Source organism: Miscanthus floridulus, chromosome 8 (assembly GCF_019320115.1).
Source record: "Miscanthus floridulus cultivar M001 chromosome 8, ASM1932011v1, whole genome shotgun sequence".
Taxonomy (NCBI): domain Eukaryota; kingdom Viridiplantae; phylum Streptophyta; class Magnoliopsida; order Poales; family Poaceae; genus Miscanthus; species Miscanthus floridulus.
Window position 1 is genome coordinate 689,829 of NC_089587.1, and position 60,948 is coordinate 750,776.

The 60,948-nt window shown below is 45.6% G+C and overlaps 5 protein-coding genes across 5 annotated transcripts; 1 reads left to right on the top strand and 4 right to left on the bottom strand.

The window, feature by feature from the left end:
- Positions 1-20,280: 20,280 nt before the first annotated feature.
- On the bottom strand, positions 20,281-20,727 carry LOC136476344 (uncharacterized). The gene has a single exon (XM_066474135.1). The coding sequence runs from the start codon at positions 20,725-20,727 to the stop codon at positions 20,281-20,283; it is 447 nt and encodes a 148-aa protein (XP_066330232.1).
- Positions 20,728-27,604: 6,877 nt separating this feature from the next.
- LOC136475468 (luminal-binding protein 2-like) lies at positions 27,605-31,663 on the bottom strand. The gene is made up of 8 exons (XM_066472942.1): positions 31,508-31,663; positions 30,421-30,688; positions 30,119-30,333; positions 29,784-30,026; positions 28,891-29,370; positions 28,639-28,793; positions 28,445-28,527; positions 27,605-28,351 (listed from the first exon to the last, which is right to left on the bottom strand). The coding sequence occupies exons 1-8, from the start codon at positions 31,554-31,556 to the stop codon at positions 27,853-27,855; spliced, it is 1,992 nt and encodes a 663-aa protein (XP_066329039.1). The 5' UTR covers positions 31,557-31,663; the 3' UTR covers positions 27,605-27,852.
- Positions 31,664-34,337: 2,674 nt separating this feature from the next.
- On the top strand, positions 34,338-36,944 carry LOC136470822 (probable metal-nicotianamine transporter YSL7). The gene is made up of 4 exons (XM_066468557.1): positions 34,338-34,789; positions 34,893-35,148; positions 35,258-35,392; positions 35,490-36,944. Exons 1-4 carry the CDS (start codon positions 34,456-34,458, stop codon positions 36,820-36,822), a joined length of 2,058 nt encoding a protein of 685 aa, XP_066324654.1. The 5' UTR covers positions 34,338-34,455; the 3' UTR covers positions 36,823-36,944.
- Positions 36,945-44,824: 7,880 nt separating this feature from the next.
- Positions 44,825-45,304, bottom strand: LOC136476403 (uncharacterized). The gene has a single exon (XM_066474226.1). It carries the CDS (start codon positions 45,302-45,304, stop codon positions 44,825-44,827), a length of 480 nt encoding a protein of 159 aa, XP_066330323.1.
- Positions 45,305-52,585: 7,281 nt separating this feature from the next.
- On the bottom strand, positions 52,586-55,539 carry LOC136470823 (probable metal-nicotianamine transporter YSL8). The gene is made up of 4 exons (XM_066468558.1): positions 55,441-55,539; positions 54,713-55,344; positions 53,849-54,621; positions 52,586-53,728 (listed from the first exon to the last, which is right to left on the bottom strand). The coding sequence occupies exons 2-4, from the start codon at positions 55,047-55,049 to the stop codon at positions 52,784-52,786; spliced, it is 2,055 nt and encodes a 684-aa protein (XP_066324655.1). The 5' UTR covers positions 55,050-55,344; positions 55,441-55,539; the 3' UTR covers positions 52,586-52,783.
- Positions 55,540-60,948: the final 5,409 nt, after the last annotated feature.

The window sequence follows — 60,948 nt, forward strand, 5'->3', positions numbered from 1 at the left end:
CTAAGCACCCCGAAAGCAAGCTACATTGGACGGATTCCGTCGAGCACACCCCAAGAGAGAACTCGAATAATCCATGTTTTTCCTCCAGGATCCAATAATGAGAACAATTTTACAATACTTAGTCCATTTCATACAACTAGAGTTCTTAGAAATACACTATTACAATACTAAGTTTAGAGTACGGAATTTAAACAGTAAAATTACAATAAACATCTAACGATAGAATACAGGGATCCGTCTGTGCCCACCAGAAGAATCCTCCACACAACAGCTACTCTTCAAACTGCACCTGCAACAGGGGTAAATAAACCCTGAGTACACAATATACTCGCAAGACTTACTCGACTAGTGGGAATAATTTTCTAACTCCAAAGGATATGATAAGTTTTATGGGTTGTTGGGTTTCCTTTTCGCAAAAAGCATTACTAGTAGTGAATCCTTATATATGTTTCTTATTAGCAATCATGATGAGTGCATTATCTAGCCATTCTATTTAAGCACATGTTCTACCTTCAAGTAAGAGTTGAGCAAATAGATCCATTTCACCATCTTTCATCTTACAGTTCTTACTACGGTGCTAGATTATAGACAAGTCGTACCGGATTACTCGATGATTTATGAATTAATGTGCCCAGCTGGGTACCCCGAAACACATGCCCCGCTTGTATCCCAGGCACAAGCAGGACCAACCCACCATTCTCCTGTCAAGGGGTCCAGGTCCCCATCCAAACTTGGACTCCAAGCCCCCACACCTGAGTCCTGGACTCAGTGTGGTGCTTAGACCTCCACCATCCTCGCCTCCAATCAGTCAGTCTGAAAAGAGCTAGAACCCACGACAAGAGAGCAACAAGCCTTCCCTGCTCCCATAAATAAGTATGTGCTCAGGATAATAAGTCTGGGACCTGACTAGAATCCAATGCAATGGCCGGTCCTTAACCGACACGGACAGGAAAAAATAGTGTAACCAAACTATGCCCCATTGGCCACGGGACACAACCTCTTACACCCACCAATACACGTACCAAATCCCTGCTCGGTCTCCATTTTCTTTCACCATTTTATCATAATCACCTATTGTGAGTAACGGCAGGTTACTCACGCTACCAATAGCCTAAGCATAGCAGCTGCTCGACCTATGCTAGTAGGACTCATAGGTAGGTTATCTATGCATGTAGTTTTCATAAAATGTCTATAACATAAATGCACATCACACACACACACACACACAATATATATATATATATATATATATATATATATATATATATATATATATATATATATATATATATATATATCCGGTGATCATTCAAAATAAAGGTTATGCACTAGGGCTTGCCTTGGCCAGGCGCGGTGTCAGCTCAGTCAGTTCATGGTGGCTCCGGGACCTCCTCCTGCATAAGGATCTCCTCCTCGTACTCTTCAATCACCTCCTCATACTCCCGCTCACCCTCGGTCACGAACTCCACCAACTCGTTCTCTACATGCATGCAATGATGATGCAACACCCAATATTAAGACAACATTAGTTCTTAAAATAAGAATACATCTACTAGGCCAATAAGCTAACTCTAATGACTAAGATACCGAGTTAATCATCATTCCCATCAAACCAGCAGGGTTTCACCTACAAGTGCTTCTTAGCAACTAAAATATATTCTTACTCTTATTAACGATTTCCTATATATTACAACAAGAAGTACTTAGCTATCATATTTATCAACCTATTCTAAGGCTACCAAAATTACAGTGAGCACATAATAATATAATGAACCTACTATAAAAGTTTCAGAGCCAAAGCTATTATCAGTTAGCCATAAAAAATCCTACAATATTATCTTCAACAATACTAAGCTCTTTCAAATTAATTAATATACCTTAGCATCAAGTCAGACATGTATCCACTAATCATACCATCAGATAGACAATATTTTTAGGAACCAAACAGAATTTATTTCATCATTTTTGGATGTCTATGTGAATTGATATGATTTTCCAAAGTCTAGCTCAGAATCTAAAAATAAACCTATTTCTATTTTCTAGAAAAGGAAGAATGAATTCAACCCGCGCGACCCACTAACGAATGGGCGCGGCCCACACACTTGCGCAGTGTGTGCACTTACGAGCGGCCCATAGGCATGGCTCACACACGAAGGCGGCCCGCAGCGGGGGAGCTTGCGTGCACGGCACGCTCTTGTAGAAAAGCCCCTGGCTTTAGGGCAAATGAACCCACGGTTCACACTACTGTTCCTAGAGACAGCACTTATGCACAACGGCCCTCGTCTACTCTCTCCTTCACAACGGAGAGACCCCCCGACCCACCCGCGCACGTCGGCGCGGTAGCCGGTGGCACTGGCGCTCCCACCGGCCACCCGAGACCCCCACTGGCCTAACTAAGGGACCGATGGTCACCTAGGTGCAGACGTGAATCGATGGGCAGTGAAAGGATGAGCGAGGGCACGTCCAGGAGCTCCCTTCGCGGTGACGGCCAACCTGCCATGGCGGCAACCCCGTTTAGGTCTCACCGGAGAGGAAATATGGACAGTGGATGAGCATTAGGGTCTCACCGTGATCCTAACCGAAGTGGTGGTGCGGCCAGAGACCGCCCCGGTCGAGCCAGCCATGTGCGTGTGGCAAGGGCGATGGTGGGCCATGGTGGCACGGCCGTATCAGCGCTGTTAGGGAAGCAGTGAGGGCGTGGCTTAGGTGAGCACATCGAGAAGGATTGTGAGGCGGGGCTAGGGGTGCAGCCAATTTGGCTTGTGATGGCAAGGTGGGGTTTTTCCCATGACAATAGCGGGCTTAGCCTTTAATGGCACGACGGCGGGAGCGAGGCTCCAAATTGGAGCTTGTCACGACGTGGTTGGACACGGTGCAGGGTCGGTCGGCTAGCAGGCTCGAAGGCGGAGTTAGGAGCGCATCGAATTGAATGGACGTGACCCCTCCATGCTGGATTTATGGTGCGGCTCGGCTAGCCCGGGCAGCAGAGGAGGAAGGGGAAATGGAATGGGTCCGGCTTGGCTTGCCCGAGCTTTGGCGGGATGCGGCTGACTGCACGTGTGCAGGCGCTGCGAGCCAACATAGCCAGGAGGGAAACGTGCACGCGCGCAGGCGGTGTCAACATGGCAGGGCGGCCATAGCGCCGTTAATGGCGAAACGACGTGCGGGTAGCCTCGGCAAGCCCACGTGCATGATGACGGGACAGGCAGCAACACAGAGGCACAGGTGGATGTGACGGCAGCGTGCTGCGGCGCAGCAGGCAATAGCGCGGTGGAGCGAGCTGGGGCAGTGCAATGACGGCGTGACGGCGCATGGCTAGGAGCTAGCGGCGGGGTAGTAGCGCGGCAATGAGGTGGGGCAGCTGCGCGCCAATGCTATCGGCCACAGCGGCCAGCCGAGCGCGGCCAGGCGGACGTAGGCGGTCGATGCATCGACGTCGTGGCTCAGGGGCGCGGTGATCGCACCTACGCAAGGAAGCCGATTGAGGACGTGCCATGCACACTTTTTAAAGCGTCCAAAACAACTAATCGGTTGGCCAAACACCCAAACCATCTTCGCCATACTTTAGAGGGTACATTAGGCTACTAAAACGGGCTATGACACTACTCTACTTAACTAAATTTTTCTACAAAAATTGATGAACAAAGCAATGTCTACCCTTTCCAAAGTTCAAGAAATTTTCTAAGTTTTAATTGGATTTCTATTTCTTGTTGCATTTTCAAGCTGTTGAAATTTGTACTTAACCCAATTATTTCTCTACACCAAGTATTTCACTGTCAACTACAATTCTTAGACTTCCAACTTTATTTAGGCCTCTCATGCATCTTCTATAGTGTTTTCGTTCAATAAAAATTCACGAATATCCTTACCTGATAATTTCATAAGTCACGAACAACCTTTCATTTTAAGTTTTTACGGTTTGTTTAAATTACACTGCTTCATTTGTTCATATTATCACATGCAATAACATTCAAACATGATGCTTATGACATGTTTTAGTAAGTGATTTACGGTGTAACACCGAGGATGTTACAAGTGGCACGGGCAACTCGCCAGCGGGTGCAGTGTCACACGAATCTCGTCCCCCTCGCCTGCTTGCATCAATGGAAAGATGAACTACAATAAATTATTCTTTACAATGAAGCTCATGCATTGACAGCATTGCTAGCTTTGATTCGCTTGCTTGATTGTACAAGTTCCAGGACAAGAAAGAGGCCTACCATTTTCCGACCTCTGTGTGCCTTTGTACTCGGTTAATATCACGGAGGTCCATTTTAAGAAGATCAGAAGAACGTGCAATGTAGTTGCTCATCATTAGTTAGCTCAATTGGCACTGAGAAGAAAACGTGCATAGTGGAGTATGGAGAGGTAGTGTGCTTGGCCTTGTCTAATTGAGTAATCGCATCTGAACGTAAGAGTATCTCAAAAAGTACCTAGTATTTTCTTTCAAAAACATGTAATTTTATAATTCCTAAAAATGAATCGGAAGGAATAAAGAAGACTATCTCCGAGAGTTTCTAATAATCCACTTCTAAAATATAGAAGACAATTTTATATCGGAATCCTATACTATTTCTAAATTATCCTAATCATTTTTATATATTCTTTCTCTCTTGTATATTTATATGAGGAACCCTTTCATATTCTTTATTCTTTCCACACCCTTCCACCTTTAGATTAGTCGACAAACACGAGCAGGAAGAGAAGATACACGCGACTCGAAAGCGCGTAACTTTACGCGAAACATGGTGACTTTTTCTAAGTTCTAAAATATTAGGAGGATGAAATAGAAATTGTTGAAGATAAGTTTTTTCTCATCTTACTTAAAAAATAAGAATTAGAAAAGGGATCTAGGGAACTTTGGAAGATGCTCTAAACATCTTGCTCCATTTAAAAGTAGTAGTTCATTTTTTTTAAAAAGTTAACTGATCTTACGTGTATGTGCAGCACAGATGTGCAGTGCATGTCCGGTCCAGTCGGAGATGCATAACATGTGGGCCATGCATAAAGATCAAATTCCTGCCGCAGTGCGTAGCAGGTACTCCATCTGTCCCGTAACAGAGGTTGGCAGATCAAACTTTCTTAATTTTAATTAGTTTGTAGACAATACGTATAATATTTATATTTCTAAATAAATTTATTATAAAAATATATTTAATAATCTATCTAATAATATTAATTATATATTATAAATATTAATATTCTTTTATATATAATTAGTTAAAGTTAAAAAAATCTAAACGATAATGACTTTTATTTTAGGAGTAGCTAGCTAGTCACGATGTGGGCGGGGCCCTTCGATCTAGGGGCGGACACAGCGGTGGGGCGGGGGGCTCAAGCCCCCCTTACCCATATCGCTGCAGTGGAACCCCTATGAATTTTTAGGCAAAGTTTTATAGTGTAGGGGGTTGAGACTTAAGATCGAACAACAGTGTTGTTCAGCCCCCCTAAAATATTTTCTGGGTTCACCGCTGCTCTGATCCTTTCCTTTTCTAGGAGCGAGGGTAGAGCGAAGCGGCCACTTGTGATTGCACCAGGCGCCTGTTGCGTGCTCTTTCGGATAGTCGATAGAAATAGAAGCGCCGATCAAAAAAGAAATAGAAGCGATGATCATCTGGACAATTAGCGTGCATGGAAAATGCAAAATATTTAGGACCTGTTTAGAATACAGGAATATAAAACCGGTAATAATATAAGTAAAACGTTCAGACGGACGGATGCCTCCCTCCGTTCACTTCTGCAAGCGCCGCTCGTCCAGCGACCCTGTCCGCTCATCCCATCCGTGCGTCCCGATGCTCACTGTGTAGTTTGCTCCCTGCGTCACCGTGCCCATCCGCCCATCCCACTCCGCCTCGCTGCCGCCGGTACCCTGCAACGCCGCGCCCTATCACCTGCGGCCTCCTCCGCGCCATATTCTCCACCGGGCCCAATCAGCCTCGCCCGCCTCCGCCCTGCTACCAACTCACCGCGCCCGGCCCGCTCGCCGCGACCGCCTCCACCGAGTTGGCGAGCCGCAGCTGCCTCCACCAAGCCGGCGAGCCTCCACGACGGATGATGCTCAATAGCAATCAAACTACTAGGAATCTAGGATTATAGCGCCGTCTATCACCAATCAAGCTCCCCGCCGTCTTCACTATCAAGCTTCCAGCCAAAACGCTGCGGGCCTTGTTCCCTCCGGTACACGGTGACGGCCACACCACAACCACGGTTGGTGTGATCGCGCAAGACTACAAGCCCCTCTGATGTACAACAATGGTGCGTGCAAGCACCGAGTGATAAGAGGTATGCAAACCTCACTAAACACTAGGCTTAAACCTAGAGCAAACGCATAAGTGGTGGTCTAATCAACCTAAGCACTTCATAAAGCACTTACGCTAATCACCTAATGAATCACTAAGCACTATGCAAGTGGAGATTACTAAAATAGTGTATCAACACCCTTGATATGTTTTCTCAGCTCCACACTGCTCATTTGACCGGTTGGGGGTTGTATATATAAGCCCCAATGAGAAAGTAGCCTTTGGGGATAAAATCGCGCTTTTATGCTACTGACCGGACGCTGATCACATCCTGATCGGACGCGTCCGGTCGTAGTTTCGCCGCTCTGGAACCTCTCTGTACTCGACCGGACTCTATTGTCCCACGTCTGGTCGATCTACCGCTAGCGTCCGGTCCAGCCTCTGGTCACGCCTGTTGCTTAGCCTCTTGATCGGAGCGTTCGGTCACTTTCCTCCAGCGTTCGGTCCAGCGTTGAAAGGTCCTAATGGCTAGAGGGGGGTGAATAGCCTAATAAAAATTTCTACAACAACACTTAACAAAATGGTTAGACAATTATGAGGCGAAGCAAGTGTTGCACTAGCCTACTCAAAATGCAAGCGACCTACCACAATTCTAGTTTAGATAGTGTCTATTCACACAAAAGCTATGACACTACCCTATGTTAGCGTGCTCTCAAAGGCTAACTAAAGAGCCACACCAACCAACCAAGCAAGCTCTCACAACTAGCTACACTAAAGAGCTTGTCAACTAATTTGCGGTAAACTAAAGTGAGTGATCAAGAAGGTTATACCACCATGTAGATGAAGAAACCAATCAATCACAAGGATGAATAACAATGAAGACCAATCACCTCGGAATCAATGATGAACACAATGATTTTTATCGAGGTTCACTTGCTTGCTGGCAAGCTACTCCTCATTGTGGCGATTCACTCACTTGGAGGTTCATGTGCTAATTGGCTTCACACAACCAACACAAGATAAGGATCACACAAGCCACGAGCAATCCACTAGAGTACCTTTTGGCTCTCCGCCGAGGAAAGGTCAAAAACCCCTCACAATCACCACGATCGGAGCCGGAGACAATCACCACCCTCCGCTCAACAATCCTCGCTACTCCAAGCCATCTAGGTGGCGGCAACCACCAAGAGTAACAAGCGAAACACGAACACCAAGTGCCACTAAATGCAAACACTCAAGCAATGCACTTGGATTTACTCCCAATCTCACAAAGATGATGAATCAATGATGGAGATGAGTGGGAGGGCTTTGGCTAAGCTCACAAGGTTGCTATGTCAATGCAAAATGGCCAAAGGTGTGAGCTACAGCCGGCCATGTGGCTTAAATAGAACCCCCACGAAATAGAGCCGTTATACCACCTTCACTGGGCATAACGCGGGATGACCAGACGCTCCGATCAGTTGACCGAACGCTGAGACCCCAGCATCCGGTCGCTCGTAGTTAGCCACGTGTCCCGACTTCAACGGTCATCTGTCTTGACCGGACACTGCGCTTGAGTTGACCGGACGCTGAACACCCAGCGTCCGGTCGTTTACAGTAAGGTTCCAAAACTGATTTTTGCTGACCGGACGTGTCCGATCATGCTTGACCGAACCCTGCCAGAGTCCAGTCACACTGTGACCTCTTACTGTGCTGACCGACAACACGACCGAACGCAGCCCTTCAGCGTCTGGTCGCTGAGCGACCCAGCGTCCGGTCCTTTGACCGACGCCAGCATCTTTGCGACCAACTCCATTTCACCTCTAACTTCTTCACCCTTGCTCAAATATGCCAACCACCAAGTGTATCACCTTGTGCACATGTGTTAGCATATTTTTCACAAACATTTTCAAGGGTATTAGTTCTCCACTAGATCCTAAATGCATATGCAATGAGTTTAGAGCATCTAGTGGCACTTTGATAACCGCATTCCGATACGAGTTTCACCCCTCTTGATAGTATGGCTATCAAACCTAAATATGATCACACTCTCTAAGTGTCTTGATCACTAAAACAAAATAGCTCCTATGGTTTATACCTTTGCCTTGAGCTTTTTGTTTTTCTCTTTCTTCTTTCCAAGTCCAAGCACTTGATCATCACCATGGCATCATCTTCATCATGCTATGATCTTTGTTTGCTTCACAACTTGGAGTGTGCTACCTATCTCATGATCACTTGATAAACTAGGTTAGCACTTAGGGTTCCGTCAATTCACCAAAACCAAACTGAAGCTTTCAATCTCCCCCTTTTTAGTAATTGATGACAACCCTTATACAAAGATATGTATTAAAATTCAATTGAATCCATGTTGCTTGTCCAAGCATATTTACCATGTGTAAAGGGATATGGACAAGTTTCATGAACCCTAAATGGTAGCAATTGCTCCCCCTACATATGTGCTAAGAGTTTGGATTATAGCTTACACATATGCTTAGATAGGAAATATAGGAGACAATGTCTACCAAATGATGCTAAGGTATAAAAGACAGACCTTTGAAGCATGATACCAATCAGAGTGCACCATTATACCATCCCTAGCACCATGGTTAGCTCTATACTACTTGGAAACATACTTTGAAAAGATGCCACTTATAAAAACTTCCTTGGAAATGAAAGTTATCTAGTGATTTCATTTCATCATTCAATCTTACAACTAGCATATATCACACAAGCATGGATATTTTGAATTTTAAAACTTATGCCATGCAAGCAAACATATGAAATGCACCATACAAGTTTATGAGCTTGATCCCCCTACTTGTGTGCTCAAAATTTTAATTGATCCCTTTCCTTTGTCATATCTCTCCCCCTATGTCAAACTCTCCCCCTATTACTTATATCTTTGTTTCTCTCCCCCTTTGTCATCAATGACCACAAAGACTTAAATTATAGATAGGTTGAGATTTATCAATGTCAGTCAATGGGGTGAGGATCATATTTCCAAATTTGGTCCAATCTAGATCATTTGCCAAAGATATTTAACTCGGTTTGATCCAAGGACAAGCTTTTTCACACCTCCAAATAAGGGTTATCTTATACCATATTGAGTTAAACACTTAGAGCTCATATTCTAGATTAAACACTAGGTTTACAAGCCCATAAACATGTCATATGCTGCCACTAGATCAAGTCAAGCATAGAAGCAATAGTGATACCATATAGACATCAAAATCATTTGATTTTCATGAATGAGCCTAATAAAATAGAACCACTTGAAAGGTCCTAATAAAATTGAAAATGTGACTAGATGCACTAATCATGTCCTTAGCAAAGATGTATGTCATGCCAATCAACTTTTACCTTGGATTGCTTGAAGGAGAGGCATGTCATATGAGTGGGGGGTGCATCAACACATATTTGAGAAATCCAATATGTTCAACTCATTCCTTAGCTTGCAAAACCTTTTCTCATCCAATGGCTTGGTGAATATGTTGACAAGTTGATATTCGGTGTCCACACTCTCAATACAAATGTCTCCTTTTTGTTGGTGATCTCTTATGAAATGATGGCAGACATCAATGTGCTTTGTTCTTGCATGTTGAACCGGATTGTTGATCAACTTGATTGCACTCTCATTGTCACATAGCAATGGCACTCTCTTGAGCTTGATTCCAAAATCACTCAAAGTGGCCTTCATCCAAAGTATTTGTGCACAACAACTACCGGCGGATATGTATTCGGCTTTGGCAGTTGATAATACAACACTATTTTGCTTCTTTGATGACCATGAAACAAGTGATCTTCCCAATAATTGACATATGCCCGAGGTGCTCTTCCTTTCAACCTTGCATCCCGCATAGTCCGAGTCAGAGTAACCAACTAGCTCAAACTTTGCTCCTTTGGGATACCACAAACCAACATTTGGTGCATGCTTCAAGTACCTCAATATTCTCTTTGTAGCCTTCAAATGACTTTCTCTTGGTGAGGCTTGAAATTTTGCACACATGCATACACTAAACATGACATCCGGCCTTGATGCGGTCACATAGAGTAGGCTTTCAATCATAGACCGATACAACTTTTGATCCACCATATTTCCAGTTGCATCACTATCCAAGTTGCCATTTGTTCCCATTGGTGTACTAATACCTTTGCTATCACTCATACCAAACTTCTTGATCATGTCCTTGATATACTTGCTTTGACTTACAAATGTACCATTCTTCAATTGCTTGATTTGAAGACCAAGGAAGTAACTCAACTCTCCAATCATGGACATCTCAAACTCATTAGCCATCATTTTTCCAAACTAATCACAAAAGTCTTGATTGGTTGATCCAAATATAATGTCATCTACATAGATTTGTAATACAAATAGATCTTTTCCAATCTTCTTAATGAAAAGAGTGGTGTCAACCTTGCCCATTGTGAACCCTTTAGAGAGTAGGAAGTCCCTCAATCTCTAATACCATGCTCCAGGTGCTTGCTTCAAGCCATACAATGCCTTCTTCAACTTGTACACATGGTAGGGCTTCTTGTCATCTTCAAAACCAGGAGGTTGCTCAACATATACTTCTTCATTGATGTAACCATTGAGAAATGCACTCTTAACATCCATTTGATAGAGCTTGATGTTGTGGGCACAAGCATAGGCTAGCAAGATTTTTATTGCTTCTAATCTAGCAACCGGGGCATATGTTTCTCTAAAGTCAAGACCTTCAACTTGTGTATAGCCTTGTGCTACCAATCTTGCTTTGTTCCTTACTACTATCCCATCTTGATCTTGCTTGTTTCTAAAGACCTATTTGGCTCCAATCACATTGTGTCCCTTTGGCCTTTCTACCAACTCCCATACTTGATTTCTTGTGAAGTTATTCAATTCTTCATGCATAGCATTCACTCAATCAACATCCTTCAATGCTTCATCTATCTTCTTTGCTTCAATGGATGACACAAATGAGAAGTGTTCACAAAATAATATCAATCTTGATCTTGTTTGTACACCACTAGAAATATCACCTATGATAGTGTCCAATGGATGATCCCTTGCAACATTGGTTGGTTGGAGGATTGGAACTTAATTGCTTGCACTTGCTTGATCATTGGGTTGAGATAATGTACTAGACACTTGATCTTGATCATTATCATGAGATCCACTTGCACTAACTTGATTTGTATCATCTTGCACATTTGAGTTAGAGAGCACTTGTACTTGATCATCTTTATCATCATTCACTTGCCTAGTTCTCAATTCATCAATATCCATGTTCTTCATGGCATTTGAAAGTTGAATGCCTCTAACATCTTCCAAGTTCTCATTCTCTACTTGTGAACCCTTAGTTTCATCAAATTCAACATCATGAACTTCCTCAAGAGTACCACTATCCAAATTCCAAACTCTATATGCTTTGCTTGTAGTGGAGTAACCAAGTAGAAATCCTTCATCACATTTCTTGTCAAACTTGCCCAATCTAGCGTCTTTCTTCAAGATATAGCATTTGCAACCAAAGACCTGAAAATATGTAATGTTGGGCTTTCTACCATTCAAGAGCTCATATGGTGTCTTCTCTTTTAATGGGTGACAATAGAGGCGGTTGCTACAATAGCAAGCTGTGTTGATAGCTTCGGCCCAAAAAGATTGACTCACATTGTACTCACTAAGCATAGACCTTGCCATATCAATGAGTGTTCTATTCTTCCTCTCAACAAGGCCATTTGATTGTGGAGTGTACTTGGCCGAGAATTGATGTCTAATTCCAAATTCATCACACAACTCATCAATTCTAGTGTTCTTGAACTCACTACCATTGTCACTTCTAACTCTCTTGATGGTTGTTTCAAACTTATTGTGAATGCCCTTGACAAATGATTTGAATGTTGCAAACACATCACTTTTGTCCACTAGAAAGAATACCCATGTGTATCTAGTATAATCATCTACTATCACAAAGCCATATTTGTTACCACCGATGCTAGTGTATTATATTGGCCCAAATAAATCCATATGCAATAACTCAAATGATTTACTAGTGCTCATTATGCTTTTCTTAGGATGGGTGTTTCCAACTTGTTTACCAGCTTGACAAGAGCTACAAAGCTTATCCTTCTCAAATACAATATCTTTCAAGCCTCTAAGTAAGTCATGCTTAACCAATCTATTTAATTGTTTCATTCCAACATGACCAAGCCTTCTATGTAATAACCAACCCATGCTAGACTTAGTGAACAAGCATGTAGATAATCTAGCTTCACTAGCATTGAAATCAACCAAGTATAGATTCTCATATCTAAAGCCTTTGAAGATCAAGTTAGAGCCATCTACACTTATGATCTCTATATCATCTACCCCAAATATGCATTTGAATTCAAGATCATATAATTGAGCTACGGATAGCAAATTGAAGTTCAAGCTCTCTACTAGCAACACATTGAATATGCTCATGTCATTGGATATTGCAATTTTACCAAGCCCTTTGACCTTACCTTTGCCATTGTCACCAAATGTGATACTATCATAACCATCATTGTCATTGGTGTTGATTGAGTTGAAGAGAGAAGGCTTCTCATTTATAGCAATGCTTGCAAGAACCTTCTTCTTAGTGATCTTGTTGTTATCACTATCATCATCATCATCATCACTTGATGAAGCATCACTATCCCAAGTGACTACATATGAACCACCCTTCTTTTTCTTGAAGGCCATCTTATCCTTCTTCTCTTTCTTTTCCTTTTTGTCCTTCTTGTTCTTCTTGTTGTCATTATCATTGTCGCTATTGTATGGGCATTGGGTGACAAGATGATCTTTGCTTCCACACTTGAAGCACCTTCTTGACTCTTCTTTGTTCTTGGATGAATATTTCTTTCTTCTTGCACGGTAGCCCTTCTTCACCATAAACTTGCCAAATCTTTTGATAAAGAGAGCCATCTTCTCATCATCATCATCATCCCATGAATCATCCTCTTCACTTGATGTTTCTTGTTTAGCTTTACCCTTGGATGATGTGGCCTTGAATGCCACACTCTTCTTCTTGCCATCCTTCTTGTCATCTTTCTTCTCCCTCTTTTTTTTCTTCTCATCACCATCTCTATAAGCATCATCGGTCATGATATCTCCCAAGATTTGGTTTGGTGTCATTGTGTTCAAACCGGTCCTCACTAGTAAGGTGACCAATATACCAAATCTTATGGGCAAACATCTCAAGAACTTATTGGAGAAGTCCTTGTCCTCTATCTTCTCACCAAGTGCTTTTAGATCATTGATGATCACTTCCATCTGATGGAACATGTCCGGCACACTCTTATCTTCCTTCATTTTGAAGCTTGCAAACTTCTCTTTGAGAATATATGCTTTTACACCCTTCATGGCTTGAGTGCCCTCAAATGATTCTTCCAATTTCTTCTAAGCTTCATAAGCCATCACAATATTCTTGATTTGCTCAAATGTTCTCACATCAATTGCATCATGAATGGCACTTAGAGCAATGTCATTATTTTGGAGAAGCACTTCTTCAGCCGCGGTGGGATTTTCTAGATCCTCAATCTCAATTTTGGTTTCTACCACCTTCCACACCTTTCTATTGATTGACTTGATATGTGTAGTCATCTTTGATTTCTAATAAGAATAATTTGAGCCATCAAATTGGGGTAGCTTCTTGGTGTTGTTGATTTGAGCCATTTTAATACCGAAGGTTGTTAAGCCTCAAATAATGGTGACCTCGGCTCTGATACCACTTAAAAGGTCCTAATAGCTAGAGGAAGGGTGAATAGCCTAATAAAAATTTCTACAACAATACTTAACAAAATGGTTAGACAATTATGAGGCAAAGCAAGTGTTGCACTAGCCTACTCAAAATACAAGCGACCTACCACAATTCTAGTTTAGATAGTGTCTATTCACACAAAAGCTATGACACTACCCTATGTTAGTGTGCTCTCAAAGGCTAACTAAAGAGCCACACCAACCAAGCAAGCAAGCTCTCACAACTAGCTACACTAATGGGTTGTCAACTAGTTTGCGGTAAAGTAAAGTGAGTGATCAAGAAGGTTATACCGCCGTGTAGATGAAGAAACCAATCAATCACAAGGATGAATAACAATGAAGATCAATCACCTCGGAATCAATGATGAACACAATGATTTTTTACCGAGGTTTACTTTCTTGCCGGCAAGCTACTCCTCGTTGTGGTGATTCACTCACTTGGAGGTTCATGCGCTAATTGGATTCACACGCCAAACCCTCAATAGGGTGCCGCACAACCAACACAAGATGAGGATCACACAAGCCACGAGCAATCCACTAAAGTACCTTTTGGCTCTCCACCGGGGAAAGGTCAAGAACCCCTCACAATCACCATGATCGGAGCCAGAGACAATCACCACCCTCTGCTCAACGATCCTCGCTGCTCCAAGCCATCTAGGTGGCGGCAACCACCAAGAGTAACAAGCGAAACCCGCAGCGAAACACGAACACCAAGTGCCACTAAATGCAAACGCTCAAGCAATGCACTTGGATTCACTCCCAATCTCACAAAGATGATGAATCAATGATGGAGATGAGTGGAAGAGCTTTGGCTAAGCTCATAAGGTTGCTATGTCAATGCAAAATGGTCAAAGGTGTGAGCTACAGCTAGCCATGGGGCTTAAATAGAACCCCCCACGAAATAGAGCCGTTATACCCCTTCACTGGACATAACACGGGCTGACCGGACGCTCTGGTCAGTTGACCAGATGCTGAGCCCCCAGCGTCTGGTCGCTCGTAGTCAGCCACGTGTCCTGACTTCAACGGTCATCTGTCTTGACTAGACAGTGCGCTTGAGTTGACCGGACGCTGAACACCCAGCGTCCGGTCATTTACAGTAAGGTTCCAAAACTGATTTTTGCCGATCGGACGCGTCCGGTCATGCTTGACCGGACCCTGCCAGAGTTCGATCACACTGTGACCTCTTACTGTGCTAACCGACAACACGACCGGACGCAGCCCTTCAGCGTCCGGTCGCTGAGCGACCCAGCGTCCGGTCCTTTGACCGACGCTAGCATCTTTGTGACCAACTCCATTTCACCTCTAACTTCTTCACCCTTGCTCAAATGTGTCAACCACCAAGTGTATCACCTTGTGCACATATGTTAGCATATTTTTCACAAACATTTTCAAGGGTATTAGTTCTCCACTAGATCCTAAATGCATATGCAATTAGTTTAGAGCATCTAGTGGCACTTTGATAACCGCATTCCGATACGAGTTTCACCCCTCTTAATAGTACGGCTATCAAACCTAAATGTGATCACACTCTCTAAGTGTCTTGATCACTAAAACAAAATAGCTCCTATGGTTTATACCTTTGCCCTGAGCTTTTTGTTTTTCTCTTTCTTCTTTTCAAGTCCAAGCACTTGATTATCACCATAGCATCATCTTCATCATGCTATGATCTTTGTTTGCTTCGCAACTTGGAGTGTGCTACCTATCTCATGATCACTTGATAAACTAGGTTAGCACTTAGGGTTTCGTCAATTCACCAAAACCAAACTGGAGCTTTCAAGCGTCCGGTCACCTCTGTGAGCTCGTTTCTTCGCTATCTTGCATACAGCTTAGTTCATATCTTCGTGCTTAGACTTTGCTTGATATCTTGGGTCTTCTCTTGTGCTCCTAAGGTCTTGCTTATGATGTTGATCATCGGATCATCATGTTGCCAAAGTCTAAGTCACATCTTACACCCTATTGAACTACAAAACAATCACTAGTAAATTCATTAGTCCAATTTGATTGTGTTGGTCATCAAACACCAAAATCCAAAGTAAATGGGCCTAGGGTCCATTTTCCTTACATGTATTAGATCTTGTTGTCAACAGCGAGTGGCTTTTGCAGTCTTCAGAGCTTTGTTTGGCGACGGTGTTTGCAGGTGTTCCTTTTCTTTGATGTCTTCTCAGTGCGATCTTCAAGCTTCGACGGGCAATGGACGATCGGAGTAAAAAGACAATTGTTTTGGTCTTTGATGTACTCTTATTTTTTAGAGGTTGTTTTGTTTCGTATTGTCCATCTTTTGTACTAGTCTTGTTTTCCTTAAGATATATTAGATGTGAGCCACTCTTTTTTGGGTGTATGTAGGGGACCGTGACGCCTAAGAGGGGGTGAATTAGGCAACTTAAAAATCTAACTCTAAACTATGGCATCTTTTTCTAACCCTAGAAAAACCTATGCAATAGATAAACTATCCAAATGTGTAACTACGGTTGTGCTAGTGTGTTGCTATCTCTACCGCAGAAGGAGTAATACAATCAATGTAAATACGGAAGCTAAAAAGCAAGGTAGAGATATGCAAACTCCTGTCGATGACTCCGGTATTTTTACCGAGGTATCGAGAAGCGCACAAGCTTCCCATTAGTTCTTGTTGGAGCCCCTCGTAAGGAATCCCTCACAAGGGCTAAGCTCTCGATTGGGTAACTCCGTGGATAGCCTCGGGCCTTTCCCACGCGCAAGTGGGTCTCCGACATGCCTTCTGGCAAGCCTCCGGTACACGGTGGCGGCCACACCATAACCGCGGTTGGTGTGATCTCGCAAGACTATAAGCCCCTCTGATGTACAACAATGGTGCACGCAAGTACCGAGTGATAAGAGGTATGCAAACCTCACTAAACACTAGGCCTAAACCTAGAGCAAGCGCATAAGCGGTGGTCTAATCAACCTAAACACTTCGCAAAGCACCTGCGCTAATCACCTAATGAATCACTAAGCACTATGCAAATAGAGATCACTAAAATAGTGTATTAACACCCTTGATATGTTTCCTCAGCTCCACACCTTTCAAATGGCCGATTGGAGGGTCTATTTATAAGCCCCACTGAGAAAGTAGTCGTTGGGAACGAAATCCCGCATTTCTGCTACTGACCGGACGCTGATCACGTCTTGACCGGACGCATCCGGTCGTCCCGACCGTTAGAGCTGCGATCAACTGATCGGACGTTGCCAGTGTCCGGTCACATGCCACCGGACGCGTTCGGTCGCAATTTCGCCGCTCTGGAACCTCTCTGTACTCGATCGGACGCTGCAGTTCCGTGTCCGGTCGATTTGCCGCCAGCGTCCGTTCGTTGCTGCTGACGCCTGTTTGCCGAGCCTCTTGATCGGTGCGTCCGGTCGCTTTCTGCCAGCGTCCGGTCCATCGTCCGGTCATCTCTGTGAGCTCATTTCTTCGTGATCTTGCGTCCGGCTTAGTTTCTATCTTCGTGCTTGGACTTTGCTTGATATTTTGGGTCTTCTCTTGTGCTTTTAGGGTCTTGCTTATGGTGTTGATCATCGGATCATCACGTCGCCTTCGTCCAAGTCACGTCTTGCACCCTATTGAACTACAAAACAAACATTTGCAAATTTTTTAGTCCAATTTGATTGTGTTGATCATCAAACACCAAAATCTAAAGTAAATAGACCTAGGGTCCATTTTTCTTACAGTATCTTTATTTTTAAAAAAAGTCAATCAGGTCACCTTTCCTTTTGCATGTTCAAGATCTCCTAGAGTTTAGGGGAGGAGAGGAATCCAGAGAGTTAGGCATGAGAGAGAGAGAGAGATCATTTCAGTCGGTAACTAACAGTGTCAGCGAGGGAGGTAACGTGTTCCACATCCGTAGAATTTGACGGAACCGGGATCAGAATCAGAAGAAAGAAAAAAATTTAAAGCTAGTAGTATAAAAGTTACAGTACAATAAACTTTTCGATTGCACATATGGGTACCATATTTTTCGAGAGAGACACAAATTAAAACTTTCTGTACATTTTTTTTCTCGTGGACAGGTTGGAAAACTCTGTACATTTTTTTTTCTCGTGGACAGGTTGGAACTGCGGTCGGATGAAATGGATGCATGGATTGGAATTTACGAATATCGTTATCGATATCACGGCATGAAATTTAGGAATGAACACGAAGGGCCTGTAGCTAGCTATATGCAAGTTGTGCTGTGTGTAGGCCGTGGGCGGATACGGCCAAGCCACTCCTGGTGCCCATCCCGGCGCGCAAACTGCATGCGGCGGCCGGTGCGCACTGCACATGCGTGACTGCATGAGTACATACATGTATCCTTATACCGTAAGGCTCTCGGTGGAAGTTTCGTGAGTTTCATTTGCATTAAATAGGTTGTCACATAAATATTTTTGCATTAAATAGGTTGTCACATAAATATTTTTGATGACATGGCAATGTATTTAAGAAGAAAGACAAGAAATGAGTTTTATCTAAATGAAACTCTCTTGGCACGATTACCGACTCTCTATGAGTCTTAAAATTAAATGTTTATGAAACCATAGAATGAAACTCTCTATTAAGAGTGGATGTTTCATTCAAGTTTTTTTATTTCATATGACATGGCAGTTTTATATATAAACAACGTCATAAAACTTCCAGACTGTCCTAATTAGCTCCCAGAGACAAGCATCAAGCATCGGTGGCGGTGCCAGCCGGTGCGCGTGTCGTTGTGTACGTACATGTGTCAATGCAAACTCTCTATACATAGAGCGAGCTCCTGCATGCATGTGATATACGACGGGAAACGGGGAAAGTAAGGGCACGTTTGGATCCTCTGCCGTATCTCGCCTGGCCTTACCTGGTGAAGAATTGCAAAAGAACCAAGCGTTTGGTTGAGCGGTGAGTGGCCTGGGAGCCTGTGCAAGCAAGCAAAACCTTTGCCAGAGTTGGAGAGCGGGTTCAGCTGGCTTGGCTGGGCAAGTTTTTTTGGAGTCCGTACAAGCGGGGCAAGGCAAGATACGCTGACAAACCAAACGTGCCCTAAATGTCCATGCATGGCATGACCTCGATCGCTGCCCAGAGTGCATGCCCACGCCGTCCCTCCGATCCAGGACGAGTGGTATAGATGGAATCTAGGGAGGGTCATTTAGTAGCTACTAAAGTTAGTAGGTCAAACCAAACACCCCGTACACGTCCCACTACCTACGTCGAGATCCGATTTCGGTTTGTTTGGAATCTATGGAGGGTTTACACGTCCCACCAGCTTACTAGGTACCTAGTAGTCACCAAAGTCACGATCGAGCAGTGCGCTGTCGTCACTGATCTATACGTATCATACAAATGGTCGATCTCACTCAGTCACACAGTCTTTCTACTCCATCGATCCACCAGGCATTATTGCGTTTGCGTGCCACACTATCTCAGGCCGTATTTGGATAAAATTGAGGCGCTGTTTGATACAAGATCGAGCTAACTATTATTAGCTAGCTAAAAATTAGATAAAATTAATCATAGCCCATCTAAGCAGAAGGGCTAATAAATGGACTATCTTTTTTCTAAGCCTTTGACTAGTTATTAGTTAATCTCAGCTAATTTGTAATAATTTTAGTCTCAACTAGTGACTAGCCCTAACTGATCTAAACAAACCTTGAAAATTGATTGTAGCTTGCTCGCCGCGATAATCCCGCCAATTAAATAGTGCCATGGTGTATGTGGTTTATCTCTATGCCACTCGTTACGGAGCTTAGAATTGAACTAACAATCGACGGTCGGTGCCGTATCGCAGAAAAACCAACGATTTGCACGGTATAAGGAAGCTGACGGTCGATGCTGTATCGCAGAAAAACCAACGATCCTCTCTGCCTTACCGCACGGTCTAAGGAAGCTGAACCAACCAAGGCCTCAACAAGAAACTGTTGATGCTCTCTCCCCCGTCTTAAGAAGGAAGCAATTCTAGTTTTGTTTCCAACCATCCGACGCTTTGACCAACCTAATCTATTGTTAGCAGTGGAATCTCTTGCTCAAGAAGAAGAGCCGAATTCGACTGGAAATGTGATATACTGAATGTAATTGCAGGAAGTAACAGAAAAGTGTTTAACCGAGAAGTACTTGAACAGTAATGAACTTGTTACATTCTAGTCTGATCCCCTCGCCCTCTCATATGCTAGTCTTATACTAACATGTCTAAGCACTCCATTCTGGGCCGGACAACCTAACGTTGGGCCGGCGCTCGCGGACGGGCCGGGCCTACTCATTCGTGGAAGGTTCATCATCTTGTATTCCCGGAACCATAGAAGAAGTGCTGACAATCCCGCCTCCTTTGGAACAGCATGACCTCAGGCCGGAGCTCTTGGAAAGCGCTGCTTCAAGTGCTCCAGTGGCTCCCAGGTAGCCAGCGACGATGGCATTTGGGACCAATGCACAAGGACCTCCTCCATAGGTGAAGCACCCGGAGTCCAGCGGCGATCCAGTATCTGCTGAGGCACCTGAAACTGGGCAAGCTCATCAGGAAGAGCATCAAACACCGGCAGCTTACCATGAGAAACTTTGAGCTGTGATACATGGAAGACTGGATGGATGGATGCAGAAGAAGGAAGGGCCAACTTATAAGCTACCGCACCAATACGCTCCAAGATTTGGTACGGGCCAAAGAACCAAAAGGCGAGCTTCTGATTAGCACGACGGGCGAGTGAAGACTGCACATAAGGCTGAACCTTCAAGAAGACCCAATCACCAACTGCAAAAGAACGTTCAGAACGTTGCTTATCGGCCTGACGCTTCATGCGTGTCTGAGCCCGGCTGAGGTGTTGCTGAATCAAGGATGTCATCAGAGCACGGTCATCAAGCCAAGAATTCAGATCAGCAATAGGTGTGGCAGTAGGAGGACAAAGGCCAAAGTGCCGGGGAGGAAAACTATACAGAACTTCAAATGGAGATCGACCCAAGGAGGAATGGTGAGAAGAATTGTACCAGAACTCCGCGAGGGCGATCCATTGAGTCCACCTGGAAGGACAGGCATGGGCGAAGTAGTGGAGGTAGGTTTCAAGACACTGATTAACACACTCTGTCTGCCCGTCCGTCTGTGGGTGATAAGCGGAACTCATACGCAAGGTGGTACCCGTAATGCTGAAAAGAGTCTTCCAAAACGCACTTGTAAAAATGCAGTCATGATCAGATATGATGGCTAGCGGCATTCCATGAAGCCGATAGATATGATCCATGAAGAGGCGAGCCACCGTAGCTGCTGTGAATGGATGACGCAAAGGGATAAAATTAGCAAACTTCGAGAGCTTGTCAACCACCACCAGGAGTGCATTGGCTGAGCCGGAAGGTGGAAGCCCTTCTACAAAATCCATGCTGATGATTTCCCATGTAGCCGAAGGAATAGGGAGGGGCTGAAGTAATCCTGGAGAACGAGAACGGTCAGGCTTGGCGCGCTAACAGATATCACAAGCTCTGATAAAATGTGTTGTGGCTGCATGCATGCCAGGCCAAAAGAAGAGTTGTATCAACTTCTGATAAGTAACTGGTATGCCAGAGTGACCGCCGAGTGGACTGGAATGTAGAGCTTGGAGCACTTGATTCTGGAGTTGCTCACTGTGGGCCAGCCAAATTCGACCTTTGTAATGGATAACTCCATTGCTGAGCGAATAATGTGGCAATGCAGCCGGATTAACGGTCAGCTGAGACAAAATCTCTTAAGCCAGTGGGCTTGCAGAATAAGAGCTGGCCACGTCGGACAACCACTGTGGTGAAGAAGAAGAGACTGCCATGTAGACTTCCTCGGTATCTCGGCGCGACAAGGCATCAGCGACTGTGTTATCAGAACCCCTTTTATACACAATCTTGTAACTCAAGCCCAGCAATTTGGTAAAAACTTTTTGTTGCCAAACCATATGAAGACGCTACTCATTGAGATGGGTGAGACTGCGGTGGTCAGTGTGGATGAAGAATTCACCTTGGATGAGATAGTGATGCCAATGCTCAACCGCTAGGAGGATTGCCAGGTACTCCTTCTCATAAGCGGACAACCCACGGTTACGAGGGCATAAGGTCTTACTAATGAAGGCAATGGGATGCCCATCTTGGTGAAGCACGGCGCTAATACCAACTCTACTGGTGTCGGTATCAATGTGAAAAGGCCGCTGAAAGTCAGGAAGCGCCAGGACTGGAGCAGTGCTCAAGGCGGACTGAAGAGCAGTAAAAGCCTCCTGCTGGGAAGATGTCCAAACGAAGGGTGCATCCTTCTTGAGAAGCTCAGTCAAAGGTTGTGCAAGGATGCTAAAATGCCGAACGAATTTGCGGTAGTAACCTACCAGGCCCAAGAATCCGCAAAGGGCACGAACTGTTGTAGGTCTTGGCCAGTCCTTAATAGCCTGCACTTTGGAAGGGTCTGTAGCGACGCCATCGGCACTGAGCACATGCCCGAGATAGGCGACTGATCGTTGAGCAAAGGAGCACTTGGATAATTTCAGTTTCCAAGAATCTCTGCGAAGCCAAGACAGCACCTAGGAAAGATGAGTGATGTGCTCGGCCAGAGTGCGGCTGTAAATTAAGATATCATCGAAAAAAACGAGGACAAATTTGCGCAACCCAGGAGTCGGTGTGCAATTCATCGCCCCTTGAAAAGTGCCTGGTGCCCCGGTCAATCCAAAAGCCATAACACGGAACTCATAGTGCCCTAAGTGGGTCTGGAATGCTGTCTTATGTTCGTCTCCAGGCTGCAGCAAAATCTGGTGAAAGCCGGCTCTCAGATCAAGTTTGGTGAACCAACTGGCATGAGTCAATTCGTCCAGGAGCTGATCAATGACAGGAACCGAATACTTGGACTTAACCGTCATAGAGTTTAATTTCCAGAAATCAATGAAGAACCGATACGAGAGATCTTTCTTCTTCACTAAGAGGACTGGTGAAGAGAACATGCTGCTACTTGGTTGAATAAGCCCTTGAGACAGCATATCATGGACTTGGCATTCAATCTCATCCTTAAGTGCTGGAGGGTAACGATAAGGATGGATGTAGAATGGTTGAGAACCAGGAAGAAGTGGAATTGAATGGTTGCAGGGGCGAGAAGGCGGCAAGGAGTCTGGGGCTTGAAACAAGTCAGTGAACTCATCAAGGAGGGATTGTATAGCAGGAGGAAGACCGGCAGATGAGAAAGTGTCAGTTGTACTGTCCATACTGCAGACTTGTAAGAGCAACTGGCTTGGGGCATCCACGGACTCGCCTTGCAAAAGAACAGTGCTGCCCTCATAAGGTATGATCAGGCATTTAAGTTGCCAGTGGACCTGCATAGGACTAAATGATTCTAACCAATCCATCCCAATGATCATATCAAATGCAGTTAGTGGAAGGACTCGAAGGTCAGAGGTGAAAGCAACTTGGCCGATAGACCACTAAACAACAAGCAGAATAACTGGACTAGTGAGAGTACCACCACCAGCAATACGAACGTTGCACGAAGACTGCTTGACAGACACCTGGCTAAGCTGAGTTGCCACCGACTCGCTGATGAAGGACGTGGAACTGCCGGAATCGAGCAAAATATGCACTGGAAGGCCCTGAACTGTGCCTAAAAACTGAACGGTGCGAGGAGCAGAACTGTCAGTGAGAGCACATTGTGATAGAGCCAAGAAAACCTGAGGTTCAGAATCAGCAGGGGTAGCTGTATCTATTGTGTTGTCTTCATCTTGAAGGAGATCCCATAATTCCTGGACAACATGGAGCTGGACCTGAGGATTACACTTGTGGTCCTTGCTCCACTTGGCGCCACACTTGTAACAGAGACCCATGGCGCAGCGATATGTTTTGACGGCGGCCAACTTAGCATCAATAGACATTGTAGCTGGTGTCGGTGTTGCTGCAGGAGGGGCCGGTGGCTTGTCAGGCCGCGGTGGAAGCGGCAATGGCAGCGCCGTCTTGGGGATCAACTTGGTGGACGATGTCCAATCGATCTGGGACGACGCGCGAGACGTCGGTACCGTGGCCACCTCCTCCTGCACCAATGCCATAGAAATAGCAGCATCCAAGCTTTTGGGTTTGGAAACAAGAATAATAGCTTTGAGCTCAGGGCGAAGGCCATCAACGAAGCGCATAGTATAAAAGAGTAGATCGGTAGTAGCAGAATAGGCTTTAAGCTGATCAACGAGTTTGGTAAAACGCTCAACATAATCAGTGACAGTAGATGTTTGTTTAATTTGGAAGAGCTAGCGAATGAAGGCCTCATGTTGGTCACGATCAAAGCGATCATGGAGATATTGATAGAAGGTGGTCCATGTAGCGATGGCCGGTGTGTTATCGATGGACTCATACCAGCAAGCAGCATTGCCCTCCAAATACATGGAAGCAACGCTGACCCAGAGAGACGGATCAACGGCGTTCATATGAAAATATTTCTCGCAATTGGAACGCCAGAGACGGGGATTTTCACCGTTGAATTTGTTGAAGGGGAGTTTGGGAAGGCGACCGGCCGGATGATGAGGAAGATTGTTTGGGGAAGGAGCTTGGAATAGTAGGGATGGAAATGGTGGACGAGGTGGAATTGTGAGCGAAGGTGGGGAACGATAATGAAGGGAAATAGGAGGACGCTGTAGGGCGGATGAATTAGGCAGAGGAGGAGGAGGATCGGGAGGCTTACCTGTGACCGGGACATTCGTCCAGGTCATGACTAACCCAAATCCAACGTCCCGGTGAGACGATGCAGAGCCGTGCCCACTGGCGATTCGACGGGCGCACCGGCGAGCGCACGGGCGGACATCGAGGAAGAAGGAATGGCGACACTGGGCCACTGCGGCTGGGCGTCGAACACCTTGCGGTCAGGAGCCTGGGAGAGCTTCTTCACCTCGAGCTTTAGATCATCCACGAGGGCCTCGATCTCCGGGCACCAGGTGCCGAGATCCGTGGTGGCGACCTCAAGGGTCGTGACGCGGTCGGAGCTGTCGGTGAGGAGTTTACCACCGCGGATAGCGTCTAGATCGGCGACCTGCTTGTCGATGTCGAAGGCGAGGTCAGAGCACATGGACTCAAGGGTGTCGAAGCGCTTGTCGATGGCCGCGGTGCGGTCAGCGCGGACGCGGTCGAGATCGGCGAACCGGCCCTTCCACTGCTCGTCGTGGGCGTCGAATCGGCGATTGAAATCCTCCTTGGACTTTTGGATCTCGTCGAGGATGGCCTTGAGTTGGGTATCCATGGCGCCCAGGGTACGACGGAATCTGGTGAAGTGGGTGTGGTGGATTTGGTGAGGTTCCGGCGCTTCCGGGTGTGGATCGAACTGGGAGATGGGGCAGGATCGAGGAAGGCGAAATCTGATACCAATTTGTTAGCAGTGGAATCTCTTGCTCAAGAAGAAGAACCGAATTCGACTGGAAATGTGATATACTGAATGTAATTGCAGGAAGTAACAGAAAAGTGTTTAACCGAGAAGTACTTGAACAGTAATGAACTTGTTACATTACAGTCTGACCCCCTCGCCCTCTCATACGCTAGTCTTATACTAACATGTCTAAGCACTCCATTCTGGGCCGGACAGCCTGACGTTGGGTCGGCGCTCGCGGACGGGCCGGGCCTGCTCATTCATGGAAGGTTCATCATCTTGTATTCCCGGAACCATAGACGAAGTGCTGACATCTATACATATATACTCCCTCTGTCTCATTATATAAGGCATACACGTATTTTAAATAAAATTCAAACTTCGTTATCTTTGACCAATAATTAGTCTAATAATATAAAAAAAATTATAGTACAATAGTGGTAACATTAGATTTGTCTTTATAAATATTTTCTAATGATACTTTTGTTGTTGCCATAAATTATAATAATAGTATAAATTAATGATTAAAAGTATGATTCTAAAGACCGTACCAAGTTTGCCTTTTATCTTGATTGAGATGGAGGGAGCACCTAATAATATTTAAAAAGAAAATTTTCTCTCTTCCAAATTTTCATCATCTACTCTTTTTCCGAGTCCACTGGTCCCTCCACTCCCTCGATCCATAACACTATGCTGGCAGCAAGAAAAGAGAAGAGGGCTCTGGCTCTGCTGGCGTGGGTACTGGAGAGAATCGCGCCGAGGGTGTTTCACGAGAAATGCCATGCATGTTATTGGTTCGATGCTTGATCTTGCGTGTACTACTGTAAAAGTGTTTGCAAAAACCAAACATAGAAGTATGCATTAGGGCCTGTTGGGATTTCCTTAGCTCTAAATTTTAGAGCTAAACTCCAAACAGATGGTCTAAAATTAGCTATAGACTTCAGCCCACCTCACATTAGAGCTTTAGAGCTCAAAAGTGAGCTAAAGTGCTCTAAAGATTTTAGAGCTCTAAAGTTCCGAGGAGGGGATCCAAACATACCCTTACTAAGATGCAGCCCACTTACTAATGCACCCAACCAAAGAACACCAAATTACATTCGCTTGTGCAGTCTTTATCTTATGTAGTATAACCCCTTCTTGTAATGTCTGCCTTGCGAGCAACCAATCGTGTCCTATAAATTTGTCAAAGCCAAACTATTATAAATTTAACCAAATTTATAGAAAAAAATGTATTGATATTTATGACATTAAATTAGTACCATTGGATTTGCTATCTAATATAGTTTCATAATAATATATCTATTTGGTGTTGTAGATGTTAATATTAATTTTTCTCTATGAACTCAATCAAAGTTGTAATAGTTTGACTTTGATGACCAAACTTATTGTAAGATTCTTTCTCTCTGTGATGGAGTGAGTACGTCCTAGTCGACCAAAACTTGTAATGCGTCACTTGATACGCGTTGGAAGAACGAGCGCAGGGACAAAAGCTGTCTCTCCATAGGGTCAGAGATCCGATTTTCTTGTGGTAATGTGGTGCTTATTTGTCTAAAAAAAATCAGTCGCGCAGTGCCGGATCCATCGGGGCATTGCTTTTGCGTGTCAGACTCATCAACTAGGAGCGGACCTACTATCAACTTTCCGTTCCAAATTGTATCTAGTTTTGCTCTGAATCTGTTTTTCCTAACTTTTTTTCACCAAGTTCACAGGAAACTATATTAGCATCTAACGCAATATCTAGTATCGACACATATTTCATGAATAATTTAATTTAATTAACGAAACGTATTTGATATCGTAGATACCGGGTGGAAGTTGCTATAAATTTGGTCAAAATTAAATGAGGTGGGCAAACTAATGCAAGCCCGGAGACATGCACAGCCTGTTCGTTTGCTCGTGGATTATAAGCTAGAACAATATTTTTCTCTCACACCAAACCAGCCAACAGTAAATAATTCATGATCGTTTACGGCCTGCCGAAAAGGCTAATGCTTGGTATACGAATGCTGTGCTTGTTGTTGACGGGAAACATTATCGACTCGAACGTCGAAGCATTTCATCTAGCCTAGCCCAGCCCAGAACAAAAACAGCCCAGATCAGTTTCCAAATCAATTCAAGTTCCTCGGCCTGGGCCACATCATCAGAGGCCCCAATCTCATCTCCTCCTCATGGGCTAGCGTTGAGGCCGAAGCAGACTGCAGTACCCACTCGGCTTTGGGCCTCCCCGTCGTGTACTCGTCACAAAAGCAGTCAAGCACAATTTTTTTTCTCTCGGCTTGGCTTTTCACTCCGAATCTACTTTGCACCATTTAATTATCATTATTAACTAGGAATAGAAAGCTGCAACGTCTTAAAAGTGCATCTTCTTTTTCACATAAAATTCCAATGCGAATCCTCTATAACAAGAACAATCACAAGGAAGTAGAAAAAAAAACAAACAGTTCTACGCTCAGCAAGGCTAATGGCAGAGCACCACGAAGATTAGTTTTGTCCGCAGATGAAACCCACCCACCACCGTCCAGAGTCACCCCTCCCATCCACCCTAAACACCATTACAAAATTTGGCTTGGCTTCCGGCACTCCACGTCACCACCATCTACAGCTCGTCGTGGTCGTCGTCGACGCCACCCTCGGAGTCACCGCCAGGGGCGCCGCCCGACCGCTGGTACACGGCCGAGACGATGGGGCTGCACACGGCCTCCACCTCCTTGAGCTTCTCCTCGTAGTCCTCCTTCTCGGCCGACTGGTTGTCGTCCAGCCACTCCAGCGCCTCCTTGAGGGCCTCCTCCACCTTCTCCTTCTCCTCCGCCTCCAGCTTGTCCGCAAGCTTGTCCTTGTCGCCCACCGTGTTCTTCATGTTGTACACGTACGTCTCCAGCTGGTTCCGGGCGTCGATCCTCTCCTTCACCTTCTTGTCCTCCTCCGCAAACTCCTCCGCCTCCCGCACCATGCGGTCGATCTCCTCCTGGCTCAGGCGGCCCTTTTCGTTCGTGATCGTGATCTTCTCCGACTTGCCGGTGCCCTTGTCCTCCGCCTTTACGTTCAGGATACCGTTGGCATCCACCTCGAAGGTCACCTCGATCTGGGGAGTGCCCCTGCAGAATTCGTTCACAAAGTGTTATGGGTCATCAGACAACACTGGATTCATTCAATCATCGGTTCAACAATCTCTGGTAGCAGCAACGCACCTTGGAGCTGGTGGAATGCCAGAGAGGTCGAACTTGCCGAGAAGACGGCAGTCCTTGGTCATGCTGCGCTCACCCTCGAAGACCTGTATGGATCACAGACAAAACAGGTCATTACTACCAATCCCACAGCTGGTGGAAGAGATTACAGCAGAGAGCAGAGAGCAGAGAGCAGAGAGCAGGCTACACGTCATTACCTGGATGGAGACAGTGGTCTGCTGGTCCTGGTAGGTGGTGAACACCTGCGACTTTTTGGTTGGGATGACAGTGTTCCTCGGGATCAACTTGGTCATGACTCCACCGACGGTCTCAATACCCAGGGTGAGGGGAGCCACATCAAGGAGGAGGATATCTGCACCAAGGCAAAATCACACTTCTGTAAGCAGGATGGTCACTAACAAAACAACCAAGCTAGCACTAGGGAAAGAGCACATTAACATGAGCCGAACCTTTGGTCTCGTCACCACCCTCGCCGCTCAAGATGCTTCCCTGCACCGCGGCACCAAAGGCAACAGCCTCATCAGGGTTGACACCCTTGTTGGGCTCCTTGCCATCAAAGTAGTCCCTCAGGAGCTGCTGGACCTTGGGAATCCTGGTGCTTCCACCAACAAGGACAATCTCGTGGATCTGGCTCTTCTCAAGGCCAGCATCCTCCATGGCCTTCTTGACAGGGCCCATAGTCTTGCGGAACAGGTCGTTGTTCAGCTCCTCAAACCTGGCACGGGTCAGCGGCTCCGAGAAATCGGTCCCATCAAAGAGGGACTCAATCTCAACGCGGACCTGGTGCTGGTTGCTGAGGGCTCTCTTGGCACGCTCAGCTTCCCTCCTCAGCTTTCCAAGAGCACGGTTGTCCTTGCTGATGTCCTTGCTGTACTTCTTCTTGATCAACTTGATGAAGTACTCCATGATCCTCTGGTCAAAGTCCTCACCTGAATGAAGAGATGATACAGCTCAGTCATAAATAGGCAAGTTACAGTGTAAGCTCACAGGAAATGTGCTGATAGATTATGCATGAAATATATCAACAGTAAAAAGCAAATGCGTCCATGTAACTTCTAATGGCAAGTAAATATACAGAGCAGATTCAAGGTATGGATGATGAATTCATTCATCTAAAACAAGTGCATGCATCATAAACTTGAATGCAGATAGAACTTCTATTAATGTATCTGGCATCATAACCATTCAGATTCAGATCAATGAACACTATGAATATATGGCATCATCATGTTTTTAATCAATGTCAACATAGCATCTGATAGTAAGGTGATAGTACAGTCATCAGAAGTATATTGCCTGTGCATTGGATGGCTAGAAAGATTTAATGAGAAAATTCTATTACCTCCAAGATGGGTGTCACCGTTGGTGGCCAGCACCTCAAACACACCATTGTCAATGGTCAAGACACTGACATCAAAAGTACCACCACCAAGGTCAAACACAAGGATGTTCTTCTCGCCACCCTTCTTGTCCAAACCGTAGGCAATAGCAGCAGCAGTCGGCTCATTGATGATCCTAGCAACATTGAGGCCGGCAATGACACCAGCATCCTTGGTTGCCTGCCTCTGCGCATCATTGAAGTACGCTGCAAAAAAATACACAACATAAAGAAGTGAGCCACCACATTTTTATATGACAACCACCAGAGGTAACCAGCAGAATGGTTCAGTTACTAACCAGGGACAGTGACGACAGCATCGGTGATCTTCTTGCCAAGGTAAGCCTCAGCAGTATCCTTCATCTTGACAAGAATCATGGCACTGATCTCCTCAGGGCTGAAGACCTTGTCCTCCCCATCCTTGATCTTGACCTGAATGTAGGGCTTACCATCCTTGTTAATAATCTTGTAGGGAACAAGTTTCATGTCCCTCTGGACTTCCTTGTCCTCAAACCTAAACAATGGGTATTACAGTTAAGACACCAGACATAATCCACAGCAAGATGAATTACGATAAGTAATTGTGGGAGGGAGGTATTACTTTCTTCCGATGAGACGCTTGACGTCAAAGATGGTCCTCTCAGGGTTGACAGCTGCCTGGTTCTTGGCAGCCTCACCGATGAGCCTCTCGCTATCGGTGAAGGCAACCCATGAGGGTGTGATACGGTTACCCTGGTCATTGGCGATGATCTCGACATGACCGTTCTTGTACACACCGACACAAGAGTAGGTGGTACCGAGATCGATACCGATCACGGTCCCGAGCTTCTTGGTCTCCTCCTTAGCAACCGAAAATGCAAACAGGGATCCTGCAAATATACAGAATAAAATGATTAAATGACACTGATCATGTATTATCTTATCTCTGAAGTTACCAGCACATATACAGCAGCAGCAGCAGCAACTGAAATGTAATGTAATTGAGGCAGCATTTGACATCAGCAAAGAGTGAATTCAGACACATTCCAATTATTCCACTGAATCTGAATGTCTTGGTAATCTAATCCATATAAAAAATAGACACCTACAGTTAGTTCAATTATTATAAATTTAATGACTGGCTGTTAGTTCAATTATTATAAATGTAATGACTGGATGTTTAGACATGAAATGAGAATCACAGTCTGCTCCATACCATTACATTCTCTTCTAATTCTAATACCATGATCATGATCGAACCAATCACAGATCGAGGCAGTAATGAAGTCTATCTATGAAATGAAGTCTGAAATCGCTAGCTAATGTGTGAACTCAGTCGGAGTGAACGCGACTCCGTTTCAGGTTCAGGGGGATAGTTAAAAAAAATCTGCATCAACTACATCCCTTGGTCGCGGATGGGTACCAATTAGAGATCAAGGAAATACTACCTAGAAACAGTCTAAATATTAGATCACATGAATGAACAGTCTACGGTGCCCCGTCATCCCCAGCACCCGCTCCTCAATTCATGATCCAAACATATATCTCACGCAGATCGAGCTCGAGGCATCTCAGGGGCACTATCAAATCTAACCCCAGCACCAGATCTCATCTCACATCCATCACAATAACATAAAACAAACAAACAAACAAACAGAAACCTCAGAGAAACCGAACCGCACGAGACGACGGGATCGCAAGGTAGGTACCTGCGAGCAGGACGCCGAGCAGGAACGCGGATCCGCGAACCCGATCCATGGCCGGCACCACCTCAACGCTGCGCGCGCGTCTCCTCCTCCTCCTCGCCTTCTTGAAGCTCCTTGGTTTCGAACTGCTGGCTGACGAGTCGAGTCTCCTGTTGTGGTGGTGGAGAGGAGAGCCGAGACGGGGCCGGGTTTTAAACACGGCTGGCTCGGGATCTCGCTGCGCCCGTCGCGTTGGCCGGGACGTCACGAGTCCGACCTGGACCAGTAGGAGCGCGACGCGTGGACGCCCGAGCCAATCGCGGGGGGCTCTGTGCTGGGCCAGCCGCGGCCGTCCGTCACGCCCATCCGACGGCCCCGATGGCCTCAGACCGCGCGGAGTCGCGCCATTGGCTGCGGTCGCGTGGCGGTGGCGGGGGCGGCCGGGCTTCCTCTGCTCCAAGTGGTCGGGAACGGACTGGAACCGAGTGTCCTGCTACCGGTGAGCCAACTGACGTATGGGCCCCATCACAGGGTCTCCTCCTCTCGATTTTTTTTAAGAGAAAACCCTGTACTAGGCAGTTCTAAACTCTACAAAGATCAAACTTTCTTAAATTTAACCAAATTTATAGAGAAAGCATTTATATCTAATCTTGATATAAAAAATATATTTCATAGTTAACGGTATCATAAATAATAACATATTTATAAATTTGGTCAAAAAACTAATTGTTTGACTCTTAGGGTTGTAAAAAGTATATTCTTATTGAGACGGAGAGAGCAGTAGTAAGTGGGTTTATTCATAAGCCTGCAAATAAGTAACCCGCTTTTGTTTTTTCGTTCAAAATATAATAAAATCAATAGCATATATCTCTTTCTAATAAAAAATAAAATTGATTAAGTAGTTGAGAAATCCTATAAGATATCTTTCTGCAAGAGAAATCCTTAAGTTACCTGATCTCGTAAAAGAAGGTAATGGAATGAAGGGAGTACATTTCCTTTCATATTCGACAGTTTTATGTTACAAATGTAACCCAGCATGTACTCCCTCCAAACTTAAAATTTAAGTCGTTTTGGACATCATTAAGGATTCTAAAGAGTGATTAGTTAGGGTGTATTTTCTCCTGTTTGTCCTTATTAAAATAGGATTTTTGTTTTTCTCCCATGCAACAAATACTCCCTACCAGACTGGTTAGCAGAGGTGATAGGTCCCAAGTTTGATCCTTCGTTGGTTGCTTTTTTGCGCAGTGCGCGAATTTTACATGGCGCTGTGGGCTTCACGCACGGCAAAAGAAACTACTCTTGCTCTAGAAAATCCTGATATTGTGGGCCTTGTGCAAATTTTAAAAACTACTGCTCTAGAAAGAGGAGCTAGTTCAAAATTTCCCGGTTCATCTCTTATGTTTATATGTGTAAAATTCTCTAGTGTTTGATATATGGCTTTTGTGAAGCTGCTAAATGGACTTAGCCGGCTATTTACCCCGCTATTGCCTTTTTAGCCTTTGAAAAAACTAGCCGCTAAAGTTCATAGCCAGCTATTGAGGCTTGTTTGGATCCACTCATCTAAACTTTAAAGCTAAATCTCCAAACATGTGATCTAAAGTTAGCTCTAAACTTTAGCTAACCTCAAATTAGAACTTTAGACCTTCAAACTAAGTTAAAGTGCTCTAAAATTTTTGAGCTCTGATGTTTAGACGAGGGAATCCAAACATGACCTTAGAACACTATTTATTTCCTCTATGGTTTAGAAGATGAAAGTCACGTATGTACCACAAATGGCACAAAAGTTTTAGTTAATTAACTGCAGAGCAATTTCAGCACGGTTTGGTCGAATCCAACACAACGACGCCTGAAGAGTCCGGACGCCACACTAAGGTCCCGTTTGGCAGGGCTTCACTTCACTAGTGAAGCAATTTTTTTTTTTGGCTTCAGCTCTACGAACAGTTTCACCAGTGGAGCTGAAGCGGTTTTGGTAAAATGACTTCCCTGTGAGAGCATGTTTTTAGGGGCCTGGAGGAGGAGCCGGGAGAAGCCATTTTTTTTTTTGGCTCCATCCCACCCCAAATCACTGTGAGAGCATGTTTTTAGGGGCTTCACAAGTAAAACTATTTTACTTTACCTCATTTGGTAGAAAACGGCTCCAAAAGGCTTCTAAAGCCGGTGAAGAAGCTTCGCTAAACGGTGCATAATTATCGCAGTGGACGCAATCACCATGCACATCGATCGGCATCGACTCCTAGAGTCCTAGCTACTAGCCTCCTACCGGGATGACAGGATGACAGCAATTAGGTCCACCTGTGTAGAACCATTGAAAAGTGCCCTAGCACAGGCTGCCTTCTACTATTTTTTTTTCATAAAAGCTACAAAAAAAATTCGGATTTAATTTAGATCAGGGTATCCTTCTACTAATTTAAACATGACAAAAAGTTTTGCCTCCTGCAACAGAAAAGGTGCACACATGTGAGTGCCTTATATTAGCTATACGTTTACGAATTTTTATAGCAAAATTATAATAGTTAGTTAATGCTATACTCTATATCCCTCCTATTTTTGGTAGCAATGTAGCAACACGTCCGGTTCTGTACGTCATTTCCTTTGGGTGCATGGGTAGTTTAATTTGTTGCATCATGCAACGCTAACAGTGTACGTGCGCTAATGTGTGACATAGATTACACCCCCCAGAGAAGGAAAGCACAGCCATGAAAACACAGGCAAAGCTAAAGTAAGCTCCAAGACAACAAAGGCATGCAAACACGCATGCTATAGTTAGAAGGAACGGTGTTCCTTAATTAACTACTTGACTCCTTATAAAAGGCCACCTCTCCCCCCTTCTCTCCCATTGCATCCAGCATTCGATTCTGTGTGTATGTCTTGGTTTATTAATTAATTAATAGACCAAGACATGCACACAGAATCAAACAAATAACTAAATCTCATTTGTTCCTCCACCTAAAGGAACTTAGTAATCCCCTACAATGGAGCAAGTTGATTGTGTGCAGGAAGGCGTCTCGACGGAGCGTGCATTTGAGGCAGATCCAATCCCATCATTGTTAGAGACCATAACACCACGATCAATAGTGGTTAGCTTTATCCTTGGTGTTGCCCTCTGCGCCGTCGCCATGAAGATCAGCCTAAGCTCAGGCTTCCTCCCGTCACTCACCGTCCCAGCTGGCCTCATCGGTTTCTACCTCATCCGGGCATGGTTCCGCGCTCTTGATTGTTTTGAATTGCCATACCAACCATTCACTCGCCAAGAGAATACCGTCATTCAGACATGTGTTGTCGCCTGCTCTGCCATTACATTCAGTGGTATATATCTATATAAGCACTGCATGCAAAACTTTATTTACTATACTCTGCCATGTTGTTATTCAATTATATGGGTTGTTAAATGTGTCACATTCATATTTAGGAGGGTTTGGTACATACATCCTCGCAATGGGCAAGAATGCAGCTGGAGGAGACACGAGGGATGAGAAGAATATTATTGAGCCAAGCATTGGCCGACTGATTGCTTTTCTCTTCCTTGTTAGTTTTTCTGGCTTGTTCATCCTCATGCCCTTCAGGAAGGTCATGATCATTCGGCACCGGTTGACATTCCCTAGTGGAATGGCCACGGCCCACCTTATAAATAGCTTCCATACCCCTCAAGGTGTCAATAAGGCAAGGTGCGTATCATCAGTTAAAGGAACTCAGAATGAATAAATGAATGCCTTCGGTTTATCAAACAAGTATGCATGCTTATTTTGTTATGTCACCATGATTGTTTACTTACAGGCAACAAGTGAAGATGTTGTTTAGTTCATTTGGGGGAAGCGTATTGTGGAACATCTTCCAGTGGTTTTTCACTGCTGCAAAAGACTGTGGCTTCAAAGTATTCCCTATATTTGGCCTTGAGGCATATAAACATGGGTACGCAACAACTACCACAGCTATAAAATAAACTAATTACTTGTCAAACCTTGTCTATCTATGGACTAACAACTTTGCATTCCATTTCCTTGACCAGATTCTATTTTGACTTTTCCATGTCTAATATTGGCATCGGTATGTTGTGCCCATACATCATCACTGTCTCCATGTTCATTGGGTGTGTTATCTCATGGGGGATCATTTCACCGTACCTTGCAACAAAGGCGGGTATCTGGTACCCTTCTAACATTAGCTCCAGCAGCCTTAACGGCATCAGGGGCTATAAGGTGTTCATCGGAGTGTCCATGATACTCGCTGATGGCCTCTTCAACTTCCTATCAATTGTGTTATGCACATTGTACTCCATGTGCCAGCGGCGCAAGCAACCAATGCAAGGTGATAATGAAGTTGATAGTGACACGCAGTTGCCATTCCACTGCCTCAATGCTGCTGAGCAACAAAAGACAAAAAAGAGCTTCGGTGATCGTCGTAGGGCACAGGTGTTTTTACGGGACCATATATCCAACTCGGTCAACATTATCTGTTACATCCTCCTATCAGTGGTCTCCACCATTGCCATACCGTACCTCTACCCGCAGATGAAGCACATCCATGTTGCTCTCATCTACCTTGTTGCACCGGTCATTGCCTTTTGTGATGCCTATGCATTTGGTGTGACCGACATGAACTTATCGAGCACTTATGGCAAGCTTGCTATGGTCCTCGTCGGTTCAAGTGTTGGTCGTAACGATGGTGGTGTGATTGCTGGCCTCGTCTCCTGTGGGATCGTGATGGGGGCAATGTCTAATAGCAACAACCTGATGCAAGACCTAAAGACAGGGTACTTAACGCTAACCTCACCACATGTCGTGTTCATCAGCCAGGCAATCGGCACAGCATTCGGGTGCATCATCAACCCGATCATGTTCTGGATCTTCTACAAGGTGCAAAACGGCGACGCTGACATCTTTGATGCGCCCTATGCCCGAGTGTACCGCAGCATCGCCATGCTGAGCGCTGGCCAGAACGCGCTACCTATGCACAGCTTGTGGCTCTGCAAGCTCTTCTTCGCACTGGCGTTGGTGCTTAGCATGTTCCGAGAGTTGGCCACATGGAAGCAGTGGCGCGTGGCACAGTACATTCCGAGCACCATCTGCGTGGCCATCGCCATTGTAGTGCCAGCGCGCATACCCATTGACATGTTCGTGGGGAGCTTGGTGTTGTACTTATGGAGGTGGGCCAACCCTAGCAAGGCACCGGCGTTCTCAATGGCGGTGGCATCAGGGATGGTCTGTGGGGATGGGCTGGGGATGCTACTATCATCGACAATGGCACTCACACAAGTGCGGGCACCCCTTTGCATCAAGTTCTTGTCTCGTACCGATAATGTAAAATTGGACGCCTTCTTAGCTACACTGCCTATGACATAGCTTCATGGGTGCATATTGGTTGTAATGTATCATAGGGGAACCCATGCTGTAGTTGCTAGATTGTATCCACTTGTAAACTCGTTTTAGTCCAAATTTGTGAGTGAATACAATTTTCATTTGCACATTTGAGCATTGCCCGTTCACACATAAGATTAAAACCTATTGTAAGCGTGCATCTCCATCCTTCAATAATTTGATTGCAAATGTATGTTGTTGTGTTGAGTTAACAATGGAGCTTATCATTCTAGCTTCTATGATCATACAACTTTTTAGTGCATAATATTAGTCACAATGAAGCAGTAGTTTGAATGCAAAGTATTTTGGCTTTTAGAAGCACTAGATGATACCCCGCACATTGCTGCGGGAATTATATTGCATCATGCATTTCACTGGGCTAGACATCGAGATATTCATTCATAGGACTGGGCTAAATTCATACGTCCTCACCCAGCATCACCACTCCCTTAATCTTGCATCGTGGCCAAGAAAACGGCAGCGGAGAAACCATTGCCATTAGCCGTCACCTCAACCCCTTGTGTTCAGGCTCTAGACACATAGCAGTTATACTAAAAAAAGTTGACAAAAACTTACAAAACAACTCACCACGTAAGGCCACCATGTGTCTTTTTGCATGCCATTGGCAGTGGTACGTGTCCCTTCTGTATACTTGATAATAAATAAACTTTTGAACATACTTACAAAACATGCAGGACAGAGAGAGAATCTAAAATTCTAAATAGCACCATCTTAAACTTGATGCTGACGTGATGATTGTTACTTGATCTAGAGGCAACGATGGCAGGTGGGGCACTGGAGCTCGGTAGACCTATGAATACTTCTGAGAAGAAATAGTAGTAGTTTTTTTATCATAAGAGATAATAATGTCTTAGTTACCAGGGTAGCCTGCTCGTGAAACCATCACCGCATAGGACTTATCCATGCCGCGATCCATCCATCTCCCATAGAAAAAAGCACAACAATACCCTAATGGATGGGGATTGGGATAAAGAAGGGAAAATAAATTGGGATAAAAGAGGAGCTATGGGATGGATATGCTAGTCTTTATTTCCCTATCCGTATCTTCATTTGCTACTATCCAAACATTAGATCAAATCTATCACATCCCTCATTTCCCTATCCTAACCCTCATTTCCCATATTCCAAATTGCCACCTAAACAATCGGTCATAGCTTGTAGCCTCGTGCACGGACACACGGGCGGTGCCTCTGCCCACCCATTTCATCTCATGCATCTATTCACCTCCGCTACTCCCGCACCTCCCTATACCTAGCAATGCTTATTTTCTCAACAACATAATCCCAATGTAAGAGGCAAAGAACTCTCATCTTGCGGCGGTGGAGAGAAGGAGGCAACAGTCATAGTCACGCTCTTCTTGGGTCAAAGAGCATGGAGTGGGCCACGATGATGCAATTGAAGTCCTTGACGGAGGAGGCGGGGTGCGAACCGATGTCCATTTGGTGGACAGATGACGAGTGTGTCAGGGGTGGTATGTGGTCTTGCTCTCTGGCACAATGGCCCTCGGCCACATCCTCCTCCAGTCCCTGTGCCAACACGCGCCTTTCATCATCAACTCCCAGAGATGGCTCCTATCCTCATGGTTGAGCAACCCAGCCCGATGTCGTAGGAGTTGGTTGATGTGTGGCAATGCAACTCCTTGGTGCCAACAATGGAGGAGGCATCGGAGAGGGGCTGCTGTAGGGAAAGGCGACAGGCGATGCAGCCAGGGATCGGAACTAGGAAGGATTAGGGCTAATATATATAGGTGCCGACTTTTCATTTTACTATAGAAGACTGGATTGTCTCTTTCCAATTTGAACATGCAGCGATGAATGTGGAGTGTTTTGAGATAATGGTGCGGGAGGTGAAGTGCAAGGAACATATATAATAGCGCCTGGCTATAGTGTCGCCTAGCTTTTCTATGCAGACGTAAAGGTACACTTCGTTACTGACTCTTGAGCTCCTGAGTTTATGCATGATGCTTCGGTTGATTGCTGATGTGGCTTCATGAAATTATAGAGAATTTAGCTAGTGGGGATGTCCTATTGAGGTATAGAGGATAGAGGATTGACACATTGTAGACTTAATCAAACGTCGGGTCGAGTTGGGCCAGAAAAAAACACGACGAGATTGTTGGTATGCGACCACCCTACGGACACATCAGGTTGGGTTGGGTCAGGTCGGGCTATTTCTCCTATTTTGTTGTGTTGGGGTTTTCAGGATGTGTTGGATTAAAGGTCGAAAGTTGTAGCTTGATCCTGACCCGACGCACTAGCCATGATGTTTTTTTCTTTGGATAGGCCATGACTAGGTCTACTAGGCTACTAGCACATTGGCACGTGCTTCCCTATTGAAAAATTCTAGGTGTTTTCATTTAACAAAACAGTTGTTTAGTAACCTTACTGGTATGTTGAATAATTGTAGAATGTAGAAATTTATTTGGTACAAAAAACAGAGAATAATGGTAGTGCATTTGAGAAAGCTACGTCGCAATACCAACAATTTAAAGGGTGCCTGACTAGCATGAAAGGAAAGGAAAACATGATAAATAATCGTTTGATTTTTAGCTAGCCTGAAACTGATTTTGTAAACTAGACATGTTAATTTTGAGATTTTGTAAACATGATACTGAGAAATGTGTAATCTTATTATATGCAAATAATTCTTTTAGTGATATATGTGGCTAATAAATAGGCTGGGGCTTTTTTACATTAGACTGTCTCTGCAAATTAATTTACACATATTGTCTATCATTGGACCGTCGTAGTCTCTGTAGATGGATCAACTAATCTCTTAATAATAAATTTTAGTATGTATTTTTAGATACGGAAAAGTTAGACAGCTTATGTAAATAAAAGAATATGTCTCAAAAACTATTTCTGTAAGGGTTCGTTAATATCAAAATCTGTTGTTGGCCTAGTTTTAGATGTTCACAGGTCTAGTTATTCATATGGTAAGTAAGCGCGTGTTTGTATATGTCCGTGTTGAGTTGTGATTCAAATTCAGTTATGTACAAGATAAAGTCTAATTTCTACCAGAGCGAAGGGAGGCCCGTCGCCGGGAGGCTTGGGCCGAAGCGATTCTGGCACAATCTTCGGATCTTGATGAGGCGTTGGACGATTTCGGAGGAAAAGGGTAGAAGTCATGGACCGCTAAAGAGAAGCGGAAGGATCGTAAGGCTCTATCTCTGATTTAACTTTATCTACATAATGATATTTTGCAAGAAGTGTTGCAGGAGAAAACTACCACAGAACTTTGGCTCAAGCTAGAATCGATCTGCATGTCCAAGGATCTAGCCAGTAAGATGCATGTGAAGATGAAGTTGTTCACGCACAAGCTGCAAGAAGGTAGTTCGGTGATGAACCACTTATCGATCTTTAAGGAGATCATCGTCGATCTAGTGTCGATGGAGGTAAAATATGATGATGAAGATTTAGCTCTTCTACTGTTATGCTCACTGCCTACTTCGTTTGCAAATTTCCAAGATACCATACTATTAAGCCATGATGAACTAACCCTTGCGGAAGTATATGAGGCTCTCCAGACGAGGGAGAAGATGAAAGGTATGGTTCAGTCTGATGTGTCGTCCTCCAAGGGTGAAGTGTTGCAGGTTAGAGGTAGGCCCGAGCAGAAAACCTACAACAACAACAATAATCGAGATAAGAGCAAGAACGGTAAATGCCATTCGAAGTCCAGAGGAAGGGATAAGTTCTACAGGTATTGTAAGAAAGATACTCATATAATTGAGGATTGTTGGAAGCTGTAGAATAAGGAGAAAAGAAATGGTACATATAAACCAAAAAATAAATCCGATGGTGATGGTAAGGCCTCTGTTGTCTCCGCTGTTGATAATTCTGATTCAGGAGATGTTCTGGTTGTTTTTGCTGATTGTGTTGCTGGTCGTGATGAATGAATACTTGATTCTACATGCTCGTTTCATATATGCTCTAACAGAGATTGGTTCAGTTCTTATAAGTCTGTGCAGAGTAGAGATGTCGTGCGTATAGGAGATAACAACCCACGTGAGATCATGGGCATTGGCTCTGTTCAGATCAAGATGCATGATGGCATGATACGCATACTGAAAGATGTGAGACACATACCAAGGATGGCCAGAAATCTCATCTCCCTCAGCACACTTGATGCTGAGGGGTATAGACACTCCGGTTCAGGTGGAGTGTGTAAGGTATTAAAAGGCTCTCTCATTCATATGATAGGTGATATGAATTCTGCAAAGTTATATGTTCTTAGAGGAAGTACTTTACATGGTTCCATCACTACTGCTACTATTTCTAATGATGAACCAAGTAAAATTAATCTCTGATATATGCGTCTTGGACATATGAGTGAACTTGGTATGGCAGAATTGATCAAGAGAGACCTGCTGGATGGTTGCACTATGGGTAAGATGAAGTTATGTGAGCACTGTGTTTTTGGTAAGCATAAGAGGGTAAAATTCAATGCATCTGTTCATACCACCAAAGGTACACTTGATTATGTACATGTTGATTTGTGGGGGCCGTCTCGTAAGCCCTCTTATGGTGGTGCTCGTTACATGCTTACCATTATTAATGATTACTCTAGAAAAGTGTGATCTTACTTTCTGAAAAATAAAGATGATACTTTTGCTGCTTTTAAAGAGTGGAAAGTTATGATAGAAAGGCAAACTAAAAAGAAGGTAAAATTGCTTCGTACTGACAATGGCGGTGAATTCTGTTCGAATACTTTTAATGATTACTGCAGGAAAGAAGGTATTGTTAGGCACCACACCATCCTGTACACTCCTCAGCAGAATGGTGTGGCTGAGCGCATGAACCGAACCATCATCTCGAGGGCTCGTTGCATGCTGTCCAATGCTCGTATGAACAGGCGTTTTTGGGTTGAGGCTGCTAACACCGCGTGTTACTTGATCAACCGGTCACCTTCTATCCCACTTAATAAGAAAACTCCCATTGAGGTATGGTCTGGTATGTCTGCTGGTTATTCATAGTTGAGAGTTTTCGGTTGCACTAATGTCATGTTGATAATAGAAAGCTAGAACCTAGAGCCATTAAGTGTCTGTTTCTTGGTTATGGTTCTGGAGTTAAAGGATATAAGTTATGGAATTCTAAAACTAAAAAGACTTTTATGAGCAGAAACGTTGTTTTCAATGAATCTGTTATGTTTAATGACAGCTTGTACACAGATATTTCACTAGTTGGTTCTGATGAGGAGCAGGAACATGTTAGCGTGCAGGTGGAGCATGTAGATGATCAGGAAACTGAAATTGTTGATAACAATGTTCATGATATTGTTCAGCACTCACCTCCTGTTTTACAGCCTCAAAATCAGTCTATTGCAGATCGCATAACAAAGAGAAGTTATGGACCTAGTCCACGTTTAATTGAGGAATGTGATATTGTTCATTATGCCTTTAGTTGTGCTGAACAGGTTGAGAACATTCATAAGCCGGCTACGTACACTGAAGCTATTATTTCTGGTGACCGCGAGAAGTGGATTTCCGCTACGCAAGAAGAGATGCAATCACTTGAGAAAAATGGCACATGGGATGTTGTGTGCTTACCTAAACACAAGAAGGCTGTTCGTTGCAAATGGATCTTCAAAAGAAAGGAGAGTTTGTCTCCTAGTGAGCCTCCAAGATTTAAGGCAAGGTTAGTAGCAAAAGGTTTCAGTCAGATTCCTGGCGTTGATTATAATGATATGTTCTCTCCAGTTATAAAGCATAGTTTAATTCGTATATTTTTCGGTATTGTTGCTTTGCGAGATCTTGAGCTTGAACAGTTAGATGTAAAGACTGCGTTTCTACGTGGAGAGCTCGAGGAGGAGATATACATGGACCAGCCAGAATGGTTCATGGTACCTGGTAAGGAGGATCATGTTTGCAAATTAAAGAGGTCCTTATATGGTTTGAAACAGTCTCCTCGTCAATGGTATAAATGGTTTGATTCTTTTATGATGTCACATGATTTTAAGAGGTCTAAATTTGATAGCTGTGTGTATATTAAATTTATTGATGGATCACCTATATATTTATTGTTATATGTTGATGATATGTTGATTGCTGACAAGAGCAAGAAAGAAATCACTACATTGAAGAAACTGTTGAGTAGTGAGTTTGAGATGAAGGATCTTGGTGCTGCTAAGAAGATTCTAGGTATGGAAATTACAAGAGACAGAAATTCTGGTTTGTTATTTCTTAGTCAACAAAGTTACATTAAAAAAGTTCTTCATTGTTTCAACATGCATGATGTAAAGTCTGTTAGTACTCCTATTGCTCTCTATTTTAAATTATCAACTTTACAATGTGCTAGTACGGATGAGGATTTTGAGTACATGTCAAGAGTTTCATATTCTAGTATTGTTGGTTCTTTGATGTATGCCATGGTTTGCTCTCGTCCTGATTTATCATATGCTATAAGTTTGGTTAGTAGATACATAGCTAATCTTGATAAAGAACATTGGAAGGCTGTTCAGTGGATTTTCAGGTACCTTTATGGCACAACAAATGCTTGTTTGAAGTTTGGCAGGACTGATAAGGGACTCACTGGCTACGTGGATTCAGATTTTGCTGTTGATTTGGATAAGAGGAGATCTCCCACAGGTTATGTGTTCACTATTGATGGTTGTGCCGTGAGTTGGAGGGCAACATTGCAGCCCGTTGTTGCCCTGTTTACCACTGAAGCAGAATACATGCCTATTACTGAAGCATGTAAAGAATCAGTTTGGTTGAAAGGTTTGTTTGTTGAGCTTTGTGGAGATGATTCTTGCATTAATTTATTTTGTGACAGTCAAAGTGCTATATGTCTCAGTAAAGATCAGATGTTCCATGAGAGAACGAAGCACATTGATATCAAATACCATTATGTTCGCGATGTGGTCACGCAAGGTAAGTTGAAGGTATGCAAAATAAGCACACATGATAATCCTGCTGATATGTTGACCAAGGCAGTTCCTGTTTGTTAAGTTTGAGCTTTGCTCAAGCTTAGTTGGTATAACTGTTTAGCCCAAGTGAATATTTTGGCACCGGAAGTATTTCTTTGTTGTTTCAGGGTGAAGGTTCGTTTTATACTACAAGAAGGAATTTATCTCAAGGTGGAGTTTGTTGAGTTGTGATCCAAATTCAGTTCTGTACAAGATAAAGGCTAATTTCTGCCGGAGCGAAGCGAGGCCCATCGCCGGGAGGCTTGGATCGTCATCTATTAGGGTTTTCCATCTATATATACTTCATGTAAGCCATCGTCTTGGGATAAGAAAAGTTGTAAATCCCCGACGTTTGTAACCTCACCCGATATAGTGAAGATTTGCTGGCTGGTGTCCGTGGTTTTTTCCCTTTCACCTTGGGAGGGTTTTCCACGTTAAAATCTCGTGTCCCCCTGTGCTTAATCTACTGTTCTTCGTCGTTTATATTGTCTATCGTTTATAACAGTCTGTACCATTATTATTCGAAGAATTTTCAAGTGTAAAAGTTGGCCATGTATCTTTTATATATATATATATATATATAGAAAAGGTACTGTCGAAACACAAAATAATAATGAACATGCAAAGTAAACCATTCGGCCTCCCTAGAATTGACTTTGTTTTTTTTCGAAAGCGTGGTTAGCACGTGTTTCATTAAGGGAAGTTAGAATTGGAACACAGCCCGGTGGCGTGCGACGGCGAGTTGCCGCTGCTCGCCTACCGGTTGGACACTGACGACGATCACCGGCTTTAACGGTGGAGCTATTTAGTTGTACTAAGGGACTAACTAGTTTTGCAACCAGGAAAAGGAACGATGCTCCCTAGTTAGCTACCGCTAGCAGCGACGCCAAGCTCTGAAACCCGGCGGCGATGCAGGAGTCAGCTTCCTCGTGGACATTGGCGGATCCAGGGGGGGCTGGGGGGGCTGCAGCCCCCCCCGGGAGAGTGATTTTGCCTTGATATTACTGTAGAAAAAACGTGATTTCATCGTTAATCTTCGACATTTGTTCTAAATTTCTATTGATTAGCCCCCCCTGAGGTGCTCATCCTGGCTCCGCCACTGCTCGTGGACTAGAGCAAGCACCTGGACCGTCATCTTAGCGTCGTTGTCGAAGGTCCGTCTGTTGCACTCTTTCCAGATGACCCAGGAGACGAGAAGGACGAGGGAGTCGAAGCCACGCCTGAAGGTTTCCGGGACGGCAGCCCGAGTCTGCAGCCACCAGTCGGCCATGGTGGAATCATGGCTCGGCCCCAGCTGCTGCAGCCCCGCCTTGGCAAGCAGCCGGACCCAGACCTCGCGCGTGAACGAGCAATAAGCTAGTAGATGATCAGTAGTCTCGTCGTGTTGATCGCACAACGCACAGTTTGCCTCCGGCTGAAGACCATGGCGTTTCCGGCGCTCGGCAGTCCACAGACGACCGTGAAGAGCAAGCCAAAACAAGAATTTAACCTTTGGCGGCACCGCGGCCCTCCAAACGTGCTTGGCGCCAATCAACGAGGTCATGCCAGTGAAGAAAGCTCTGTATGCCAAGGACGCAGTGTAGTTGCCGTTCGCCGTCCACTTCCAGATGAAACGGTTTGAGGAATGTGGCAATGGCTGGAATGTCTCGACCTTGTCCCAAAGGTGGATGTATTCATAGAGGACTGCAGCAGTCGGAGCGCCGGTGATATCTCTTGCCCATTGGCGATTTGTGAGCGCCTCCTTGACGGTGCGTTTGCGCCGGCGGCACCCAACTACATGGAAAAGGTTGGGAGCAAAATTGCAAATGGCACCGTTCGGCAGCCAGGACCCAGGAGTCCGTCTAGAAGCGTGCGGAGGCGCCGTCGCCCACCTGAATGGTGACCGAGGCCCGGAACATGTGGTCAACCGAGTGTTCTGGCCTACAAGGCAGGCGCGCCCAGACGGCGTCAGGCTACGTCCGTCGCAACCACTCCTAACGTAGGCGCAGGGCAAAGCGAGGACCCTAAGGTCCGGCAACCCCAGACCACCGTGGTCCTTGGGCAAGCAGACGATGGGCCAAGCGACTTTGCACTTCCCGCCGGCGACTGAATCTGTGCCCGACCAGAGGAAGGCGCGTCTTCTCTTGTCGATCTCCCCAATAGTCCAGGCCGAAAGGCTACAGCAGATGGAGACGTGTACAGGGATCGCGGAGAGAGTAGTCTGCGTCAGCGTGGTGTTGGTTTAATCTCCCAACCACAGTGGCCCAACGGCCACTTGGGCCTTGACCTTACGTCCTGATCGGGGGCGCCCAGTCCATCTATGGCTGGCGGGCCCCCGTCACACTGCGCATTAAATAGAGGTGGGGTCGGCGACTCTCGGTACGAGGTTCGTCTGAGCCGTACGCCCCAACCTAGAAACCCTACTCCGATCTAACAGAGGGGCGCAGCCAGTGACGGGAAGCACCGCCGCCGCCACTGCACTGCGCCACCACGGTCTTCACCGCTACTCCGACCGTCGCTGCCGTGTGCAGATCTTCATCGACGAACCAGCGAAGGCAGGGAGCTCCTAAGACGGTCAGATGCTCTTACTCTCTCTCTGTCTCCTACTCCCTCTGAATCTCTAAGTCACTAATTGTCCCAAATAGAAAAGAACTCACCCACTGGATCCGCACCTAGATGATCTAAAGCGTACTAACAATGGTACCAGAGCCGGTTTACCTAGGCATGGATTTTGTCAGGGGCGAGAAAACGATTAGAAAAGAAAAGATAGGTTAGATTCGGTTCGGATCGAAAGAAAAGAATGACAGAGGGTTCATCGAACCCTAAACCCTAATCGGGTGATAGAAAGAAAAAGAAAGAAGGGGATTCGAATTCGATTCGGATTACCCTAAAGAACCCTAACCCTAAAGAAATTGGACGGTCCGGGGGGAAGTCTAACCAGGGCTTCCCCGCCGCCGTCACCACCGCCTCACGCGGGATGGAGCACCTGCTGCCGGCTTGCTGACGCGCAGGAAGAGAATCAAAAGAACAGAAAAGATAAGAACGGTTTAAATCCGTTTGGATCTAGACAAAGAAAGGGGGTTTTCACTAACCCTAACCCTAACTGGGTGAAGATGAAAACAGAGGGCTCGGATTCAAGAAACGATAAGATCCGAACCCTAACCCGCTGCAGACTCGGGGAAGAAGAAGAAAAGGGTGAATCCCTAACCCGAAACCCTAACACTAGAATTCCCAAATCCCAGCAAAGATGAGAACGAACACAGGGTCCTACCTGGGCCTTCATCCCACCACCGGCATCGCCACCGTGCGGGAAAAAGACTTCTCGCCGGCATGCGGGAAGACGGCTGAGATACGCCAACGCGCGGGCTCGGTCTGCAAAGGGCACCACCGTGGCTCTCCTCGACGGTGCCGCGCGCGGCTCTAGCCGCACGCGCGCGCCGGCGAGAGGTGCCGCGGCGGCGCCGCCACCTCCACTTCCTCCTCTAGATGCCAGCGGCGGCTGCTGTCTGCACTCGGCGTGGATGAGAGAGAAGGGGAGGGAGAGAATGAGGCTAGGGTTACAGGAGGCAGCGCCGGGCGGTGGTTTTGTTCGCCCAAGATGCACGCTCGGCCGTCGGATGCGCACGGACGGCCGAGATCTAGCGGGCTGCTTCGTGGCCCAGGCGGGGCGTGCGGCCGCGGCGCTTTGCCGGCCCAGGCCCACGTTGCGGCCTGGGTGGCAGAGCACGCGCGCGAGGGGGCAAGGCCGGGCTGGATGCCGTTTTGGGCCGAGCCAGCCTCTGCTGTCTTGGGCCGAGAAAAGAAAAGAATAAGCCTGGGCCGTATCTCCGGTTGGGCCGAATGCACAGTGGCGATTAAGAATTGTTTTATTTATTTTCAGAAGCATATTTGAATGAATTTTGATCAATTTGAAGATGTAAATTTCTGGTAAAATTGCACCAACGTGTTAGATTTTCCAGAGAGTAGAAAAGTACAGTAAAATGCTTCTGAAAAGTACGAAAAGAAATTTTTGTCAATTTTCCGCTGCAAAGTTAAAGGTTTATTGTCTTCTAATTTGAAGAGCAGTTATAGTTATTCAGTAAATGATGAAAAGTTTATCCTCCAGTTAAAATTAGAATCAGCTGAAAAAATTTTAATTGGAGGAATAGTCGGTTGATAGTTAAGATAAATTATAATATTGTTATTTTCTGACCAACGTTGATGATAACAATATTATAAGTTTATTTATGAGTTTAAGTTTAAAGTTAAATTATGGTATTGTTATTTTCTGACCAACGTTGATGATAACAATATTATAATGAGTTTTATGATTAAAGTTTAAATCTCTGATGAATTTTGCATCAAAGTGACCAATTTTCAGAGAATATATAAAGATCAAGGAATGCTCTTAAACTAGAGAAATGTATTTTCATGTTTCCGCTGCAATGAAGTTGATTGTCTTCTAATTAAATTCGAACCAACGGGAGAATTTAATTTTGAGGAGCAGTTCTATGTTTTATTCCATTTCTGCCCAATGGTGATGTGGAATTAATATAGAAGAATGATGTTTTATTCTATTTCTGTCCAACGGTGATATAGAATAGAACATAAAGTTTTTAAAGTTTAATGAGCATTATTGTTGAATATTTTTCAGACAAAATACCTCCATGCTTTTATTCTTGAAGGTAGTAAGAGAAATGAGCTAGGTACTTGTGACTCAGATGATGAAATGCCTAAGGGCAAGTTATGTATGAAAGAATGCCATTGGTTGAGGGACTGTGTTCTCTTTAAAGAATGGCTTCAAAAGAAAAGAATTCTAGGATATTGATCCAAGAAAAGAGATAGATCAATGAGAGTCTTCATTGAAAAATATCTTTTATGTACTCTCTGTGGAGAAGAATTTATTTTCAGTTTCACTTATGAGAGTTGTAAAAGTCAAATACATGTTTAATTTGACTAACATTGGATTAAACATGTGTGTTAAAAGAATATTCGGATTTATTTCTGAATTTGATGATTAAACACGAGCCAATACTGGCAATTATATCCGTTCAAAGGAATATCTAGCATGGCGGGAAAAAGGTTATGATAGTACCCGCATGGCGGGAAAAGTTTGAGAAAATACCCGTATGTCAGGGTAAAGTTAGCATAGTACATATGTTAACCAATCCTGCATGGCGGGAGAGTTTGGCATAGTACTTATCCCGCATGGCGGGAGGAGGATGTGATGACTCATGTGCTCTAAAGAAATATCCCGCACATGGAGAGAAGTTTATGATAGCTCTTATGCTATCCTAGTATTGACCGTACACTCTGATTGTGTCATGGTCATTAAGTACTCAACGAGTTTAAGAACAAAAGAAAGTTGCATGTGAACCAAAAGATAAGAATGATATGCAAGTGTGACTTGCAGAAGTATTGATAATAATAGACTATGTTGAGTTTTGAAGTGTAATGAGGAAAATATACTTACATACGAATTTTGGTTGCATGATGTAATCATGTGGATGAAGTAAGTAATCAAAGTTTCCTCATTCACAAGAGTTCTGAATATTTTGAAATTATGGTAGAAAAGTTTATACCACATTTCGAGGGGGAGAAATGTAAGATTAAGAAAGATACTTCCCCATACTTCAGATAATGCAATGCATACTATGCATTGAAGGTAAAAGTGATCTATAAACAATGAATGTGATCGTTGAGGGAGTAAGACAGTCATAATAATGATACCCCTAAAGTAAAGAAATAGCTAAATTCCTGGATTTTTTATAGTTCCGATGGGAAGATAGCATAGTCGGCTAGTATTCATACTGGACGAGTTCAGAGTTATCAAGGCGGTGCTAAACGCGCCGTATGAGTTTTTTGATAGATTAAACCCAAAATAAGAAATTTGAAGATACACCATCTTTACAGAAGATGGAGTAATCTGGGGGAGCATGGTATGTAGATACCTAAGGCTTGAATAGAAGTGGGATTACATATCCACTACAGTGTTTTTAGAGCAACAAATTGCTTTATACATGTTGATGTTGTATGACATATACAACACCAGATGTTAGCTCTTAAAGAGGATGAATAAGTAAACAAGGATCTTGTGATACAGGAGGCTATAGAACAATTGCCTTTTGGCAATGAAGAGTAACAATAGCCCTATATGAAAGAAGTGCCACGAGGCCCTAGAAGGTCTCAAAGAATAAGAAAATCAGATATTTCTAGTGGCTAAGAAGTAAAAGTTAAAAAAGAAATTTAAATAGAGAGTGATTCCACCTCATTTGAAGAAGCCATGAGAGGCGTTCACTCGTCTAAATGGCAAGAAGCAAAGGAACATGTAATGAAATCGATAAATACCAACGATGTTTGGGACTTAGAAGAAATTCCTAATGGAGCCAAAACAGTAGGCTATAATGGGTCTACAAGACAAAGGTGACTCTAAAGGGAATATAGAAAGATATCCAAAGGGGATTTGTATGGAAAAGTTTACATAGCATCACTCAAAAGGTTTTGTCATGGAAGGAAAAGAACGTAAAGGGATGTTGCCTAAAGAAATCCATTTATGGATTAAAGTAAGCTTCAAGATAGTGGTTCTTGAAGTTTGACAGTACAATAAGAAAGTTTGGGTTTTAAAGAGAACGTAGAGGACAATTGTATTTATGCAAAGTTTAAACATGGGAAATTTATTTTCCTAATCCTGCATGTGGGTAGCACCTTACTCGCTAGTAGTGGTGTTAATCTACTGTTGGAGAAGAAGCAGTTCTTGTCCTCAAGTTTTAATGAGAATGGTCTTGGTAAAGCATCATTCGTTCCAGGAATTGGAACTTACCGAGATAAAAGGAAAAAGGGGTATTAGAACTATCTCAAGTGTATACTTAGAGAAGATTCTAAAGAAATAAAGTATATATGTGAATAAACCTGCGTCTGTTCCCATAGTCAAGGGTAATAGTTTTCGGAACTTTCAGTGTTCCAAGAATAAATGTGAGATCGATCAAATGGACGTCCTATATGCTTCAGTTGTTGGAAGCTTACTGAATGCTTATAAGCAAGAACTTACCCTTACACAGTTTATGTATCCGGGATGTTTTTGGTAGAAATCCAGTCCAGATATAGATCACTGGAATGGAGTTGAGAATGTTTTGCAATTGTGCAAAGATTTATAGGCCTCATGATAAGTAAGAAAGAATAAATACTCTCAAATAGTTGTGGGTACAAATGTTATATTTTGGCAAGATGTTTAGTGAAACCCACATAGTAGCTAACACTCGTAGTTGGAGTTTTATTGTGGAAAAGCTCCAAAGAAACAGTTATGATGTCGTCAAAGATGCATACCCATGGTATAGCTTGTTATGAGGCTTAAGGACAGGCGAAGTGGTTAAAAGAACTTACACCCGGAATTGATAATGGTATACAACAGCAATGACCATTTAAGTAGTTCGCTCCTATAACAACGGGTCAAGTGTGCTGCCAAACACATTAACGTTAAAGTTGTACGTTGTGAAGGAGAAAGTCCGGAATCATACTAAAAGTATTGAACATATAAGTAACAAGTAAGTGCTTGTGGATCCACGTACAAAAGGCTTACCACCCAGTGTGTTTGGAGAACACACAGTCGACATGGGTTTATGGTATAGCCTATGATTTCCGGACAATAAAGGGCCCAAAGTTAAAGAATCTGTTTCAGAACAGAGATGTGTATTGTAGCTGTTAAGTCTATCGGCGATTGATCGTGACGATGAAGCATGCTCTATGCACTAATCTATGATGGAACAAATAAAAGTGAAAAGGATTAAAAAGTTTAAAGTTAAAGTATGAGTTGAGATCAAGGGGGAGAATGTTGGTTTGATCTCCCAACCATAATGGCCCAACGGTCACTTGGGCCTTGACCTTACGCCCTGATCGGGGGCGCCCAGTCCATCTATGGCTGGCGGCCCCCCGTCACACTGCGCATTAAATAGAGGTGGGGTCGGCGGCTCTCGGTACGAGGTTCGTCTGAGCCGTACGCCCCAACCTAGAAACCCTACTCCGATCTAACAGAGGGGCGCAGCCAGTGACGGGAAGCACCGCCACCGCCACTGCACTGCGCCACCACGGTCTTCACCGCTACTCCGACCGTCGCTGCCGTGTGCAGATCTTCATCGACGAACCAGCGAAGGCAGGGAGCTCCTAAGACGGTCAGATGCTCCTACTCTCTCTCTGTCTCCTACTCCCCTCTGAATCTCTAAGTCACTAATTGTCCCAAATAGAAAAGAACTCACCCACTGGATCCGCACCTAGATGATCTAAAGCGTACTAACACGTGGCTCTACCCGCGCTCGTCAGAAGGCCGGCCTTCCATGTCGGGATACGTGCGGCGACCGCGTCGACAAGCACCTGTTCGTCGGCGTGGCGCCCCCAGGTATTTGGTTGGGAAGTCCTGGAGTCTGCAAGGGAATACATCCTGAACGGCCTGGATCTCTTCTGAAGAACAGCGGATCGGGGTGATTGTGCATTTGTCCAGGTTGGTGGATAGGCCCGATGCCCCGGCGAACAGCTCCAGGATCAGTCTGATGCAGCTGAAGTCCTGCGGTGTGGGCGCAAGGAAGACGACGAGGTCGTCGGCGCATACGGAGCACGGTGTTTGATCGCGTTCCCAGGCAGCGGCGTTAGCACCGCTCGACGATCGGCCTCGCTGATGAGCATGCCCCGGCGAACAGCTCTAGAATTGAGTCTGTAAGCATGGTATTATATTATAGAGGGCAGAGGCTGGGTACCCTCAGTCTTTATTTTGGAAGCTTAAATAGAACAGAAATAGGAGACCAGATTCTAGTCTGGCTGGTGACGTCCCTCACTTCCAGGGAGAGCACCACCTGGGGCTCGAAAGCATGGTATTCACCACCTTCTACAATTAAGTCGACGAACAAGAGAAAAAATGAAGCAGAACGTACGTACATTACATGCTGTCTGAAACGACCCTACGTACAGCAGGTGCAAGAAATGCATTAAAGGCTAAGTGATGAACAAGAAAATCTATGAGAAATGAGCAACAGTGAAAGCATGCAAGCAAAGGAAGAAGAAACAGGAGGAATGAAGGCTATGTGGCGGCTGGGTTTTTCAGCGTCCAAAGGAACTCCTCGACCTGGTAGTTTGTGTCGGCGGAGAAGACCCTGAGGCACATGGGCGGGTTGATGTTGAGCAGCGACAGGATGGACGACGGCAGCGACCAGATCCCGTCGCCGCAGATGAGCCCCGACGCGACGGCGGGCGCGAACATGTGCGCCCTCACCCGGTCCGACTTGCTCCACAGGTACAGCACGATGCTCCCCACGCACATGTCGATGGTGAAGAACGACCCGAGGAAGAAGGGCACCGCCATGCCCAGCGCGCTCGGGATGTAGTCCTGCACCCACCACCGCCGCGCCTTGGCCACCTCCTTGAGCGCGCAGATGGCGACGGCGAGGAGGAAGAAGGCGAGGCAGAAGCGGAGGCAGTACTTGGGCAGCTGGTTCCACCCGTTCACGCCCAGCAGCGCGATGCCCCGGTAGATCTTGGCGTACGGCGCCGGGTACCCTTCTTCCAGCCCGACGTCGTACGCCTTATAGAAGATCCAGAACACGACGGGGCTGATGACGCAGCCGAGCCCGGTGCCCATGACCTGGCTCACGAACATGGACCGCGGCGAGGTCAGCGTCAGGTACCCCGTCTTGAAGTCCTGGATGAGGTCGGAGGCGGTGGAGACGATGCCCATCATCAGCCCGCACGCCGCGAGCCCCGCCACCACGCCGCCGTCTTCCGCGCCCACGCTGGCGCCGAAGATGAAGATGGCTAGCTTGCCGTAGCTGCTGGAGAGGGACCAGTCCGTGAGCCCCGTCCCGTAGGCGTTGCAGAAGGCGAAGACCGGCGCCACCACGTACGCCCACACCACGTGCTTCGGCTGCAGCTGCCGGAAGATGTGTGGGATCGCCACCACCGAGATCGCTGCCAGAAGCACGTACGCCCCCGCGGCGATGGACGTCGGGATCTGGTCCTTGAGGAACACCTGCCATATCGAACGAGCAGGTCAACCAGTCAGGCACTGCGCATATCGTCGAGCATGCATTGTCATTTGCCAATGCCGCGCCTGCGCGCGCCGCCTGATGAGTGCCCATGACCGACTGACCTGCGTGCGGCGGCGGTCGTCGAAGCTGAGCGCCTGGCGCTCGGTGACGTCGACGCCGGCGAATGGCTTGGCGGCGGCCTCTGCAGGCCTGGTGCGCTTGAGGTACATGTCGTAGGAGGTGCGGACGAGGATAGCGAGGAAATTGAACAGCCCATCGCCGATGATCATGGCGATGGAGATGAAGATCTGGTACCCATTCAGCCCATGGAGGCTACTCCTCGGCAGCTCGGCGTCGTACCAGAGCCCGCGCTTGCTCTCAATGTACGGCCACATGAGGCCCCACGACACGACGGATCCGAGCAGCAGCGAGAAGTTGATGATGTAAGGGCAGATCATGCCGACGCCGACGTAGGTCGCCGAGAAATCGAAGAAGAAGCGGCGGCGGTAGGCCTCCATGCCGAAGGTCGGGAAGGAGCTGAACCCGCACCCGGGCCCCGCCGAGTAGAACCACTGGAACAGCGACCAGAGGAAGCTCCCCGCGAAGGACTTGAAGAGGATGGACACCTGCTGCTTCGCCTGGATGGCGCCCTGCGGCGTGTGGAAGCTGTTGATGAGGTGCGCGGTCGCCGACCCGCTCGGGTACGTCAGCTTGTAGCTGATGATCATGATCTTGCGGAGCGGGACGATGGAGAAGAGGCCGACGAAGCTGACGAGGAAGAGGAAGGCGATGATCCGACCGAGGGAAGGCTCCTCGACGTTGATGCTCGTCTTGGCCTCGTCGAACCCCTCGGCGATCTTCTTGCTCATGCCGAGGATGTAGGTGCCGAACCCACCTAATTGGAAAGAAGATTGGATGGAAGGATGGATCGATTTGAAAATTGATGCAATTGAAACTGAAACCAATGCAACCAAAACCTCACCCACCGGAGAAGGCGATGCTGGAGCAGGAGATGACGCAGGTCTGCACCACCGTGTTCTCCTGCCGGGTGAAGGGTTTCGGGAACACGCCGCAGCGCTCCAGCGCGGACGTCCACGTCTTCATGAGGAAGAAGGCGAGGAGCCCCGCCGACATGTTGAGCGACGGCACGATCCCGGAGGTGAGGTTGAGTTTCATCACGATGAAGCTCAGGAACAGGCCCAGCGCCGAGCTCACCACCACGGAACGCACCGTGATCTGCTCCGACCACGCCGGCAGTCGCTCCCCCTCGAACGCCTTCTCCGTCGACAGCGCCTCACGCGCCGCCGCCTCCGACCCCTCCATTATTAATTACCGATCGGTCTCCTTCGTATAGTCGTAGCGCTAGCTCCTGCTAGCCGCTGCTACGACGTCGACAATGGTGGCGGCCGGTGGCGGGCAATGCAACGGATCGATGGATCGATCGATTCCCCAGCTAGCTGGCCGGTGCCTTGGACGATGACACCCGTACACCACCGGCCGGACGGACGGGACGATCGAGTGGAAGAGAATGCATGCAAATTAAAGGAGCGCTAGCTAGATAGGTGGTGATTTCAACTAGTGGCCATAAAGAAATGTGCTCTCCTTTTTCATTCCCTAGCTGGTAACAAAGTAGGAGTACATAAACAATTGTTGGGATGGTAATTGATGAAAAATGATCACTTAATCAGCAAAATAAATAAAGTGAAAATCTTACCTGTTTCTATTTATATGAAAGAAAAGGGTGAAAATAATCTTATTTTTACAGGCTAATTATCGGGAACAGTAGCGATACTCCAGGCTCTGCAGCTCCCTCTTCTTACTCCATCTGGATTGTTTTTCTTTTATTTATTTTTTTGATCAAGAGTTTCCTGTGGTCAGTATTTTCTTCCGTGGGCGCGAGTAAACGGGTGGTCGTCATGCAATCTCGTGCACTGCATATATATAGGTTGGTGGTGACGTTTTACTAATTTTGGCACTGCCAGTGGGGTGGGGGTGCTAGCGTGGACTTCCACGTCAGCACGCGGGTCTCACCTCACCACCATCCGTTTTGACCCGTGTCTCCTGCGTTCGCAGGTTTACGTCATTAATTACGTGCCTGCCGCCGCCGCTCCGTACGTCCGTCACGACGTTGACACTGCCGGCGGCGGCGGTCGCCCAGCAGTGTTGTGCGTCCACAGGGCTTCAACGCAGGCGTACGATGGTTTGGTGCCGCTGCAGGATGGATCAGGCCGGCTCCTCTGCTTGCTGGTCAAGGAACGAATATAGATATATATGTTGTTGTCATCTATATCAGACACAAGAACCAGATTCCTGGCGACGCCACCGGCCGTCTGCCAGAGCTCAACGCGCTCCATATAGATGCATGTAACTGTATGTATGTACACGCATCTCACCACGTTCAGTTCAGACCGAGATATTTTTCATTTGCTTAGGGCTTGTTTAGATGCCAAAAATTTTGGCAAAATGGCACGGTAGCAGTTTTCGTTGTTATTTGGCAATTAGTGTCCAATCATAGTCTAATTAGACTTAAAAGATTCGTCTCGTGGACTTCGTCTAAACTGTATAATTAGTTTTATTTTTTATTTATATTTAATGCTTTATGCATGCGTCCAAAGATTCGATGTGACGGAGAATCTTGAAAAATTTTGCAAATTTTTTTTGCAACTAAACTGGACCTTAATGAAATAAACTTCCCTTTATCCAAAAAAAATTATAAGGTGATTCAAAGGTGTGAGGTTCTTGATTCGATTCCTTACTTAGATCGAAGAATGATCTGATCGACGACGCTGGTGAGAGGCGGTGGAGGACGAAGCTGCCGTACATGTCATCCTCCAGCGCCTATATAACAAGGGGCAAGCAGGCATAAGTTGAGACGATAAGGGATTCAACTCTGTTACAGCTGGCTGATTCCATCAAGATGATAACGGTCTTCCTCTTGCTGATCTGCTGCTGCTACCTCGCGCCGTCATCTCTCGTGTCCACTGTTGCTGCAGGTTGGCCGGCTATCCTCTACTCTATGCATGCATGCATGAATATCGATCCGATCCGTTTTTGCGTACGTGTTATACTTACTGAACTTGTTGTGCTTTATTTGATTATATATATTGATTTGTCGTAGCACCAACGACGACGGCGGCGGCCATGAACGACAGCTCCTCATCGTTTCCTCCTCTGGGCTCCTCGGTGACCCCCTCCATCTCCACCAACGACCAAGACAGCAGCAGCAGCAGCACGTCGCCTACCACCGGACCTCCGACACCGGAGTGGCTTCTTCTTCCTGATGACACCAACAATGCTCCGACGACGACACCCAAGTGGCTCATCGCTCTCCTATCTGCCCTGGCAACCATGCTTGGTGGTTTCGTCACCTACAAGATATGCAAGGCAATATGCGAATGCCGCAACAACAACCAGTTCTGCAGCAACAACGAGTGCTGCCTATGCTGTCTTTAATTAGGGCCTGTTTAGTTCGCCTAGTAGCTACTAAATTTAAATTTAGTAGCTTTTAGTTACTTTAGTAACTTTTTTGTCAAACACTATGACTAAATGTAATTAAAAGAGCTTTAATCCTCTCTATTAACTCTGGAGTTACTAAAAGTGACTAAACCATTTAGTAGCTAAAGTTTACACGAAGCGCCGTCGATCGTGTGATGGGGTCTCCCGGTGAGACGTCGCGCGCGGCTGCTCCGTGCTTGCAGCTGCCTAGTGCCCGCTGTTACAACTTATCAAGGTGACGAGGCCACCAACACCAAGCGACGCTGCCAGGGCAGGTATGAGAGCCATGAGCCACTTGGGTGGTAGTTTCTTCGTCGGAGCTTTATCGTTGGTGGTGTGAGAGGCGGACGAAGCTGCCGCTGCGGTGCGGGAGCTGGTTGCGCGGTAGGCGCCATTCTGATGCTGCCGATTAATTGCTAATCAGTGATTAGGTGTTCATGTAATTGGGTTAATTAAGATCCCGTCTAAGTAGGTGTTCATGTAATTAGGTGTTCATTGATAACCATATGTTGTGATGGACTGATCTTAGCTAGTATGGTTGTAATAGGGCTTTGCTAAACAACTATGACGTCGATTAGCACATTACTTCCCAGAAGGTAATAGAAGGCATAGGAAAAAATGATTTATTGGATCTAATATACATGTGTGATCAAACGACTTAACTATTTAACATGTGGATAACATCTAAAGTTTCTTTCCTCTAATATGTTTGTTTTGTAAAAAAAAAAATCAAACGTGATTTGTTTGTAACACTAGTACAAGTGCTACAAGTGCACGTGTGACAAACACGTGTTTATGAAAATAATTTCATATGCCATGTTACCTCGTCCTCCTTTTTTCTCATCATTAGCGTTCACTTGACTTCTTCGTCCTTGATCAACTCCAATTCATCCCCCACCAACATCTGCCAACTCGTGCTACCCCAGATATTCCATTTAAAAGAAGATAAGTACATAGATATTATGCCCAAAAGACGCATATTTTGCTCAAGACTTATCCCACCGACCTCTGCTAGTTTAACTTTTTTTTGACTCCATATATAGAGCATGTTGTATGTTGTAGTGTAAGGGCATGTTTATTTGGTCTTCCTGGAAGCTTTTAGACCTCAGCTTTGGGACCTTCCAAAAGTGAAGAAAAAAAACTCTCAGAAGCCAAAACCCAAAAGCTCCTCAAAGTGAACTTTTGAGCTTTTGCCTCGGAGAGTTTTTTTATTTTTAGAAGGTCCCAAAGCTATGGTCAAAAGCTTCGAAGCTGAAACCTAAAGCCTTGCAGGGGAAGGCTGTGTTTAGTTCGTGAAATTTGAGAATTTGGCTACTGTAGCACTTTCGTTTTTATTTGACAATTAGTGTTCAATCATGGACTAATTAGGCTCAAAACGTTCGTCTCGCGATTTCCAACCAAACTGTGCAATTAGTTTTTTTTTTGTCTACATTTAATGCTCCATGCACGTATCGCAAGATTCGATGTGATGGCTACTGTAGCACTTTTTGGAAAACTTTTTAGGAACTAAACAGGCCCTATGGCCACGTTTAGTTCACGAAATTTTTTGGGTTTTGCAACTGTAGCACTTTCGTTTGTATTTGGTAATTAGTGTCTAATCATGGACTAATTAGGTTCGAAAGTTTCGTCTCGCGATTTCTCACCTAACTGTGCAATTAGTTTTTTTTCGTCTATATTTAATACTCTATATATACGTCTAAAGATTTGATGTGATGAGAAAAAAATCAAAAAATTTTGGAAGTAAACGTGGCCTATGCTATGCCGTCGGGGTCAGCTGACCCCGATGACCCTCGTACCCTGCAACTTTTTAGACCTCGGTAGCCTCGATGGCAAGGCAACCGCCCAGCAGCCAGCCTTCCAATAGCTACGCAAGCCACAAGGGCCAAGGGCAATTAAGCGGCAAGCCTAGACAGCCCACTTTATGGACGTGACTAATCGACGATTCCTCCACTGGTCCAAGACCATTCCACGTCGTCATTTTTCATGTTCTCAAAAAAAAAAAACGTCGTCGTTTTTCAGCAACTTGGATACAATTATCTTTTTCCTGTTTTTCAGTTATTATACATAGAAGCAAGCACGAATTGAATTACCAATACGAAGGGAGTAGAATTTTGTTGCTTGTGTTCCATGCTTAGCAAATAAAGAGGAATCTTTTATTTGTATGCCATTAAAAAAGATGGTCTAATCGTCTATGTTCCTAAAAAGTTCGATCTATCGTCAGTGTCCAAGCTCGAAAAACTTTTCTCTCTCACGCTATTCTGTCACTAATGGTGTGAAATATGGGTGGCAAAGGACTTGAATGTCCCTGGAACTTTTGTTTCTCATGTGCCACTGCCTGGGCGGCAACGTTTGCTGCTTCCGATCAACGCGTGCAAGAAAGAAATTGCGCAGAGACGGAGGAGGTACCTGCTTCCGCCATGTTCCCGAAGAGGGTCTCTGTCAGCAGGTAGCAGCCCACGAGAAAGCACGCGAGGACCACGACTGTGACCGCTCCAATGGCTGCCAGAACGAACGACATGATGGATTGTGCCTTCCTCCCTGCGGTGCGGGCATTTCAGTTTTCAGTTGAAGATGTCAGCTACCTTATAAAATCAATCAGAGCAGGAGTTCTAGTGTCGAAATCGCAGTACGCTCGTGACATTATGTACCGAACGAGGTAGCAGTAGAGATGACTCACAGAGCGATGGACCCTTGGGCTGAGCAAGGGCCATGGTCAGGTCGGCGAGCGTCTGCTCCAAGCCGTCGGTGTACGAGGAAGCGACGTCGCCGGCGTAGTACGCCAGGAGGCAGCCGTGGCTCCATACGCCCGCGCGGCGGGTGTCGTTGGCGCAGCCCTCGCTGGCTGCCGCGACGGCGGCCCGGAGGCACGCATGGCAGTCCGACGCGTCGGCGACGCCGCCGAAGCCGAACCCGAAGCAGAGGCCGAGGGCGTGAGCGCGGTCGCGCCCGGGGTCCGGCTGGGAGCGCAGCGCGGCGGAGGGGAGCGCGGTGAGCAGCGGGGCGAGGCTGGCGCGGAACGCGGTGGCGTTGCCGTGGCGGACGCCGGCGGGGCGCAGCCGATCAGCGGAGCAAAGCCGCCGCCTCCTCCTCCCTGGTCGGAGCCGCCGGTACCGGAGCAGCCCGTCGGGACGAGGAGGAGGAGGAGGAGGAGCATGACGAATGGTATCGTTGCCGCGGGGAGCGCCATGGCTGGGTGCCTGGGCGCGAGGCGAGCTGACCCTTTTGCGCCGCCCGGTGACGGTGGTCGGTGGCTTTGGGGTTTTTCGAGCTGGCGTGGGAGGGAGGGGGAAATGGGAGAGCTCTAGCAAGACGATCGGGCAGAGCGCGTACGCGGACGTGTCGGCTTCGCCTCGTCTTGCACCTGGCCTAGCCCGGAGACCCGGACGCGATGAGGCCCGGCCTACGCGACCGCGACGCGCGGAATGATGGGAGCTCGAAATGGGTGTGGCAAAGGCACTGCTCACGGCTCGGGCCCTAGCCTTGTTCGGGCAACTGGGATGGTGATGTTTTCGCGCCTTTTACTTTTGCCGTGGCTTTGACGGGAGGTCGGGAGGAGCGAGTGCGTGCGGTGCGAGCAAGCCGTCGCCATTTTCAGACGCACGATCTGAACTCTGCCCGTTTTCCGTTCCTGGAACTGGAATGGGGTTTTGCAGCACGGATCGGATACCATGACAGCTACTACAATCCCCTGAGTCACAATTATCACAGCTGTCTACATTGTTCTCGC

Bases quoted from the DNA above. Each gene is read 5' to 3' on its own strand.
- LOC136476403 (XM_066474226.1), bottom strand. From the start codon at position 45,304: ATGACCTCGTTGATTGGCGCCAAGCACGTTTGGAGGGCCGCGGTGCCG.
- LOC136470822 (XM_066468557.1), top strand. From the start codon at position 34,456: ATGGAGCAAGTTGATTGTGTGCAGGAAGGCGTCTCGACGGAGCGTGCA. The intron at 34,790-34,892 runs GTATATATCTAT...ATTCATATTTAG, and splicing joins CTCTGCCATTACATTCAGTG to GAGGGTTTGGTACATACATC. The intron at 35,393-35,489 runs GTACGCAACAAC...TTCCTTGACCAG, and splicing joins CTTGAGGCATATAAACATGG to ATTCTATTTTGACTTTTCCA.
- LOC136476344 (XM_066474135.1), bottom strand. From the start codon at position 20,727: ATGAAGCGTCAGGCCGATAAGCAACGTTCTGAACGTTCTTTTGCAGTT.
- LOC136470823 (XM_066468558.1), bottom strand. From the start codon at position 55,049: ATGGAGGGGTCGGAGGCGGCGGCGCGTGAGGCGCTGTCGACGGAGAAG. The intron at 54,622-54,712 runs GTGGGTGAGGTT...CTTTCCAATTAG, and splicing joins CTCCAGCATCGCCTTCTCCG to GTGGGTTCGGCACCTACATC. The intron at 53,729-53,848 runs GTCAGTCGGTCA...TCGATATGGCAG, and splicing joins ACGACCGCCGCCGCACGCAG to GTGTTCCTCAAGGACCAGAT.
- LOC136475468 (XM_066472942.1), bottom strand. From the start codon at position 31,556: ATGGATCGGGTTCGCGGATCCGCGTTCCTGCTCGGCGTCCTGCTCGCA. The intron at 30,027-30,118 runs GTTAGTAACTGA...ATTTTTTTGCAG, and splicing joins TGCTGTCGTCACTGTCCCTG to CGTACTTCAATGATGCGCAG. The intron at 28,528-28,638 runs GTAATGACGTGT...TGATCCATACAG, and splicing joins AGACCACTGTCTCCATCCAG to GTCTTCGAGGGTGAGCGCAG.